Raw genomic sequence first — 72,089 nt, forward strand, 5'->3', positions numbered from 1 at the left:
GAGAATGCTCACTCTCGGTCTTGGCAGCACCTCTGCAGGGACGGAACAATATAACTGAGGGATCGTGACAGCCACACTTTTCAACGCTGGTTGTCATGATCCAAAGCCTGCTACACTATTCTTGTTTTTCCACATGTTGCTACACTACCAGCAGCGGGAGCGTGCACGAGCCCACAGCACAAGTGCAGGCAAGAGGAGGGATCTGGAAGAGCAGGTAAAACCGACAGATGGGAAAACCCCTTTAAATGCTATGTACACCTTTGGGAGCAATTTTTTAAAATTTTTTATTAATGCATTGTTCTCATTATGAACTAAAAATCATTTTTTCAATTCGTCTTTATTAAAAATATGGAGTCTTTTTCTCTGTACAGAGCTGAGATGCTCTACTAGCTGCCTTTTCTAGAATTTTCTCTCTTTTCCGTCAGTTCGGGAGCTGATGGGCTCCTTATCTCTGCTTTCAGACCTTATAAACACTCATTATAGCTCAGTTCTTATCTTACTGATAAGAATGTGGCTTAACTAAGTGTTTATGACCTCTCAGTAGTTTAGAAATGAGGGTAATTAGATGACTTGCACAAGGTGAAAGTAGGATGCACACAGCCTGACAAACAGTTAACCCTTTGTGACAGAACAGCTCAAAATTTTTAATAAAGATTGATTCAAAAAATGATTATTTTTTTTTAGCCCCAAATGAGGGCACTTGCGTTGTGAGGATCCGGCAGGCAGTTCCGTCGCCGGAACTGCCTGCCGGATCCGGGAATCCATATGCAAACGGATGCTAATCCGTCTGACAAATTCACTGAAATTCGGGATCCGTCTCTCTGGTGTCATCTGGAAAAACGGATCTGGTACTTATTTTTTTCGCATTTTTAAAGGTCTGCGCAGAATACTTGGTACCAGATCCAGCATTAATACATTTAAATGGGAATTAATGCCGGATTCGGCATTCCGGCAAGTTTTCAGGAATTTTGGTTGCATGCTGCGGTATTTCCCCCGGCCAAATACCGTGAAGGAACTGAACTGAAGACATCCTGATGCATACATTTCCATTCAGAATGCATTAGGATAAAACTGAAGCGTTTTTTTCCGGTATTGAGCCCCTGTGACCGAACTCAATACCAGAAAAGAATAACACTAGTGTGAAAGTACCCTGAGTAAAATGCGGTCATAAAAAAAATTGCCCCCAAAGGTGTACATAACCTATAATTTATATGTAAGTATCTCTTTGAAGGGGGGTCTTGTGATGGAGGTCTTTCAAAGAAATGTGAAAATATCAGTGAAATGCTTAAATAGAGCTCCTGGGGTAGTAAATAAGATGCAGCAATATGTGTGCCGGATTGCTATACAATGCTATGGCAGCCAAGAAGGTTATCACTGTTAAATTGAAAGCAGCCGTAGAAACAGCCCTAGTCTCAGCTGGTACAAGGGAAGCTACAATACAGATGGCGCAGGGTTAATGTACATTTCCACCATGCTACTTGTTCTCTCCAGGTACAGTTCTGTATAATTCACCATGAAAATAACACAGCATTGATTTGTTACACAGGATGGGATCATGTACAAGGGTGGAAACATTTTACCTATCTCCACCCGTAAATGAATTCAACCTGATTATACAATTTAATAGACTTCTACCATAAAATGACTGCAAGAATGTAACGGGAATATGCCAGTGGTGTATTTGTAGGAGGAAATCTTACTTAGGAGCACTAATGTATTCTGGCCTCAGATTTGTCATAATGGAAGTGGTAAGTACATTTGTGTGGATGAAATTTTTTTCACGCTTTTTATGAAAGAAGTGAAATGTTCTATAATGAACTTCCCTGGGATTACAGTAGCAAGAACTTGGAGGATATCCACCGAAAGCTGGTCATGTATTGGTAAGGGTCCATTCACACGTCCGCGAATGGGTCAGCATCCGTTCCGCAATATCGGAAACGGGTGCGGACCCATTCATTCTCTATGGGGCTGGAAGAGATGCGGAGAGCACACTATGTGCTCTCTGCATCTGCATTTCCGTAGCGCGCCCACGAACTTCCAGGCCGCGGCTCCGCAAAAAAAATAGAACGCGTCCTATTCTTAAGAATAAGAATAGGCAGTTCTATGGGGGGTGCCGGCCGGGTGTATTGCGGATCCGCAATACACCACGCATGTGTGAATGGGCCCTAAAACCAGAAATCTAACCCTGATAACACTTTCATTCTCTTACAGAAATATTGATATTCTGCTTTTTGATATACTGGCGGCCATTTTTGCAAAAGTTACAACAGGAACTGCATTTGCCGGCAGTGACTGGGATCGGAGATAACGCTGATCCAGGTCATTTAACCCCCTCTGATTCTGCTGTCAATAGCTGCCCTAGCATGTGTGGGGTTACAGTGTGGGTTCTGATCGGTTTCCATTAAGGCCTGGGGCCTTGTGAAGGCTCCCAGCGATGTGATAGCGAGTGTCCAAGGAATGAATTCACAGCCAGTGCTAGGGGTCCGGCATTGCCGGAAGCAGGAATGTCTCCCTCCGGTCCCATTAACTATAATGGGGACTGGCCGAGATCCGTCTGCAACCTGGCAAATATGCAGAGAGTCGGCTGGAAGAAAACCTCTGTGCAGATCCCTAGTGTGAAACTAGCCTAAGAGTATTCAGATGTGCCAAATGGATTTTTCAGTCCCAGACTTTTCTGCAACAGATCCTCATCCCATGGACGTTCATCGAAGTCTGTCTATTGTTCATAAAATCTGAGTTTGTATAAGTATAAGGCCCCTTTCACACGGCGAGTATTCCGCACGGGTGCAATGCGTGAGGTGAGCGCATTGCACCCGCACTGAATCCTGACCCATTCACTTCAATGGGGCTGTGCACATGAGTGATGTTTTTCATGCATCACTTGCTGCGATTTTCACGCAACGCACATGTTCTATATTCAGTTTTTCACACAACGCAAATCCCATAGAAGTGAATGGGGCTGCGCGAAAATCGCATCCTCAAGCAAGTGCGGATGCGGTGCGATTTTCACGCTTGGTTGCTAAGGAGACGAGAGATGTATGACCCGGGACCCCATTTACTTTATCAATTTCCATTATAACATGGTTATAATAGAAAATAATAGTGTTCTTTAATACAGAATGCTAAGTATAATGTCAATTGAGGGTTAGAAAATTATAAAAACATAACTCGCCTTATCCACTTGATCGCGCAGCCGGGATTAATAGTAGAAGCTGACAACGAGCAGACAGTTTATTTAAAGGTATACTTCACTAGACTTATGTGTGTCCATACAGCGTGAAATAGGATTGTGATGCATCTGTAGATCTCTGTTGTATCTCTGTAGCATGTATGTGAAACTCGTGGCCCTGCAGCTTTTGCAAAACTACAACTTCCATCATACCTGGGCAGCCTACAGCTATTAGGGCATGCTGGGAGTTGTAGTTTTGCAACATCTGGAGGGTCACGAGTTGGACATCCCTGCTCTATAGCATATAGCTGACTGATCTGCCGCATGTATGACTAAAAACCTGCGAGCCTTATGTTAAACACTTGTATCGGGAAAAGCTCTCGCCATGTATGTCCCCATTACTAGAGGCCCAGATTTGCCTGAAGGAGGCCAACAGGGTGTCCATCTAGCATCAGTCAGGCTGCTATGTGACTGCATTTTTCTATACAGAGGACCACTGTCAAAAAAAAAGGTAGAGATCTGATGGGAGCTGGCAGCATAGTATATACAGAACCAAGCTATCAGAGATCCAGGGACCAATATGTCCAATTTTTCCTCCATATTTACGGTATATCTCCAGGCACCGATACATTTCAGGCCACTTCTCACTACACCGATTGCCCTCTGCAGCCTCCCCTTTGTCCCTCGGTGGGTGTCCTCCTCTCAGTCCCACAGCACTACAAGTACAAACACCTAATTTATAGGGAACCTGTCACCAGGAAAATACAAAATAATCTACAGACAGCATGGTATAGAGCAGGAGGAGCTGAGCAGATTGATATATTGTTTGATGAGAAAAGATTCAGTATAACTTGTAATTTATTCATTAGAATTTCTGCTCATTCAGGGCTTTAAAGTCCAGGAGACGGAGCAATCAGTGATTGACAGCTATCTCTTGATACACAATCATAGAGGGAAGGCTGTCAATCACTGATGGCTCCGCCTCCTGGACTTCGAAGCCCAGAATGAGCAGGAATTTAAATCAATGAAATACAGATTATACTGAACTTTTCCCATAAAACTATATCTCTATCTGCTCAGCTCCTCCTGCTCTATAACCTGCTGCATGCAGCTCAGACACCATGTTCAACGTGACAGGTTCCCTTTATATAGGGGTACACCCAGGGGCGTAGCTAAAGGCTAATGGACCCCCCTTCCCTCAGTGCTTTGAGGCAACAGGCAGGGGAGCACATAGCCTTCGTGCTGCCCAAGGGAAAATTGAAAAGGAACCCCCCATGCCAAATTCTTGACCTTCCCTTCAGCCAGAGGTGTAACTTGACCTACATGCACTTTCTATAATACCAGTGTCTTTTTATGTGTCACAAGGCTCTTGGCCCCTATAGCTACGTCCCTGGGTACACCCTACCCGGTACATCCCTGTGTACATTTTCTCTCCATCATTACTGTGTCTACAGGTAAAGCCATTTGCCAAGACAAAACACTGTGAAGGATCTTTTGGGAAACACAATTAAATGCATTTTTTTAGCCCCAAGTTTTTCTTCTAAAGTCTGAGCAATTGATAGGTGTATTTAGGTGAGATACCGATAATACTACAACACTATAGGTCAGGGGTAAAATGATGTTAATATTTAATGTCTGCGGCTCTCAATCAGAAATTAAAATGGCCACACAGAGAACTGTGAATCATTAAAGGGGTCTTTCCACCTTGTAAAGTGACGGCACATCTCTAGGATTTGCCATCACTTGATGATTAGTGGTGTTTAGACCTCAGTGACCCCCAATGATCCGGAATGGAGGCAGTATTACTGGTTTAGTGCTGCGTTGCCTTCACTGCTTATCGCTGCATGTGAATGGTTTGCCTGAAGATGCAAGACTACAGCAGTCTTAAAGGTCTAACCCACACTGATCATAAAGTGATGGCATAATGTAGGGTAATGAAAAGGTTAGAGGGAATTTCCAGGACTAGATTATTGATGGCCTCAATATCAGATGGCAATGGCTTGACTCCTGGCTTGCCCGCCAATCAGCTGTTTTGCCACTGGAACTCTCTGTGAACTCTTCTAGTGAATGGGAGCAGTACTGCAGTAACCAGGCACAGCCACTAAACAGTGTACGGCGCTGTGCAGTTCCAGTGCTGGTCAGCAGGGGTGTCAGTAGATGGATCCCTGTCAATTTAATATTGATGGCCGATCCTGAAGATAGGTCATCAATAAGTTAGTCCTTGAAAACCCCTTTAAATTTCCAACCAGATTTATTTAATATCCTGCATTTGAACACTTTATTCAGCACAGCTACAGGGCATTTTACATGGTATAGTTGTACAAAGTTATTGGATTCTTATTCTTCTCTCAGTGGCTTTCCTGTGGCTGAGAAGACTTCATTGCCATCTGTTGCTCTAGATACACCTGCATTCGGCACCGAGGAAGTTCTGGTGTTCTGCATTAGAGAAAAAGAAAATATTATTCTAGCAAGACATTCTATATAAAAAGCTAAAAACTAAACTGTACAAACTATAATTTTGGAGAGCAATGGAGAGCAAAATGGGACACAATGTGCAAATCTGTTAACGGCCAAGCTTGAAAGTGACTTCCTGTCTTCCTTCACCATCAAACCTTTGGCCTATTATCTGGACTGGATTTGAACATCAACTAAAAACATCCCATGAACGCTTCAATCAGTTTCATCTCACAATCAATTTAACACTCAACTACTCCTTTACTTTGTGGACACAATCATCAAGATCAACAATAAAAGATCAGAACAATAAAATAACTGATGGGACAGTTTCCACCCCAAACACATAAAAAAACTCGATCAGCTACAGTCAAGCTATCAGATACAACCGCATATGTTCAAGACCTACAGACAGGGATAAATACTTTAGAAACCTCAAAAAGACATTTTTGAGTCAATTACAGTGGAAAACCAAATTATCAGAAGCACTAGATTACTAGGGAGTGAGTTGCTACAATATAAAACAAGATCATTGGGTACCTCTAGTAGTCACCTACAATCTAAATCTGGAAATTCTAGGAGGGTTCCTCAGAGATTACATCCAATACAACAAAAAGATAATTTAAATTCCATATTTCCAGACCCCCTACTCCACTCCTCCTAATCTCAAAAACATTATTGTTCTCCAACAACAGCAGGAACAATCCCCTGCGAACAGACCAAATGCAAGACTTGTCTCTACATAATGACCACTGACAAGGTACAGGTCCCCAATACACATCAGAACTACAAGATCCCAGGTATCTTAACCTGGGTCACACCAAATGTGATCTATTGGATTGTATGTACCAAATGTCCTACTGGGGGTTTCTATGTCTGTGAACTGGTCAAAAACTTAGAAGCCTTGATATTGAAAGGCAATTTCAAATATCAGAAGGACAGAAGAATCTGGAAATACAAGCTTTCACACTTCCATCTATAAGCTTTATCTATCATTACTACAACAATTATTTCCTTTTATCTTCAGTCTAGACCTTATGTTCTGAACATGTGTTATGTGCCCCTAGCGGGTACATGCCATGTCTCTAGGGGGTACTTGCACTGTGCTTATGTGGGTATAATCAGAGGGTACTTGATTTAGGAATGGTAAGGAACTATTTTCTCTGGGGTAAAAACAGCAGCATCCAGGACTCGAGGCAGATGGCTGTAATCCAGATTGAGAATAGGTTGTGTGGGTGCTCACCAATCTTAATATCATGCAAGGTGCTCTAGGTCTAACTGGCTCACCCAGCCAGTGACAGAGTTACAGAGTGATAGGTTTAAAGGACGGACCGACACACTTGATATCTGGGATCCAGTGAAGGAAGGAGAATGAGAGGTGGAGAGAATCAGGTATCAAAAACTAATTTATTAACCTAAAATGACATTTAGGGGTAAAATGCCCGGGGTAGCGATAAGGGTCGGTATACAATTCAATAATAAAAATATATTGTATAAAAATAGTACAAAATAGTCCGAAAATATATTAGTACAGAATTCCGGATAGAGAAAGTCTTATAGTAGAGATAGTCTTATAGTAGTCCAGGAAAAATGTATAGTATTCCAGAAAGGGGGGGAAGAAGAAGAGACAGTCTTAGTGCATCAGCCGTGTTTGATGGTCAAAAGTGGTCTGTGCCTGTATGTCCGAGAATAATCCACTGTATAGTGTGTTGGAGTGGTAGTTGTGGTACACAGTGTGCGGTACTGTTTGTGGTGCAGCAGGGACAATATATAGCGCATAAATTAATGCATAATGTCAATAGCGGTTGCTGCATACAAAATAGGTTAGTGCGTTTAAATAGCAAAGATTAATGCATGAGATCGCAGGTGGTGAGAGTTTGTAAAACAGTTATGTGGCAGGCAGGTCAGGTGTACAGGTCTCCGGTGGCGTCCCACAGAGAAGCCTTGCTCTGCCTGCTGTTACCTTTAGTGCCTTTGCGGCATCCCGTCAGTGCTGCCGATCCTTGTCTGTGTGTTGTAGGTGGGTTCTCCTTGTATCCGGCTTGTGGGCAGAGTGCACAATGGACTCTGACGCCCCAAATGGTCTTGGCGTCCCACGTGGTCTGAGACGAGCGGCATCCCACGTGATTCAAGACTGTTGTAAGTGAATCCTGTAGTGAGGGATATGCCGACTGGAAAGATGATAGGAAAGCGCTTCCTAATGGTCGTCGGTGTCCTCTGTGAGCGGGTCTTTCACCAGACGCGTTTCGGAGTCTTAGCTGACTCCTTCCTGTGTAGTGAGCCACTAGTTGGATTGGCGCCCTTTTTATCCCCCTCCTTCAATTAAAGGTTATCTCTTTCAATTGGTCCCATGTGTCTTCAATTAAGGGAATGAGTGGTTGTTAACTATTTTGATGCTGAACCAATTTCAATGAGAAAGATGGCATGTGAATGTCCGTTTGGGGGGTGGGGCAAATGTGGTATTGGGACGAGTGGTGATTCTTATGGGCAGAGTAAAAAAGATAAATGGGTAATATGGTGATATATATTACAATAGGTAATATGGTGATATTTATTAAAAGGTGCATTCCGCCTTTCCGGAATACTATACATTTTTCCTGGACTACTATAAGACTATCTCTATCCGGAATTCTGTACTATTTTGAAATATTTTCGTACTATTTTTATACAATATATTTTTATTATTCAATTGTATACCAACCCTTATCGCTACCCCTGGCATTTTACCCCTAAATGTCATTTTAGTTTAATAAATTAGTTTTTGATACACTGATTCTCTCCGCCTCTCATTCTTCTTCCTTCACTGGATCCCAGATATTGAGTGTGCCGGTCCGTCCTTCAAACCTATCACTCTGTTATCCAGATTGATATACTGCAACAAGCCCACTCACTATGTAAACAGAACATGATCAGAAAGGGTTTCCAGACTTCAGGAAGCATACAGAGTCACTACAGTACATATGATCAGTGATTCCAGCAGTAGGCCTGAATAGTGGTCAAGAGTGCTATCTATTACAGCATGCAATGTATAATTGAGGCACAGTATGGGGTTCTATGGCCCAGGTTGGATATTCTGAAGCATCCATCAGCAGCCAATTTTATGACTGCAGTCATTGGAGCGGTGGCTGTGCTTGCATGTGTCTCTCTCCATTGAAGTCTGTGGGAGTTGCGTACCAGGCAAAGCACTGCTTGCTGTATCACCTGCCGTAAGCACACTGTGCTTAGCCCTGGTCATTTCTGTTGGTTTTTATACCTGTATGTCTCCTTATGAACAGTAGAGAAGTCCTGGTCTCCAGTTAGATCTAGGTTGTCTTTTGCAGGCTTATGCTTCTTCATAGGTTCCCCCTTTCTTGGGATAAAACTGCTCCCTGTTGTAGTCTCAGAGTCCAGTTTCACCTAAGAATAGTAACAAGATGCAACATTTTATCTAAATTTTCATATACATATACATAGATCAAGGTTAATTTAATCTAAGACCATAAAGTTTTGATGTTGTGTTCCATGCAATGACTTAGACTCACCAAAGGCTTCATTGAGACACCATCCACGGGATCACCGTAGCGCCGCCGTGGTTGAATACCCCAATCCTGGAACACACTTCTGCTGTGGGTGGTGCCATCAAATCTTGCATTTATTGGTCGGAGAACTGATCGTGGTCGTTTTGATGGCTCCTTGGGTAGCGGTTCATGAGGCAAAAATGCCAGCTACAAAACATATGGTATGCATTAGGTACAAGGATCAGTATGAACCTGTAATTTCAATTAGAGGTGTTCGTTACCAATATTTACAGAATGAAAAACTATTTAGGAAATACCATAAAAGAACTCACATTACAGTACATGGAGCATGTTTAAAGGAAATTAAAAAGGTTGTCCAGCGAATAAAATAATTTTAAATCAGCTCACAGCATGATACATAATAATGCAAAAAGCACCTTCACCGATCTCCCGCTGCTCCTTTTCCAATGCTGCCCGGGTGTCAAGGCTTTGTGGCGAAACACGTTTAGACGTTGAGGCATTTGGGGATCCATTGACACCGCGAGCAGCAGCAATATGGGTATGTAATGTGAGACTCAGTGTTGGTTGGACTGGCGGAATTATTCACCATTTAGTAGTCATTAGTCATCAGTCATAATATTATATAGCCGCAGTCTGACACTTTATCTGAGTCTTAGATTGAGGAGGATGCAAGGATATTTTGGATAGTCATGTTTGAGGTGGTGGGTATTGCCATCACTCTCCACTATTTATTCCATTGTCATCCAACTCGTCATCATTTTTGGCAACTGTGGCTGCTTCAAGGTACAATTCTCCTCAAGTGTGATTCTCCACATTGTTGAGCCCTTTTCTAGAGGCTCGCTTCTTCATATCCTATCCCTTTTGATTAACAGTGATATTTATTGTTCTATGTAATTTAATAAAAGTGTTTATTTTTAAATAAATAGCATCCGCGTTTTTTGGTGTTTATTTAATATGCTGACCAGCCAAGCCTCAGCTGGTCAACTTATCTTAGAGCCTGGGCACCGAGCCAATCAGGTTTCTGACTTGGTGTCCAATCCAGAGTCAGGTGGGTGATTTAAAGGGGTTCTCTGGGAATTAAGAAAATAAAATGACTGAAAATACTTAAATATTACTTTATTATAAATTTATTACCAAATACTTTATTAGTTCTAATGGCTCATTTTGTTTGGGAGAAATCATCAGGAGAAAAAAAATGGCCGCTGTCCTATTAGTACATACAAAACCTGTCCTAATCACACAGCAGGACAAGTTACTTCACTACACTGAGCTAAAGCGCTGCCTCATCCTCTTCTCTGCTCTTCTTGTCAGGGATTATGGTCCTTAATACAGCTGATAATATCTTTCAGCTGAATCTCTGTAGGAATGGAGTTCATCAGGAAACATGACGTACAGAGAGGAGGTGGGGATGTGGCTAATAAGCAGCAGCTCTTGTATCTAGTCTCCATTATCGCCGCAGTCAGTCATTACCATAGTCTGTCCTGTCTGTATTTGGGAATATAATCATAACAAAGTAATATTTAAGTATTTTTATTTTCTTAATTCCTAGAGACCCCCTTTAAGTATGGCAAGGAGGCCATTGATTGGCTAAGCAACATTTTCTGAGTGTCGAGAGAGACCATGAAGCAGAGAACAGCAGGTGACCGGGGCAGCGTCAGAATGGGAGTTGCGGGGGATCAGTGAAGTCAGTATGCTTTTTAAAAAAAAAAAGTTTTGTACCCCTTTCTGAGCTGCACCCCTTCTCGACATGTGACGTACATCACATGTCGGGTGTTTAAAGATGGCTCCCGCTCCTGAGCAGAGCGAGCGCCATAGCAACCGGGTGCCCACTGTTTCTTACCACAGACACCCGCGGCTAATGTCTGCACCTGGCGGTAATGCCGATCGTGGACATTTAACCCATCAGATGCTGTGGTAAAACCTGACCACGGCATCTGAGCGCGCTAGAAACCGAAAGCATGGACTTCCGGTGATGCTCCGGCTACCCCGTGTGGTGATCGGAGGAACCAGAGCTTGTGTGCGGCAGATCCTTTCATAGTCTTGCTTGTAAAAGGGCTCTTTAGGAAAGTAGTAAAATCAACATTGACTCCAATGCTAGCGCATAATGGGTATTTCCGCGTGTGTAAACACCTGTACTATCAAAATATAAAAGTTTTAAATCCTATACAGAAACAGGCGAAACGAAAAAAGGGTCAAAATGGCCATTTGCTATTTTTTTGGTCGGTTCTCTTCCCACAAAAATTAAATAAATAGTGATCAAAAAGTCGTACACGTCCCAGAATGGTATCAATGAAAAGTACACACAAAAATGAGCCCTCATACAGCTCTGCCCACATAACTACAAAAAGTCATGGGGTCAGAAAATGACATCAAAAATAAAAATTTTCTATTTTTTTTTTTTCCAGCACAGCAACGCAAGCAAAAGTTTACACATGTGGTATCGCTGGATTCATACTCACCTGGAGAATGAAGATCACAAGTCAGTTTTACCGCATAATGAAAGCCGTAAAAAAAAAAAAAAAAAAAAAAAAAAAAAAAAACTTAAAACTGTGGCAAAATAGCATTTTTTTCCCAATTCGACCAACTTTGGAATTTTTTTTTATCACTTCCCGCTACATTCTTTGCAATATTAAATGGGTCCGTTGGAAATTACAACTTGTCCCGCAAAAAAAGGGGCTTATACGACTATGCGAATGGAAAAATAAAAAAGTTATGCCTCTGGGAAGGCTGGGAGTAAAAAACTAAAAAGCAAAGTCAAAAAACCTGCGGGGTAGAAAGGGTTAAAATAATTTTTATTTGCTGGACAACACTGTCCTCAAGCTACTGATCTAGAGATGGATTGCAGTGCGCCAAAAATTTCTGGGACTTGGCATTTTTCGCTTCTTCGTTTTCTGTATATTGCATATAAAACCTAATATCATGAGTACCTGGAAAGAACCTTGATTAGCTTGTCGTATTCTTTGTGGAACGTGTTGTCCTATTTAGAAAACCCATCTGCGTTATGTACACCCTAGTAGAGAGTTTTGAGTTAACTTGGGGGGGGGGGGGGGGGGCTCTCTGTCAAGGACCCTCATCTCCTGGCCAGATAGGAGATAAAGTACATCTCTCACTCTGGAGGACCTGTCCTGTCCTGCATCACAGAGCCAGTCCACTGATTTCAATGGGCATTTTGTAATTCTTGAATTTTTCTGTGGTGGCACTGCGAGTAAAAATATAATACTCAATGCCAGGATTCCCCACAGATTACAGCTAATTGCTGAGGTCGCAGTAGGGGGGCACTTTGTGATTAGCTTATAACAAGTAACAATTGTCCAAACCAGAGAACCTCTTTAGATATCGATGGCCTATCAGGATAGGTCATAAATATCAGATCGGTGGGGGTGGTCCAAAGTCGGCCACCAATTTATGTGAGTCCAGAATGTTTCACCAGTGGAAATGTTACCCACATTTAATCTCATCTTCTGTATTAATATCCATGTGAAATACACCTCCCTTGGCTTTCCATAGGAAATCCTCACTGCTATTCATACAGCAATGGAAAAAATAAGGGACTGTACGTATTTAAGCAGATTCCACAGGGAAAGTAGCCACACATGGATTAGCCCCATTTAATAGAGGCAATCAACAGTCCGATCCAAAAGCATAAAAAACTGCAAATCCACATCAAATTTTTCAACATTTGAACATGGTCTAACACTGTAGTTGTGGTTTAGACAGTCTGAAGAACTTAGGAATATGGAGGATTCTGATGATAAGAAGTGGAACGAAGTTGAAAAGCTGAGAACCCAATCACACCTTTGTAACTGTATTTCCCTCCACCTGTCCTCCCCGTTCTCTGTCCATGGCGGTCAACTCTTCCTTTAGCTGAGCTGGCTCAGGCCGAGGGTGCAACAGTGGATTCCAACCAGGGTAAGCCGCTCTTTGAACCGTCTGAAAGTCATTGCTGAACACAAAGAAGAATTTCAATGATTTTAAGTATGTTTATTAGGATCACTAACCATCTTGAGTAAGATGCTATCCAGCTTCCTACCTGTAGAATGGGTTCACGGTCAGGTTGTCAGTGGGTGGAAGGGCTGGCCTGCTGGGCTCGATGGTATGGCAGCCAGAGAAGTCACTTTGATACTTGGTCATCAGTTCCACTGGAGATCGTTTGATGACATTTTTTAGAAGAGATTCCTTAATTATTTGCTTCTTTTCCAGCGGCAGAGGATGAAACGTGGACTGATGTGTTGTAGTCATGAAGTGTTCACCTAAAAGTGGATATTTTGTATGCATTGAGTTTAGCTTATGTATTGTATAAAGCATGGGTCAGCAACCTTCGGCACTCCAGATGCTGTAAAACTACAACCTCCAGCATGCACAATTGCTCGGCTGTTCTTGTAACTTCCACCTGAAGTAAAAAAAGCATTCTGGGAGTTGTAGTTGTAGAACAGCTGGAGTGCCGGAGGTTGCTGATCCCTGATATAAAGTATTACAAAGTAGCCAGGTAGAACATCCTAAGTCAACAGTGGTGGATATTCCAAACCTCGCCATTAAAGTATAAAATGAAGATAGCTGCCTTCAAATGTCAAACCTATAAATTCTATAATGGGTGCACAATGTAGTTCTTTTTTCAGAACCATTCCATTTATGACCAGGATATTGATAATAAAGATCGATGAGGGACTTGCGGTGCATTTATAGTTTTGAAAGTTTCTGTAAACTCTTTGACCCCAAAAATTACAGAAAACAGATAATAATGCACTAACACAATATATGCAAGCATTATATATGGACTAAGCCCTCACTCTGATATGATAAAATCTAACACTTTGAGCCAATATATTTTGATCAAAACACATCTGTGCCCGCCTACCCACGCCAAGGTGGTCTAAGTCAGGCAGGTCCTACTCTATACCTACCTATGCAGTTGTGCATCTATGTTCAGGAGAGCAGACCCTGCACATATAGTGTGATGCTCCTAGTTACCCCTATGTGCATCCAGCAACCAATGAGAGGAGGAGCACACACACACCTACATGTACCACCTAATTAAGGTCGCCTGTTTGATAGGAGGGGCAAAAGTGCACAAGAATGCTACTCCCAAGATAAAATAGAAGCGCATTCACATTTGAAGGTGCCTCTTCCTCAGGTGTAAACTCGTTGGCCACTTTCAGACAACCGTATTGAGATCCGCCAGTATTTTGGCTCAGGATTCCTGATGACATACTGACGGAAATGATACGCCCATGTGAATAGCTCTATTCATTTACCATACATTAGCAGCAGATTCCGGGACATAAAATCCGGAATATATACGGATTGTAAATACGCCTGTCTAAAAGCGGTCTTTCAAGGTTACATATTAAAAGTCTAGCCTGTCATTCCTAGGAGTCTTTTATTTTCAACCTCTTAAGAATGCAGTCTAGTGTGGTAAATAGAGATGAGCGAAGTTCTGAAAACTTCAATTCGGCTGCTTCGCCGAATTTCACATAGAAATTCAGTTTGTCACAAAGTGCATTTCTTTGTGAGTAGCGGAAGCAATGATGGGAGTCGGCGATGGTGCCGCTTCCGTCATAGAACCTCTCAGATGCTGCGTTCATAGGTGATCTCGGCATCTGAGATGACAATTGAGGACTGTCAGGGATTAATCTATTTATATTTTTTATTTTTGTTATACTCACCTTATCCATTTGCTCGCGAAGAGTCCACCACAGCCATCTTGATTGAAGATCCAGTGCAAAATCTCGTGCGGTGCGCGATAACGTCATCACGGTGGCCGGGTTTGGTGAAGTCATCCATCACCTCGCATGAGATTTTCAATCAAGATGGCCACAGTGGACTCTTTGCACGCAAATGGATGAAGTGTGTATGATTTTTTGTTACCGCCATTTTAAGGAAAATGTATTCGTTACTACGAAGCACAAGGAAATTTGGCATTGCGGCAAATTAAATTTTCCCTGAAATTCGGATCGAAGTCCACTTTGTGAACTTCGATTCGCTCAACACTAGTGGTAATTAAGGCTCGACAATTTTTTTATTTTTTGTGTTTGATCTGCGCATTTGAAAATCCATAAATTTTTATTTTTCTGTCGACGTAGCCATATGATTGCTTTTTTATGCAGGTTACCCTAAAATTTTGGGGAGCTGAAAATATGAAAAAACAACATAATTGCACCATTGTTTTTTGGGTTTTGTTATTACTGTGTTCACTGTGCAGTAATAATAACATTTTAAAGGGAACCTGTCATCAACTTTATGCTGACCTTACTGAGGACAGCATACAATAGTGACAGAATTGCTGACTTCAGCGGTGTGTCACTCATGAGCTAAAAGGAAGTGGTTGCTGAGAACCAGCATCATAAATATTGCAGCCCAGGCCTTGAAAAGAGTCAAATCTACTTGAGAAGAGTCATGGTTATTCATAATCTCCTGCACTCTCACCCATCTGCTGATGTTTGGCAGTTCTCTCCTAGATAGAAAGGGAGAAAACTAGGTAGTAGCCTGTCAACCATCGGCAGGGAGGGCAGGAATTTATGAAAAACCATGACTTTTCATGTGGCCGTGACTCTTTTCCAGGCTTAGTCTGCAATGATTGTGATTAGAGATGAAAAATTTGGTTCGATCTGAATTTATTCGTGGCAAATCGCGTTAAAAAACGTCTACTTCCTGGCTGCAGAGAGCCTTTATAGTGGTGTAGAACACTGTGCCTTGCAGTAACACGCATAGGGAGTCTGCTGTAGTAGTAAAACAATACTGTGAGTCAGTATAACATGTAGATGACAGGCTTCGCTCTTAGAATCACTGCACACTTCCCTTATTTGGGCAGTTACGGGGCCAAAACTGACCAAATAACTCAAGTGTGAACTCAGCCTTACAGGTCAATGTTAGCGCCAGGTATAAAGAACCTTGCAGAGGCCCGAGATCCTACTATAGCATGAAAGAGTGCACTCCTTTTGCACCAATTCACTGATTCCACATAGATTTCTATAGAACCTATTCTATTAAACACTTATACAAGTAGAGCCCCCTCCTTCCCCCCCGACAGTGGAGAGGGTGTCAGCAGTAAGTCTGTGTTGACGTCACTGATTATTTTGCCCTTCCTCTGATCCGTCAGAACAATAACCCCCAAAGAACGGATCTTGTTTGTGGAGCATCCACCTTCACTTGGTCATCATTTGGTCAGTAATCCATCAGTATTGCTAAAGCAAAAAAAAAAAAAAAAAAAAAAAAAAAAAAAAAAAAAAAGGAGTGGATCCAAAACAGATGACACGTGAATGGAATATTTGCATGTCTTCTGTGTTTTGTACCCACTCCTGCTTTTGGCTACCAAACCATGAGCCAATTCTGATGCACAATAGGGACCATGTCATGCAGGCCTTACGGTTGTTACATAGACAGGATCCATTGTGCGTCTCATTTTTCCTTCCTTCTGACAGATCAGAAGAAGGGTCAAATAAATGATGACATCAGCCAGGCCGAAAGGCAAAAAAGTGGCCAGTCATGAAGTGGGGAGGATGAGAACAGCATGAGAAGTCCACAGAGTGGCCCTTTGACATAGTGGTGAGGTCGAAGCAACATGAGGAGACCACAGGGTGGCCCAATGACAGAGTCTGGAGGTGGCAGCAGCATCAGGAAGCCACAGAGTGGCACAATGACAGAGTGTGGAGGTGGCGGCAGCAGCAGCATCAGGAGGAGTATACAGGGTGGCACAATGACAGCGTGGAGGTGGCTGCAGCAGCATCAGGAGGCCACAGAGTGGCGCAATGACAGAGTGTGGAGGTGGTGGCAGCTGCAGCATCAGGAGGAGGCCACATAGTGGCACAATGGCAGTGTGGAGGTGGCAGCAGCAGCAGCATCAGGAGACCACAAAGTGGCACAATGACATAGCGTGGAGGAGGCAGCAGTGTCAGGATGAGGCCACATGGTGGCACAATGACAGTGTGGAGGTGGCAGCAGCATCAGGAGGCCACAGAGTGGCACAATGACAGTGTGGAGGTGGCAGCAGCAGCATCAGGAGACCTGAGTGGTGAAGTGGCAGCAGCATCAGGAGACCACAGAGTGACCTGTTGACTTAGTGGGGAGGTGGGAGGCAATACCAGTACCATCTGAAGATGGTGGGTATAAGAAGGAGTACTTGGCATCAGATGTGTGGCACCAGGAAGGTGGCAGCATCAGAATAGTAGCTGAGGCAGGTAGCCAGAAGAAACTGGTATCTTTTGTCAATGTGTTGGTGTGGCACCATGTATGATATAGTCTGATGCATCAGGTATTGGTGGGTGGAAATCCTGGCTGATCCACGCCTGTTTCATCTTGACAATGGTCAGTCTCTCCACATTTTAGGTGGACAGGCGAGTTCTTCGTGGGGTAACTATGGCCCCCGCCGGACTAAACACCCGCTCTGATGCCATAATACTGGTCGGGCAGGACAGCTTTTCTAGGGCAAACTGTCAGTTACGGCAATAAATCCAGTTTGGTTGCCCAGTAGTCCAGCAGATCTTCAATTTGGAGTGGTAGGGTGCTGCCCAAGTATGCCACCACCTGCTGGTTCAGGTCCTGCTCCAGGTCTAGCTGCTGCTACTGCTGGTGAGTAGTTTCTTCACTAGGCGGGTGAAGAAAGCTGCCCATCAGCGACTCTAGACTCAAATTGCTGCTGATGGAGCTGGAACTGCTCCTACCTTCCCCCCCCCCCACCCTGCCACAGCAGCCATGGCAGAGGAACGTGAGCACAGAGGGCCCCCCCGGTCAGACCTGTGAGGATGGACGATGGAGCAGATAGGCAGCGGCCAACTGACTACATAGGATGTCTCTATAGTAGTTCAGTTTGTCCTCCCTCTCAGCGGGTGTAAAAAAAAGCCCCCATTTTGGACCGGTAGCGAGGGTCCAACAAGGTGGAGAGCCAGAAGTCATCCTTCTGCTGAATGCTGACAATTCGGCTGTCACTATGCAAGCAAGTGAGCATGCATCGGGCCATTTGTGCTAGTGACTCGGAGGGACTCCTTGCCTCCATCTCCACTGCTACTGCAACGGTGTGTCTGGGTCATCTGCCTCGTCTTCCTCATCGCCCTGTAGCTCCTCTGGCTGCTCCTACTCGTCAGTCACCTATGTATAAAAACCACTCATTTCGTTACACATTGCTTGTGCTCGAATGTCCTCCTCCTCCTCCAGTTCAGACCCCACAGGACTCATGTGGCCGTGATATTGAGGCACCATGTCTCCAGTCCCCTGACCAGCCAGATTTACCAGTATCTGTTCCAGGACATGAAGCAGTGAAATTACATTGTTTATCTCGTAGTCCTGGTGACTGACAAATAACGTGGCCTCCTCGAAGGACCTGAGCAAACGGCAGGTGTCACGCATGAGCTGCCACTGGCTGACATCAAAGTTACACAGGGGAATGCTCCTGTCTGCTTGGATCATCAAGAAATCATTTATGGCCTTTCTCTGTTCGTATAGTAGTCGGTCCAACATATGGAGGGAGGAATTCCAATGGGCGGAAACGTCGCATATCAGCCTATGTTGGGGAATACCGTTCTGCCACTGCAGCAGTGTGCTTTGCGGTGTACAAGTGGCTGAAGTGCATGCAAAGTGTTCTGGCCATCTTTAGGATGTCTTGCAGATGGGTGGAAGACTTCAGGAAATGCTTGACAACCAGATTGAACACATGTGCCATGCAGGGCGCATGGCTCAGCCCTCTTTGACACAGCGCCGACATCATGTTCTTTCCGTTGTCGGTCACCATAGTTCCGATTTTGAATTGTCACGGAGAAAGCCAGGATTCGATTTCTTGATGAAGGACATGGAGAAGTTCCTTCCCTGTGTGACTCCTTTTGCCCAGGCAAACGAGGTGCAGAACAGCGTGACACTGCAGCTATCTGCACATGTGGTATGCTGGAGGGGCACTGTAAATTGTCCCTGCATCGGAGGCTGAGGACACGGTAGACATTGTCGCAGGACCAACGGTGTGAGAATGTGGAGGTGGAGGCGGCATTACCTGGCCAAGTTGCTGGTGTGGCTGTGCAGGAACCACATTCACCCAATGGACTGTGAAGAACATGCATTGTCCCTGACTGTAGTTAAAGCCGTGCACTTTGGCAGACACCGACAGGCTCAAGGACTGGCCCACCTTCTGTTCTACATACGTGTGTAGGGCTATTGCCTTTTTGGCAAAGAAATGACGGTTTGGAACTCTCCACCTCGGCTCAGCACAAGCCATCAGTTCTCTGAAAGGTGCAGAGTCCACCACTTGGAAAGGGAGGGGCTGCAGCACCAGCAACTTGGCCAGGAGCACATTCAGCTTCTTTGCCGTTGGATGAGTGCACGCATACTGTTGTCTCTTGGCAATCGCTTTGGTGATCGACTGCTGACGGAATGACTGACGAGGAGTAGGAGCAGGAGCAAGACATCAGGACCAGCAGATTATGGGAAGGACAGACAGCTCCCTTCGGCTGAAGTCGTGGAGCCTTGCGTGCAACTGGGTGATGCAGCGGCAGGCTGGATCACCACATTGGAGCCACGGTTCTCCCAGGCCACTTTATGGTGACGCTGCATATGTTGATGCAGGGCCGTGGCACCCTGGCCACACTTAACCTTCTGCCCACAGATTCTACAAATGGCCATTTTAACCTCATCCAGCGGCTTAAGAAAAAACTGCCACACCTCCGAGTAAGTGATTTTACCCCCAACACTCCGCACTGACTAACTGCTATCGCCGCTGCTTCTGTGAACCCCTGCACCACTACTTTCCTTACAGGTAGGCTCCCACCATGCTGGTGGTCTACCCCGGGCATGTTTGGCTCCCGACCGCCCACTGCTGCCACCCTGCTGACTCCCGGCCACACTAGCGACTTGCTGGCTCCGCCGCTGCCTCATGGGCAAGCTGCCACCCTCTTCTCCCGATGATGAATCCCCTAATTCACTCAGCTCCCAAGTGCGATCAGCTACATCATCATCATCATCGAGTACTGTCTGCACGTCACTGATGTCCTCCTCAAACGTCTCCTGACCGCTCGCAACACCAGCCCCAATGCCATTATCCTCATCACTACTTGCCCGCCTACTGGAGGAAGCGGCAGATGTCTCCTCCACATCTTGGCTGGCCAATAGCTGCTGACTGTCCTCTAGTAGCTCGTCCTCACTGTATAGTGGAGCTGAGCTCACAGCATATAATACTTCTCTGGCTGACAGAACGAAAAAGGACAGAGGCAGGTTGAGGACAGGTGAGGGCACAGGGCCTGCTCCCGGGCCATGCCAACTAAGGGTTGTGTCTGACGAACCCACTGACTCTTGGCTGGGGGTGTCTGATTTCACTTGGGACGAAGTGGATGACCAAGTCAACCATTCAAGAACCGCTGTGTTGCTGGTCAAGACATGACCGCTAGATAATACCGGGAGCTCAGGCCTCTCGCTGCGACTCCTGCTACCATGTCCCCTTACTCTGCTGCCACCTGTGTCTGCGCCAGAAACATTTAGGCCTCTGCCACACCCCTGTGCAGGGCCTGGCACTTCTCTGTTTGACATACTGTAAGATCAAATAAATAAAAAGGAAATAAAAAAAAAAAAAAAAAAAAAAAAGTCTGTCATTTTCTCACTTCACAACACAACAGCTAAGAATCCCTTTTTCTTTCCACTAATACACGCCAAAGAATGCTTTAGAACATATAACTGCACCGCTGATCGTCAAATAATATATATATTTTTGCCACTAATGCACGCCAAAAAGTGCTTTAAAACATATAACTGTATCGCTGAACGGCAAATATATATTTTTTTGCCACTAGTACACGCCAAAAAGGGCTGTAATTTTCTCACTTTAGCACACAACAGCAAATCCTTTTTTTGTGCCACTAATACACGCCAAAAAGGGGCTTTAGAACATATAACTGCACCGCTGAACAGCAAATAATGTATATTTTTGTGCCGCTAATACATGCCAAAAAGGGCTGTAATTTTCTCACTTCACCACACAACGGCTAATAGGCGCTTTTTCCCACTAATACAAGCTAAAAAATGCTATAGAACCTATAACTGCAACGCACAAGGGCAAATAAGAAGTAGAAATACTACGGGTGTAATAAACCCTGTTAATGGCTGCATCAAACAGTGCTTACACCCCAATAACAAGAACGGTTTGCTGGAATTACAGAGCTGTATAATGGCAATTTGGATCCGCAGTCAGTGCAGCAAGGTGTAATAGGATTGTTCCTATTTCCCAGGCTGTAAACTCCCCTACTGAACCCTGTTCTGCTTCAATACTGTGAAATGATTCCTTCCTATCCTTTCCCTGAACTTCTATACAGCAAAATAAAAGTTTTAAAGTCTTTTCTACCACTGTCCCTAGCGCCTGCTGACGTCTCTCCCTGCACTAAGTATGCTGGAAAATGGCTGAATCCAAGATGGCTGAGGCCATTCATAGGGCTGTGACATCACAGGGATGGCTGGCTGCTGATTGGCTGCTGCATGGCATTGTGGGTGATCCCTCGTTCTTAGAGTTCCTTGCTCCATGTCCTAACACGTGCAGCAGCCATTTTAGGAAAAAATGTGATTGTTACCACGAAGCGTGAGGAAATGCAGATTCGGTGCGAATCAAATTTTTCCTGAAATTCGGATCGAATTAAACTTCGTCAACTTTGATTCGCTCATCTCTAATTGTGATGTTGGTTCTCGCCAACCACTTACTTTTAACTTTTAAATGACAGACTGCTGAAATCAACTCACCTGTCTCTACTTTATGCTGCCATTAGTATGGGCAGCAGAAAGTTGATGACAGGTTCCCTTTAAGTTTATTCTGTGGATCAGTGCGATCATGGAGATTCCAAATTTATGTGTTTTTTTTTATGTTGTACTACTTTAAAAAAAATGAAATGCTGTTTGCAAAAAAGATTGTTGTGTGTTACCATATTCTGACACCTATAAATGTTTAAAAAAGTTGTCTTATGTGAAACATTGGTGGCATATCACTACGATCATTATTCCATTTTATATTATTATTCCAGGATTTTTATTTTTGGTGTTTACTGTGTGTGTTAAATAATGGATTATTTTAAAAGATTGGATCATTGCAGACACGGTGATAACCAAGAAGTTTATCTTGTTTTATTTTATATGTATGTAGTAGTTGCTGTAACCCCTATAATGTGATGGGAAAATGAATCCAGCCAGCAAAGGAGACAATATGGACAATCACAATACATTAGTAAGTGACTTGTATTAACTTTCTCTACATAATAAATGCCATTTTCTGAAGTGAGACAACCCCTTTAACATCTGGGCTTTTAATATTCATGACTTATCCTTAGGATAGGTCATCAATATCAGATCGGCAGGGGTCCCACACCCAGCACCCCCACCAATCAGCTGTATGAGGAGACGGTGCATGCGGTGTCCACGTGCCGTCTCCCGTCTCTCTTCCTGTTCACCGCTGCTTTGCCATAGACATAGCAGCAGCAAAAAGGAAGACGGCACGTGCACACTGCTCGCGCCGTCTCCTCATACAGCTGATCGGTGGAGGTGCCGGACTCCCCCCGATCTGATATCGATGACCTATCCTGAGGATAAGTCATCAATAGTAAAAGCCTGGAGAACCTCTTTAATAGCTAGATTGTCTTCTTTACCTTCCATGGCCAAGTGATCTTGTGAAGATTTCACTGGTTCCACCTTCTTTAGTTTCTTCTCTACAAAGTGATCTTGGGTTGTTGTTTTCATATCATGAACATCCCCAGGAAAGAGTAGAGAACCTGTTTAGAAAAGTAAAGGTCATGTAATGATTTATGGTGTAATTGTATGAATTTTTTTAAACTTTTGACTTGGTCTGGCATGGAATATATAGAATGGGAAGTAAAGAAGTTATATTATGACTATAGTCTCTGTTGCAATGATGTCCACACAGGAAGGATCTATGGTACTTATCCCTCATTCATGGACAAGACTTGAAGTAAATTATGTGGTCACCATGTTGCCTTGGTTTGGCTGTTTCTAGTGCTATACCGACTTTAATGGGGAAAGCTCATTTTTGAGGCTGCCGCAATCACACGGCTTCAACTACACAAAGGGGGACACAGACAACCACCAAACATTAGGGGTAGAGATGGCCTTGCGGTTCGCCCGGCGGTCGTTTTGCGGTGAACTTTGCTCGTTTCGATTCGACGAACATGCAAACATATGGAGATGTCCGCCGGCGCCATATTCTTTAACATTGTGAAGAACTTTGACCCATGACACATCCATCAGGTGGGACAGGACAGCCAATTGAGATGTTTCAGCACATGGACATAACCCCTTACCTGATCTAGCCTCCATTTTACATTCAGTGTTTTGCCAGTGTAGGGCGAGGTTGCTGTGTGGAGCAGGGACAAGCTGTTAGGGACACCAAACGCTAGCTAATAGGGCCACAAACGTCATTTAAGGACTGGTATAGGTGTGCTATCGATAGGTGTGACATACAGAGGGGTGCGATATACTTATACTATACTTTCTAACATAGAAAGTATATTATAGTGCATTTGTATGGTGCAGAAGTTGTGTGCAGTTCTGCTGCGATACTGCAGCTACACAGAGTGCCAAACGCTATTGGAACAAATAATTTCTACTGGTGTGATATACCAGTTGCCCCCCCAAAAAACTGATTGAAGCAGGGGTGTTATATACCAATAATATACTTTGTATATAGTGCATTTGGGTAGTGCAGCATTTGTTTGCGGTTTTGCTGCATTACCGCAGCTACACAGAGTAGCAAACGCTATTGGAACAAATAATTTCTACTGGTGTGAAATACCAGTTGACCCCCCCAAAAAATGATTGAAGCAGGGGTGAGATATACCAATAGTATACTTTCTAGTGCATTTGGGTAGTGCAGCATTGGTTTGCGGTTTTCCTGCCTTACCTCAGCTACAGATAGTGACAAACGACATTGGAACAAAGTACTCCCGTGGCCTAAAATAAAAAATTTCTAGGCTCCAACAGGACACATTTCAGAGAATTTCCCTTTAAAACGCATAAAAATGTCCCCTGATTAAAATACATATTTTTTTGTCGAATTTTTGTCATTGATCCCCCTCTAGTAGGTCACTGTCCATGTTGTGGGACTATTTGTTCACTTCTACTAAGTATTTGGTGGCTGCAAATATGGGCTGAAGGCTTTCCAGGTTCGCCTGCCATTAAAGTGAATGGGGTCCGTCTCGAACTTGCGGTTTGCGAACATTTGATCGCATTCGCGAACCATCCTGGCCGATGTCCATCCATCACTAATTAGGGGTCCCCAAGGGGATCCCAGGAAAGGCTTTACTAGGCGTGAATAGGACATATGAAATGGCATTTTATTGCAATATAAATGCAATAAAAATACTGTAAGGTTTTTAAGTACTTTACACTTTCCTCTCTTTTAGCATCCCCTGATGTTCCGCCATGTCGAAAATTCTCGTCCACCTTATTCTGTATTTATAGGTGGACATACATGCTCAGTAGCTTCCATCCCCTCCCCTCAGTGGCAGTGATCTCAGAAACCTTTCATTCATCTCTACTTCTAAATTCATAAGATTTTTATCTCTCTCTCTCTAGACAGTAGAGAAGATAATTGTGTGTGTGTGTGTGTGTGTGTGTGTGTTGGGGGGGGGGGGTAAGTGACTATTTTCTATGCAGAGGAAGACAGGAGAACAGAGCAGGATTAGCAAAAGTTGCGTGCAATGCACTCCAGGGAAATGTTGGTACTTGATGGTCACACAAGATAAGCTGCTGCCCACCCATAGAAAGTGAAGAGACCATGGCTGCAGAAGGATGAGTTAAGACAGTGGTGCCCAACCATTTTTTGTCTGAGGGCCGCACTAGACATGGTATAAATTTCGCGGGCCAGAACCAGGATAGCTTTGCCAGAAAGAAATGCAAACACTGAGGGGGCACGTGTGAGCATCACTAACATACATAATACGTAGACCTTCAAATCTGCGTTTGGAGCCTCTGTTGCAGATTCTGTTGAAAGACCAGACAAAAAAGCCTTGTATGCAGCACTTGTGTCCGGTAAAAAGACAGGATCCCAAACGAAAACTGAACGGATCCCATCATAGTCGGTGGAGTCTGTTCAGCTCCTTCCCTGTGGGGCGACAGGAGGAGGGGGGGGGAGCAGGGTCCCTAGTGGGGCGACAGGAGGAGGGGGGGGGAGCAGGGTCCCTAGTGGGGCGACAGGAGGAGGGGGGGGGAGCAGGGTCCCTAGTGGGGCGACAGGAGGAGGGGGGGGGAGCAGGGTCCCTAGTGGGGCGACAGGAGGAGGGGGGGGGAGCAGGGTCCCTAGTGGGGCGACAGGAGGAGGGGGGGGGAGCAGGGTCCCTAGTGGGGCGACAGGAGGAGGGGGGGGGAGCAGGGTCCCTAGTGGGGCGACAGGAGGAGGGGGGGGGAGCAGGGTCCCTAGTGGGGCGACAGGAGGAGGGGGGGGGAGCAGGGGTCCCTAGTGGGGCGACAGGAGGAGGGGGGGGGAGCAGGGTCCCTAGTGGGGCGACAGGAGGAGGGGGGGGGAGCAGGGTCCCTAGTGGGGCGACAGGAGGAGGGGGGGGGAGCAGGGTCCCTAGTGGGGCGACAGGAGGAGGGGGGGGGAGCAGGGTCCCTAGTGGGGCGACAGGAGGAGGGGGGGGGGAGCAGGGTCCCTAGTGGGGCGACAGGAGGAGGGGGGGGGAGCAGGGTCCCTAGTGGGGCGACAGGAGGAGGGGGGGGGAGCAGGGTCCCTAGTGGGGCGACAGGAGGAGGGGGGGGGAGCAGGGTCCCTAGTGGGGCGACAGGAGGAGGGGGGGGGAGCAGGGTCCCTAGTGGGGCGACAGGAGGAGGGGGGGGGAGCAGGGTCCCTAGTGGGGCGACAGGAGGAGGGGGGGGGAGCAGGGTCCCTAGTGGGGCGACAGGAGGAGGGGGGGGGAGCAGGGTCCCTAGTGGGGCGACAGGAGGAGGGGGGGGGAGCAGGGTCCCTAGTGGGGCGACAGGAGGAGGGGGGGGGGAGCAGGGTCCCTAGTGGGGCGACAGGAGGAGGGGGGGGAGCAGGGTCCCTAGTGGGGCGACAGGAGGAGGGGGGGGGAGCAGGGTCCCTAGTGGGGCGACAGGAGGAGGGGGGGGGGAGCAGGGTCCCTAGTGGGGCGACAGGAGGAGGGGGGGGGAGCAGGGTCCCTAGTGGGGCGACAGGAGGAGGGGGGGGGGAGCAGGGTCCCTAGTGGGGCGACAGGAGGAGGGGGGGGGAGCAGGGTCCCTAGTGGGGCGACAGGAGGAGGGGGGGGAGCAGGGTCCCTAGTGGGGCGACAGGAGGGAGGGGGGGGGGAGCAGGGTCCCTAGTGGGGCGACAGGAGGAGGGGGGGGGAGCAGGGTCCCTAGTGGGGCGACAGGAGGAGGGGGGGGGAGCAGGGTCCCTAGTGGGGCGACAGGAGGAGGGGGGGGGGAGCAGGGTCCCTAGTGGGGCGACAGGAGGAGGGGGGGGGAGCAGGGTCCCTAGTGGGGCGACAGGAGGAGGGGGGGGGAGCAGGGTCCCTAGTGGGGCGACAGGAGGAGGGGGGGGGAGCAGGGTCCCTAGTGGGGCGACAGGAGGAGGGGGGGGGGAGCAGGGTCCCTAGTGGGGCGACAGGAGGAGGGGGGGGGAGCAGGGTCCCTAGTGGGGCGACAGGAGGAGGGGGGGGGAGCAGGGTCCCTAGTGGGGCGACAGGAGGAGGGGGGGGGAGCAGGGTCCCTAGTGGGGCGACAGGAGGAGGGGGGGGGAGCAGGGTCCCTAGTGGGGCGACAGGAGGAGGGGGGGGGAGCAGGGTCCCTAGTGGGGCGACAGGAGGAGGGGGGGGGAGCAGGGTCCCTAGTGGGGCGACAGGAGGAGGGGGGGGGAGCAGGGTCCCTAGTGGGGCGACAGGAGGAGGGGGGGGGAGCAGGGTCCCTAGTGGGGCGACAGGAGGAGGGGGGGGGAGCAGGGTCCCTAGTGGGGCGACAGGAGGAGGGGGGGGGGAGCAGGGTCCCTAGTGGGGCGACAGGAGGAGGGGGGGGGGAGCAGGGTCCCTAGTGGGGCGACAGGAGGAGGGGGGGGGAGCAGGGTCCCTAGTGGGGCGACAGGAGGAGGGGGGGGGGAGCAGGGTCCCTAGTGGGGCGACAGGAGGAGGGGGGGGGAGCAGGGTCCCTAGTGGGGCGACAGGAGGAGGGGGGGGGAGCAGGGTCCCCTAGTGGGGCGACAGGAGGAGGGGGGGGGGAGCAGGGTCCCTAGTGGGGCGACAGGAGGAGGGGGGGGGAGCAGGGTCCCTAGTGGGGCGACAGGAGGAGGGGGGGGGAGCAGGGTCCCTAGTGGGGCGACAGGAGGGAGGGGGGGGGGAGCAGGGTCCCTCCAGTGGGGCGACAGGAGGAGGGGGGTGGAGCAGGGTCCCTAGTGGGGCGACAGGAGGAGGGGGGGGGAGCAGGGTCCCTAGTGGGGCGACAGGAGGAGGGGGGGGGAGCAGGGTCCCTAGTGGGGCGACAGGAGGAGGGGGGGGAGCAGGGTCCCTAGTGGGGGCGACAGGAGGAGGGGGCGGGGAGCAGGGTCCCTAGTGGGGCGACAGGAGGAGGGGGGGGGAGCAGGGTCCCTAGTGGGGCGACAGGAGGATGGGGGGGGAGGGCAGAGGTCCCTAGTGGGGCGACAGGAGGAGGGGGGGGGGAGCAGGGTCCCTAGTGGGGCGACAGGAGGAGGGGGGGGGAGCAGGGTCCCTAGTGGGGCGACAGGAGGAGGGGGGGTGGGCAGCGGGTCCTAGTGGGGCGAAGGAGCAGGAGGAGGGGGGGGGCCGGGAGCAGGGTCCCTAGTGGGGCGACAGGAGGAGGGGGGGGGAGCAGGGTCCCTAGTGGGGCGAAGGAGGAGGGGGGGGGGAGCAGGGTCCCTAGTGGGGCGACAGGAGGAGGGGGGGGGAGCAGGGTCCCTAGTGGGGCGACAGGAGGAGGGGGGGGGAGCAGGGTCCCTAGTGGGGCGACAGGAGGAGGGGGGGGGGAGCAGGGGTCCCTAGTGGGGAGACAGGAGGAGGGGGGGGAGCAGGGTCCCTAGGGGGCGACAGGAGGAGGGGGGGGAGCAGGGTCCCCTAGTGGGGCGACAGGAGGAGGGGGGGGAGCAGGGTCCCTAGTGGGGCGGAAAGGGGAGGACGGGGGGGGGAGCAGGGTCCCTAGTGGGGCGACAGGAGGAGGGGGGGGGGAGCAGGTCCCTAGTGGGTCGACAGGAGGAGGGGGGGGGAGCCAGGGTCCCTAGTGGGGCGACAGGAGGAGGGGGGGGAGCAGGGTCCCTAGGGCGGGACAGGAGGAGGGGGGGGAGCAGGGTCCCTAGTGGGGCGACAGGAGGAGGGGGGGGGAGCAGGGTCCCTAGTGGGGCGACAGGAGGAGGGGGGGGGGGAGCAGGTCCTAGTGGGGCGACAGGAGAGGGGGGGGGAGCAGGGTCCCATAGTGGGGCGACAGGGGAGGGGGGGGGAGCAGGGTCCCTAGTGGGCGAAGGAGGAGGGGGGGAGCAGGGTCCCTAGTGGGGCGACAGGAGGAGGGGGGGGGGAGCAGGGTCCTGTGGGACGACAGGAGGAGGGGGGGGAGCAGGGTCCCTAGTGGGACAGGAGGAGGGGGGGGGGCAGGGTCCCTAGTGGGGCGACAGGAGGAGGGGGGGGGAGCAGGGTCCCTAGTGGGGGAAGGAGGGGGGGGGGAGCAGGGTCCCTAGTGGGGGCGAGGAGAGGGGGGGGGGAGCAGGGTCCCTAGTGGGGCGACAGGAGGAGGGGGGGGAGCAGGGTCCCTAGTGGGGCGACAGGAGGAGGGGGGGGGAAGCAGGGTCCCTAGTGGGGCGACAGGAGGAGGGGGGGGGAGCAGGGTCCCTAGTGGGGCGACAGGAGGAGGGGGGGGGGAGCAGGGTCCCTAGTGGGGCGACAGGAGGAGGGGGGGGGAGCAGGGTCCCTAGTGGGGCGACAGGAGGAGGGGGGGGGAGCAGGGTCCCTAGTGGGGCGACAGGAGGAGGGGGGGGGAGCAGGGTCCCTAGTGGGGCGACAGGAGGAGGGGGGGGGGAGCAGGGTCCCTAGTGGGGCGACAGGAGGAGGGGGGGGAGCAGGGTCCCTAGTGGGGCGACAGGAGGAGGGGGGGGGAGAGCAGGGTCCCTAGTGGGGCGACAGGAGGAGGGGGGGGGAGCAGGGTCCCTAGTGGGGCGACAGGAGGAGGGGGGGGGGAGCAGGGTCCCTAGTGGGGCGACAGGAGGAGGGGGGGGGAGCAGGGTCCCTAGTGGGGGCGACAGGAGGAGGGGGGGGGAGCAGGGTCCCTAGTGGGGCGACAGGAGGAGGGGGGGGGAGCAGGGTCCCTAGTGGGGCGACAGGAGGAGGGGGGGGGGAGCAGGGTCCCTAGTGGGGCGACAGGAGGAGGGGGGGGAGCAGGGTCCCTAGTGGGGCGACAGGAGGAGGGGGGGGGAGCAGGGTCCCTAGTGGGGCGACAGGAGGAGGGGGGGGGGAGCAGGGTCCCTAGTGGGGCGACAGGAGGAGGGGGGGGGAGCAGGGTCCCTAGTGGGGGCGACAGGAGGAGGGGGGGGGAGCAGGGTCCCTAGTGGGGCGACAGGAGGAGGGGGGGGGAGCAGGGTCCCTAGTGGGGCGACAGGAGGAGGGGGGGGGAGCAGGGTCCCTAGTGGGGCGACAGGAGGAGGGGGGGGAGCAGGGTCCCTAGTGGGGCGACAGGAGGAGGGGGGGGAGCAGGGTCCCTAGTGGGGCGACAGGAGGAGGGGGGGGAGCAGGGTCCCTAGTGGGGCGACAGGAGGAGGGGGGGGGAGCAGGGTCCCTAGTGGGGCGACAGGAGGAGGGGGGGGGGAGCAGGGTCCCTAGTGGGGCGACAGGAGGAGGGGGGGGAGCAGGGTCCCTAGTGGGGCGACAGGAGGAGGGGGGGGAGCAGGGTCCCTAGTGGGGCGACAGGAGGAGGGGGGGGAGCAGGGTCCCTAGTGGGGCGACAGGAGGAGGGGGGGGGAGCAGGGTCCCTAGTGGGGCGACAGGAGGAGGGGGGGGAGCAGGGTCCCTAGTGGGGCGACAGGAGGAGGGGGGGGAGCAGGGTCCCTAGTGGGGCGACAGGAGGAGGGGGGGGAGCAGGGTCCCTAGTGGGGCGACAGGAGGAGGGGGGGGAGCAGGGTCCCTAGTGGGGCGACAGGAGGAGGGGGGGGAGCAGGGTCCCTAGTGGGGCGACAGGAGGAGGGGGGGGAGCAGGGTCCCTAGTGGGGCGACAGGAGGAGGGGGGGGAGCAGGGTCCCTAGTGGGGCGACAGGAGGAGGGGGGGGGAGCAGGGTCCCTAGTGGGGCGACAGGAGGAGGGGGGGGGAGCAGGGTCCCTAGTGGGGCGACAGGAGGAGGGGGGGGAGCAGGGTCCCTAGTGGGGCGACAGGAGGAGGGGGGGGAGCAGGGTCCCTAGTGGGGCGACAGGAGGAGGGGGGGGAGCAGGGGTCCCTAGTGGGGCGACAGGAGGAGGGGGGGGAGCAGGGTCCCTAGTGGGGCGACAGGAGGAGGGGGGGAGCAGGGTCCCTAGTGGGGCGACAGGAGGAGGGGGGGAGCAGGGTCCTAGTGGGGCGACAGGAGGAGGGGGGGGAGCAGGGTCCCTAGTGGGGCGACAGGAGGAGGGGGGGGGGCAGGGTCCCTAGTGGGGCGACAGGAGGAGGGGGGGGGGTCCCCTAGTGGGGCGACAGGAGGAGGGGGGGTCCCTAGTGGGGCGACAGGAGGAGGGGGGGGAGCAGGGTCCCTAGTGGGGCGACAGGAGGAGGGGGGGGAGCAGGGTCCTAGTGGGGCGACAGGAGGAGGGGGGGGAGCAGGGTCCCTAGTGGGGCGACAGGAGGAGGGGGGGGAGCAGGGTCCCTAGTGGGGCGACAGGAGGAGGGGGGGAGCAGGGTCCCTAGTGGGGCGACAGGAGGAGGGGGGGGAGCAGGGTCCCTAGTGGGGCGACAGGAGGAGGGGGGGGGAGCAGGGTCCTAGTGGGGCGACAGGAGGAAGGGGGGAGGGGGGGGGGGGGGGAAGCAGGGTCCCTAGTGGGGCGACAGGAGGAGGGGGGGGGAGCAGGGTCCCTAGTGGGGCGACAGGAGGAGGGGGGGGAGCAGGGTCCCTAGTGGGGCGACAGGAGGAGGGGGGGGAGCAGGGTCCCTAGTGGGGCGACAGGAGGAGGGGGGGGAGCAGGGTCCCTAGTGGGGCGACAGGAGGAGGGGGGGGGAGCAGGGTCCCTAGTGGGGCGACAGGAGGAGGGGGGGGAGCAGGGTCCCTAGTGGGGCGACAGGAGGAGGGGGGGGGAGCAGGGTCCCTAGTGGGGCGACAGGAGGAGGGGGGGGAGCAGGGTCCCTAGTGGGGCGACAGGAGGAGGGGGGGAGCAGGGTCCCTAGTGGGGCGACAGGAGGAGGGGGGGGAGCAGGGTCCCTAGTGGGGCGACAGGAGGAGGGGGGGGAGCAGGGTCCCTAGTGGGGCGACAGGAGGAGGGGGGGGAGCAGGGTCCCTAGTGGGGCGACAGGAGGAGGGGGGGAGCAGGGTCCCTAGTGGGGCGACAGGAGGAGGGGGGGAGCAGGGTCCCTAGTGGGGCGACAGGAGGAGGGGGGGAGCAGGGTCCCTAGTGGGGCGACAGGAGGAGGGGGGGGAGCAGGGTCCCTAGTGGGGCGACAGGAGGAGGGGCGAGCAGGGTCACTAGTGAGGCGACAGGAGGAGGGGCGAGCAGGGTCACTAGTGAAGTGATTGTAGAAGGGGGGGGGGGAAGAGGGTCACCGGGGACCAATCACATGAGTCCATGCTCCTTACCTCTCCAGCAGCCCTGTCATGTTGCTCAAGGTCCTCTGGCAGCGTGCTCCGCTCTCCTTACTACAGCCACCACGGGAGCCGGCTTCCCCTGCCTGACCCGACTTGTATTACTGTGGCGCGCTCATACCAACCAATAACAAAGCTCCTTGCTGTAAGGAGCTTTGTTATTGGTTATTTCAGGCACAGGCAGCATCTCTGCGCTGCCTGTGCCATTCACAGCGCTCACTGTGCTGATGAATGTGGGGAAAAAGTCTAAGGCGTATTGTTACGCCTTAGACTTTGTTCAGGGAGTCGCACGGGCCGCATGAAACAGCATCGCGGGCCGGATTTGGCCCACGGGCCGTAGGTTGGGCATCACTGAGTTAAGAGGATGAAAAAGACACTGTAAGAGCGTTTTCTGTATTGATATAGTTAAAATAATGGTGTACATTACCCCAGATATTTTTAAATGTATTTTTAAGTTGAATTCACAGGATACCCCCTTTTTAAAGGGCATCTGTCAGCAGATTTGCACCTATAAAACTGGCTGACCTGTTACATGTGCACCTGGCTGCTCTGAAGAGGGGAGGGCGTCTGGTTCAAAGTAAAAAGGTCATAAATTGATGGAAACACCACTGAAATGGTTCAGGAACAGCATGGGGAGGATGTCTGGATGCATCTTGGACTCCCAGGTCGCTGCTGGGAACGATGTTGTCCGAGTAGTACGGCACTTTTACAGACTGACAATAATACGCACCAAACCTAAGATAAAATCGATTTTAGAGGAAAAATTGTTAGGAAACTGTAAGGTACCTGTAAAAGGTAGTGTCCGAAGTGGAAATAGTGTGCTTGAGATCCAGGCAAAGCGTCGTCAGGCGAATAGTTCAGAATCAAAATCCAGAGAAGAGTCAGGCAGGCTAAGGTCATTCACGATCTGGCGGCAAGGTACAAAATCAGCAGGCTGTAGAATAGTCGGGATATCAGGCAGGAGTTCAATACAAGGAAGATCACTGAAGTCAAAACACCCAGGGAAGAAATCCAAATAAACGGGCACCAAGTGATGACCTCACTTCCTATTTAAAGGCTGTCCAGATTGAGAATTGTCCACAGCTGGCAGCAGGTGGAGCTAGAGAGTATGATGTAGTGTTGAACACAGTAAGGACATTCCCAAAGTCTAGATCTCTTCTGTAGCACAACAGGTAAGGCTATGGTTTAAGAGACCAGGAAGATCCCCGGTTCAAATACAACCCGGGTCATGACAGAAACATTCTTTTCTGTATATTTACTTGAATAAAAAGTGCAAGTGCTGCCAAAAATTACAAGGAAGAGGCACTCCGATACAACCTGTATATCACATAAAGGAGGGCGTCATTCACATTGTGGTACGATTGTTCAGGTAGTGGGACTCCTACACTCATAAAGCCTATGCACTAAGTGAAAGGGCTGCCAAAAATTACAAGGAACAGGCACTCCAATACACCCTTTATTACACATAAACACCCTTGAAAAATTATGATTGCTGGCCTGCTGGTGACCCTCAAAAACATTAGGAACATGGGCCTGCTGCTGATCTGACCATCTAAAACATTTTGTGGGGCGAGGGCCTGCTGCCAAGCTGACCATCTAAAAAAAATTGTGGGCGAGGGCCTGCTGCCGAGCTGACCATCTAAAACATTATAGGCGAGGGCCTGCTGCCGAGCTCACCATATAAAAAAAATTGTGGGTGGGGGCCTGCTGCCGAGGGCCTGCTGCCAAGCTGACCATCTAAAACATTTTGTGGGCGAGGGCCTGCTTAAGCGCCAGTTCGTGCCACGTGTCCAGCTTGGACACCCAATAGTTGTAAGGCACACAGGGATCACTTAGGACGCTGACACGGTCTGCTACTTACTCCTTCACCATCTTCCAAAAATTTTCCCTCCTTGTGACACTAGGCCGCGCATCAGGTTGAGGGTGCTGGCGGGGTGTCATAAAACTGTCCCAGGCCTTGGAGAGTGTTGCCCTGCCTCTGTTAGAACTGCTGTGTGTTCCCCTCGTCTCTCCTCCTCGGTTTACCAAGGAACTACGTACTCTGCTGCCAGCATTGTGAGCTGGTAATTGTTGAAGCAATTTTTCCACAAGGACCTTCTGGTATTGCACCATTTTGCTCATCCTCTCCACCACAGGAATGAGAGATAAGAAGTTCTCTTTGTAGCGGGGGTGAAGGGTGAACCACCAGTAATCGGTGTTGGCCAAAATGCGCATAACGCGAGGGTCACGGGAAAGGCAGCATGACATAAAGTCAGCCATGTGTGCCAGATTCCCAACAGACAAGACTTCGCTGTCCTCATCAGGAGGATGACTCTCAATCTCCTCATCCTCCTCTTTGGCCCATCCACGCTGAACAGATGGAGTAAACCTGCTGTGGGTACTACCCTCTGTAACAGAGGCAACCGTCTCCTGCTCCTCCTCCTCATCATCCAATTTGCGCTGAGAAGACGATCTGAGGGTGGTCAGGCTATAACCCTGTGTAATGTCTTCCCCTATTTCCACCTCTTCCACATGCAAAGCGTGTGAGCAGTGAGCGTTTGAGTAGACACAGAAGTGGGATGGTTACGCTGATAATAGCGTTATCGCCACTCACCATCTGTGTTGATTCCTTAAAGTTGCTTAAAACCTCACAGGGGTCAGACATCAATGCCCACTCGTCGCTTGTGAAGAGCGGAAGCTGACTGGAAAGGCGATGACCATGTTGCAGCTGGTATTCCACTACTGCCCTTTGCTGCTCACAAAGCCTGGCCAACATGTGGAACGTGGAGTTCCAGCGCATGCTCACGTTGCACAACAGTCGGTGAGTTGGCAATTGCAAGCACTGCTGCAGCGTTGCCAGACCAGCGGAAGCTGTCGATGACTTGCAGAAATGGGCACACACGCGGTGCACCTTCACCAGTAGCTCAGGCAAATTGGGGTAGGTTTTGAGAAACCGCTGAACCACTAGGTTGAACATGTTGGCTAGGCATGGTATGTGTGTGAGCTTGCCAAACTCCAAAGCCGCCACCAAGTTCAGGCCATTATCAGACACAACCATTCCTGGTTGTAGGTTAAGTGGCGAGAGCCACAGCTCAGTCTGGTCCCTTATTCCCTGCCACAGCTCTGTGGCGGTGTGCTGTTTGTCACCTAAGCAGATCAATTTTAGCATGGCCTGTTACCGCTTCCCTACTGCAGTGCTACACTGCTTCCAGCTACTGACTGATGTTTGACTGGTGCTGCAAGATGATAATTCAGAGGTGGAAGTGGAGGAGAAGGCGGAGGAGGAGAAGGGGGGCTTGCAGCCACTGACGTAGGTGGCGGCGTAAACTCTGATGGAAGTAGGGCCCGCAATCCTTGGCATCAGTAGCACCTGTGCCATCCCAGGGTACGACTCGCTCCTGGCCTCCACAAAGTTCACCCAGTGTGCCATCAGGGAAATGTAGCGTCCCTGGCCAAAGGACTTGTCAATGTGTCAGTCATTAAGTGGACCTTCCCAATAACTGCATTGGTCAGGGCACTGGTGATGTTACGGGACACATGCTGGTGTAAAGCTGGGACTACACTCCGTGAAAAATATTGGCGGCTGGGTACCGCGGGGCATTTAGTGCTATGGTCTGTGGGTGGGTGTCTGGGTATTTGCACTTTCGTTCAAAGGCCTGGGGTATAGACATCTGTACGCTGCGCTGGGACACAAAAGTAGATGTGCTAGCTGATGGTGCTTGCGAAGGTCCAGTTGCATGCCAGGAGGCATCCGGGCCTATGTCTTGGACAGGGGATTGGCCAGCACGTAACACAGGAGGCAGTGGTGTGACCCACAGACACTGGTTGTTGACCCAGGCGTTCAGCCCACCTATTAGGGTGTGTGGCAGGCGCAGCATTATGAAGTGCCTTTTGCGCTGTGGCATTAGAAGAATTGATATCTCAGATTTTTTTTACCAGACTGTCTGTTACTCTGTAATTCCTCTAGCGCCGTTCTATGGAAACAGTAGGTTTAAAGAGCACACCAAATGCTTGAAATCTGGTATGGAATTTGGATTGCAATATGGAATTTGAATTTGGATTGTGAACTTTGTAGTTTGCAATTGTAGCTTGCAATTTGAATTTGGTGGAACTGTAAGTAAACACTCATATAGCTGGTTCAGTATACAGTTCTAATCACTATACTAACAGTGGGAACATTATATAACTGTTTTAAATACCTATTTTGGCCTCTGCTTCCATAAAAACACAGCTCTCAGTGGAGTGAATGTCTCTTCAGCTGCTGTTTCTGGCGAATAAGGATTCTAGCAGCTCCTGCTAGGGGAATTCCCAGACAGGCTGTGTGTGAGGCTGGCTGTGATTGGTGAAAACTCTTGCTGTGTGAGAGGCTGGCTTTGATTGGTCTAGACTTATGCCCAGCAACAACAGATTAACACTATGCTTTCGGTTGTTTCTGCTGTGCCACTGACACCTTACATTACAAAATTAATCTTAAAGGCATATTATCTTTTTCTGCTTCTGTGAACACAAAATATAACAGTTATATGACATCCAAAACATGATGTCACAGTAAATAACTCTGCTTTTGTCTTTAACTTATAAACATAAGAACTGTATTAAGGCTATTGACAGGTCTAGCTGTATACACATATAAGCTATGCTAGCAACCTAGGACAGGTCCTAGCTGGCCAGCTACAGGGTGCTTTGATGCCATGTGGCGGATCATGCTGGTGGTCGTGAGGTTGCTAGTGTTCACGTCCCTGCTCACTTTGGTACGGCACAAGGTTGCAAATGTCAATTCTTTTATCGTCTGAAAAAAGCACCAGACTGCGGAACACCTACCGCTTGGCAAGCGAGATTGCTGCAAGGATGTGCTCCGGGGAACAGTTGCCGGCCTGTGTGGTGTGGCCCGCCATCTCCCTTTTGCCACCCCACTGCCTCTTCAAGCCTGTTGAGGTGCTGCAGATTCTTCCCCCTCTGTACTGCTGTCCTCGCTCGGCTTGCCACCTTCCCAGGTTGGGTCATTGACTTCATCGTCCAGCACCTCCTCTTCCACTTCCTCACTCTGGTCATCCTCCTGATTTGTTGACCTAACAACAACCTCAGTTATTCACAACTGTGTCTCATCCTCATCATGAGCCTCTTGAGACACTAATTGCGGTTAACTTATTGGCAACTGTGTCTCATCATCATCCACCTCGTGAAACACTAATTGCCGTTCCCCACCATCATCTTCTTATGACTGTGGATGCTCCAGAGTTTGGGAATCAGGGCACAAGATCTCCTCATGTCCCTCTTCAAGCGGGCTTGGCAAGAGGCCCAAATCAAGTAATGACGATGAAAACAGCTCCTCTGAATATCTGAGTGTGGGAACACTTGTTTGCCAAGACTCTCCATGGTGGGTGGAAGGAGTATCAGGGTGAGGATTCTGTTGACCAGACTCTTGGCTACTGAGACTGGACTTTGTGGAAGAAAGGGTTGTGCTTAACCGACTGGAAGCATTATCTGCTGCAATCCAACCGACCACCTGGTCGCACTGGTCTGACTTCGGGAGTGGTTTCCTGCGCCGCCCTGCAAACTGGGACATGAAGCTAGGTATCGTGGATGAGTGTGTTTCTTGTGCTCTGGCAGCAGGCACAGTTCCATTGCGCCCAGGGCCACGGCCTCTGCGTGCACCATCAGCAACACGGCCACGTCCTCGTTCCTTACTGCTCACTTTGCGCATATTAAATGGTATATATGCTTGCAAGTATGTCACACGTACAGTAGCGCAGGTTTTGTAAGTGTATGCGCAAATAAAGTACACAGAATGCCACAGATATTTTTAGGATGCGCACACGTCAAACAGGAGGTATAGCGCAAGTAATGTTGCTGTCACCACCGCCTAATAAAAAATGACACTGAATTAATGTCACTGATATTTAGGTTGTACAAACGTTATACAGAAGGTAGTGAGCAAGTAATGTCGCTGTCACCACCGCTTAATAAAAAATTACGAATGTCACTGATATTTAGGATGCACAAACGTTATACAGGAGTGCAGGTAATGTCGCTGCCACCAGCAGCAAAAAAATTAGACTGAATTTCACTGATATTTCTTATACGCAAACGTTACACAGGAGATGTAGCGCATGTAATGTAACTGACACCGTCTACAGAAAAAGTACACTCGATGTCACAAATATTTTTAGGCTGCGCACACGTTACACAGGAGATGTAGTGCAGATAAAAATATATACTGCTGCCACACACAATAGTCCTTAAAAGGATTTTTGGGTCTATAACAAGTATAAAAACTAAAATATTGCTATTTCACTTCCTACACTCTCTCTCCCTTCAGCTCTCCAGCTATCCCTGACTAATACTGAGCCAAACTGGTGTCATCGGGTGCTATATAGCACCCGATGACCCGTTCCGGCCAGCTAATCACTGTAATGCCAGCAGCCAACATGGCTACGGCATTACAGTGAATGGCAGTACTTACCTGCACGTTTATTGGCTGCGTAGCAGCCAACAAACGTTCGGGAAGGAGACTAGAGCATCCCACTTCAGCACACGCGGTATGCGGCCGAACACAGCCATGTGCCGAGCATCGCGATGCTCGAGCCGAACTAGTGTTTGGCCGAGCATGCTCGCCCAACACTAGTCTTTAGCTGTCAAGCTCACATGTAACAGATCAGCCAGTTTCATAAGTACAAAACTGCTGACAGATGCCCTTTAAGTCACTTCGTTTAAATGCCCCATAATCTTCACTGTGTATGTATTTTACATTGTGCCTCATACAGACATTCTAGAACTAGGGGTTACCATATTCTTTAGGAGCCATCTGTAGCGATCGGGTCTTTTTTATGAAGCTACCAGATACCCAACCCCTGGGCAGTTCTGTCTCAGAAATGTGAGGTCTTTTTGTATGGTATGCCACTTGCACCAGTAGTTTGGGGCACAGAACACTGGCAATCTTGGTACCTGCAAGTGTTGGCAGTTCTCCATACTGCGGCGGGCGCTCTGTTTTCCATTGCTTGTACTGTTCCTTGTTCGTCGTGCTGTGTTGGAGACTCGAAGCGGGTAACGGGCGCAGGTTATCGGGGGGACGAGTTGGCATAGTTCTTTCTGCCTCTTTGGGAGGATAGTGAAGGCCGTAAACTGTCTGGCTGATCAGGGGCTCCTCTGGGCTCTGGTAGTAGCCATCCTACGTATAAAAAGAAGAGTACGTCTCTTACCAGATCTCCTGCCAGTAAAGACCTCCTCCTGGTATAGAGAAAACTGTTTGCACAGTATATTATATACGCATCTGTGGAAGAATAATCAGACTTACGGGAGGTATATAGGGCTTGGGTCTTCCTTCTATGGGCTTTGGTATGAATTCAGTCCTCTGTGTGGTAACCAAGTTCATAGGTGGTAGGTTGCGAGGAACAGGAGTATAGAGGGGTCTCTTACTGCTTCTCAGAGGCACATCTGTGAGAAGAACAGTACCATTTGGTCATATAACACATACCTATTGTTTAGGCCAGTGCAATACAGCGATAAACTGCAGGAGATTACAGGAGCTGCTGCTGCAGATTTCCATTGGTGGTGCATCGACAGCAAAACTGCACCAATTTTATTTGTCTATTTAAAGGGTTTTCTCCCACAAAACATATTCTACATTTTTCAAACCCAAACATAGATCTGAACACTTTTGTAATTGCATGTAGTCAAAAATGTATTATAGCCAAGTTATTTAATAAAATGTATCGGTATAACGCCACCTGCTGTCTCTTCTTTTCCATCTCACTGAGCTGGTCGCACATGCTCAGTTTAAATTCTTCAACTGTCACCAGCCATATATTCAGTTCGAATCTGTGGCAGTTACAAGGAGAGCGCTGCAGTAGGAAGGACACACCCCCTGGGAAAGGACAGGTCCCTTGAGCTACCAGGCTAAAGAGAATCTAGCAGAGCAATCGGAGCAATGAATGGGGAGATCTCTTGACCCATGTGTGGTACAGGACGCACCGGCCTCTCCATAACGTCGGCGCATCCAGCACCAGTTCTAAATGTAAGACAGCTTCCGAGCTGTCTTACATGGGTGGCAGAGGACACATTTCTTGAAACCGTATAATCTTAATTAATATATAATTAAAACAAGAGACAAATCAGTGTGGAATAAATAGGCCGTGTTGCTTTATTTGGGGTTTTACCAAGTTATCATACCAATTAATCAAAATACTGAATTAATAAATATCAATAAATAATCCAACCATAAAATATAAATAATTGAATAAATACTTAAATCTCATTAACTTATGGACCATTAAGTCTGGGTGACCGATCACCCCCAAACTTGCAACACGACATTAAAAATGGGAGGGAGGGCGGGGCGCTGCTCCTTGAAGGGTGCTCCACTGGAACTGACAGCTAGATACCTGTGCGCTGTCACCTTTATTCACCTGGATTCCCGCTCAAATTGACAGCTGCCAATCAGCTGTCCAGCATTTCCCGCTTTAGAAACAGCTGGCCAATCCTGACAGCTGATCAAAGCGTCCCGTTACCAGGCAGATCACTAGGGGAACCAGCCAAAACCGGATTCCTGTCAGCAAAACCTAGAATTGAAATATAAGACAAAACAAGGGGGGGGGGGGGGGAGAGAAATCCCACCACAGCCTCATTCACCAAAAACCCATTTTATTGCCTCAAAATTAAAGCCACTGCCCCTGCCACCATGTGTCCCCCAAGCTATACGCTCTGGGGGGGGCCCCTTCATTCAGACCTTTTTCTACACCTGGCATGAGCGGGGCGAGGTCTAACCGTTGCACATCCATCCGCACCTGAAATACACCTAATTTAGGCATATTTCAGTATAATAAATGACCCCCTATATGATGTCCAATTTTCATTTTTTTTACATCAATCATGGCATAACCCCTTTAACCTCTTAAGGACATGCCCTTGTGCCCTGGTACTTAAGGACACAGGGCGTACATGTACGCCCTGTGTATTTCTGATCACTGCCGTGCGGCTGGCAGTGATCGGAACGCGGTGCCTGCTCAAATCATTGAGCAGGCACCTAGGCTAAATGCGCGGGGGGGTCCCGTGACCCCCCCATGTCGGCGATCGCGGCAAACCGCAGGTCAATTCAGACCTGCGGTTTGCTGCGATTTCTGCAGTTTCTGATCCCCGCGGTCCCTGACCACGGGGATCAGAAACTTTAGGATTCCAAAAATGTTCCTGCATCCCTCCCCCCTGCACCCCTGAGTTATTTGAGCACGGTGGGAGGTGCAGGGGGAGGGTTGCGGGCGGTGCGGGAGGCGGGCGGTGCGGTAGGCGGGATCGCGATCCCCCGCCCGCCTCCCCTTGAATAATCATTGGTTTCTAGTGGGTATACCAGGGTGCCAGCATTGCTGGCACCCTGGTATAAACGGCTGACATCTGTGCTGCGATGTCAGCCGTTTAACCCTTTCCATACCGCGGTCCGTACGGACCGCTGTATGGAAGAGGTTAACAGCGCAGGGAGCTCCCTCCCTCTCCCATCGGGGGGCTGCTGTGCCTTTGCAGCCCCCCGAATGGAGAGGGAGAGAGCTCCCAGGCAGCCCCCCCAGAGCCCCGTCCTTACCCTTCCCCGTCTGCGCAGTTCTGACCATAACTGAGCAGACGGGGAAGGTTCCCATGGCAACAGGACGCCTTCTCAGGCATCCTGCTGTCCATGGTGCTGAACAGATCTGTGCTGAAAGGCATAGATCTGTTCAGACAAAGTGTAAAATACAGTAAAGTACTATATATTGTACTGTACTGTATTATACAGACATCAGACCCACTGGATCTTCAAGAACCAAGTGGGTCTGGGTCAAAAAGAAAATCAAAAAACACATTTATCACTGATTAAAAATAAAAAAAATTAAATTCCCTACACATGTTTGGTATCGCCGCGTCCGTAACGACCTGATCTATAAAACGGTCATGTTACTTTACCCAAACGGTGAATGCCATAAAAATAAAAAATTAAAAACTATGATGAAATTGAAATTTTGCCCACCTTACTTCCCAAAAAAGTTAATAAAAGTGATCAAAAAAGTTGTATGTACTCCAAAATTGTAACAATCAAACCGTCATCTCATCCCGCAAAAATCATACCCTACCCAAGATAATCGCCCCAAAACTGAAAAAACTATGGCTCTTAGACTATGGAAAAACTAAAACATGATTTTTTTTGTTTCAAAAATGAAATCATTGTGTAAAACTTACATAAATAAAAAAAAGTATACATATTAGGTATCGCCGCGTCCGTATCGACCGGCTCTATAAAAATATCACATGACCTAACCCCTCAGGTGACCACCGTAAAAAAAAAAAAAAAAGGTGTAAAAAAAGCAATTTTTTGTCATCTTACTTCACAAAAAGTGTAACAGCAAGCGATCAAAAAGTCATATGCACCCCAAAATAGTGCCAATAAAACCGTAATCTCATCCCGCAAAAAATGAGACCCTACTTGAGATAATCGCCCATAAACTGAAAAAACTATGGCTCTTAGACTATGGAGACACTAAAACTTTTTTTTGTTTTAAAAATTAATTCATTGTGTAAAACTTACATAAATAAAAAAAATTGTATACATATTAGGTATCGCCGCGTCCGTGACAACCTGCTCTATAAAATTACCACATGATCTAACTGGTCAGATGAATGTTGTAAATAACAAAAAAAAAAAAACGGTGCCAAAAAAGCTATTTCTTGTTACCTTGCCGCACAAAAAGTGTAATATAGAGCAACCAAAAATCATATGTACCCTAAACTAGTACCAACAAAACTGCCACCTTATCCCGTAGTTTCTAAAATGGGGTCACTTTTTTGGAGTTTCTACTCTAGGGGTGCATCAGGGGGGCTTCAAATGGGACATGGTGTCAATAAAACCAGTCCAGCAAAATCTGCCTTCCAAAAAACGTATGGCATTCCTTTCCTTCTGCGCCCTGCCGTGTGCCCGTACAGCAGTTTACGACCACATATGGGGTGTTTCTGTAAACTACAGAATCAGGGCCATAAATAATGAGTTTTGTTTTGCTGTTAACCCTTGCTTTGTAACTGGAAAAAAAATATTAAAATGGAAAATCTGCCCAAAAAGTGAAATTTTGAAATTGTATCTCTATTTTCCATTAAATCTTGTGCAACACCTAAAGGGTTAACAAACTTTGTAAAATCAGTTTTGAATACCTTGAGGGGTGTAGTTTCTTAGATGGGGTCACTTTTATGGAGTTTCTACTCTAGGGTTGCATCAGGGGGCTTCAAATGGGACATGGTGTAAAAAAAACAGTCCAGCAAAATTTGCCTTCCAAAAACCGTATGGCATTCCTTTCCTTCTGCGCCCTGCCGTGTGCCCGTACAGCAGTTTACGACCACATATGGGGTGTTTCTGTAAACTACAGAATCAGGGCCATAAATAATGAGTTTTGTTTTGCTGTTAACCCTTGCTTTGTAACTGGAAAAAAAATATTAAAATGGAAAATCTGCCAAAAAAGTGAAATTTTGAAATTGTATCTCTATTTTCCATTAAATCTTGTGCAACACCTAAAGGGTTAACAAACTTTGTAAAATCAGTTTTGAATACCTTGAGGGGTGTAGTTTCTTAGATGGGGTCACTTTTATGGAGTTTCTACTCTAGGGTTGCATCAGGGGGGCTTCAAATGGGACATGGTGTCAAAAAAACTGTCCAGCAAAACCTGCCTTCCAAAAACCATATGGCACACCTTTCACTCTACGCCCCGCTGTGTGGCCGTACAGCAGTTTACGGCCACATATGGGGTGTTTCTGTAAACTGCAGAGTCAGGGCAATAAAGATACAGTCTTGTTTGGCTGTTAACCCTTGCTTTTTTAGTGGAAAAAAATTGGTTAAAATTTAAAATTAGGCAAAAAAATGAAATTCTCAAATTTCATCCCCATTTGCCAATAACTCTTGTGCAACACCTAAAGGGTTAATGAAGTTTGTAAAATCAGTTTTGAATACCTTGAGGGGTGTAGTTTATAGAATGGGGTCATTTTTGGGTGGTTTCTATTATGTAAGCCTCGCAAAGTGACTTCAGAGCTGTAGTGGTCCCTAAAAATTTGGTTTTTGGAAATTTCTGAAAAATTTCAAGATTTGCTTCTAAACTTCTAAGCCTTGTAACATCCCCAAAAAATAAAATATCATTCCCAAAATAATTCAAACATGAAGTAGACATATGGGGAATGTAAAGGCATCACAATTTTTAGGGGTATTACTATGTATTACAGAAGTAGAGAAACTGAAACTTTGAAATTTACAAATTTTTCCAAATTTCAAAGTTTCAGAACGGCCTGGATAAGTCAAAGTGTTTTAAAGTTATCAGCACTTAAAGTGACTCTGGTCAGATTTGCAAAAAATGGCCTGGTCCTAAGGTGTAAAAAGGCTGTGTCCTTAAGGGGTTAAGAGGCGTGTGCAACGTACTCCACCAGACTTCTGACTAAGGCCTCATGCACAAAAATGTATTTTGTTTCAGAGTCCGTTTCGTTTTTTTTGCGGATAGGATGTGGACCCATTCATTTCAATGGGTCTGCAAAAATTGCGGACAGCACACCATGTGCTGTCCGCATCCGTTTGTCCATTCCGTAGACCTGCAAAAAGATAGAACAAGTCCTATTCTTGTTCGTTTCGCAGACAAGGATAGGCATTGTTACAATGAATCAGCAAAAAAATACGGATGCAATACGGGTGCCAAATGGATTTCATCCGAATTTTTTGCGGATCCGTGTTTAGCGGACCGCAAAACACATACGGTTGTGTGAATGTAACCTAAGACTGGTATCTGAAACATGGCATCTTAATAATTCTGCCTCATATTCTTTACTGTTGTGGAGAAGCCGGCGCTCAGCCTGCTGTCACATGGTGCGGGGATGTGATGGTACATGTCATTAGTAAAACAAAAAATGGGGGAGATTTATCAAAATTGATGTAAAGAAAAACTGGCCTAGTTGTCCATAGCAACCAATCAGATTCTACCTTTCATTTTTCAGAGCTCCTTTGGAAAATGAAAGGTTGAATCTGATTGGTTGCTATGGGCAACTAAGCCAGTTTTCCTTTAGGCCTAGTTCACATATCGGCATTTGATCAGTGATTTCCAACACACAATAGGACCAGATCTTTCCCTTTCCCCTACTTTTTCTCTCTGTAGATTTCACTCCTGGTTTTGGTTCACAATCAATGATGGAAAGCACTAATGTGTGAACTAGGCCTTACACCAGTTTTGATAAATCTCCCCAATGTGTCTCCATATGAAATCAGACGCACATGGAGGTGCATTATGGGTACCATATGACATGTCCTTGCCTCACAGAGCCATGAAACACCATGTGCTTGATGCCTAAGGCGAATTTCTATGGCTGGATAGGAACAAGAAGCAGCCAGTAATTTTATTCATTGGCAGGGAACGTTCAGCTATGACAGATTTCATCTGCCCTCCATATTTCAGACGCCCGCTTTCCTAATGTTATAGCCAGGAATAGAAGATAGAAAGAAATAATATGCATACAAAACAGAAAATACGGATTAATTTGCATTTTGCACCCTAAGGTCCTCTTTCCAATTTACTTGGCAGTATATGGCGTACATCTGCAACAATTGTCTTCTGCTTTGTGCCGCTAACGAACCTGTTATCAAGATTAGCATATGAAATGCCCATCTTTAGTAAATGTGGCCCCGACGCATCTATCCTGAGAGCAAACCTTAGGCACTAACATAAAAAGGGTAATTTAGAGATTTGGATTAATCATTATTTTCCATGGGCATTGCCAGTCCTGGGCAGAACGTCCATGTGCCAATCCTCCGGTTATGAGTGATGCCTTGTTTTAGGAAAAATATAAAACGTGGCATAATGGTAATTTCATAGGTAATTCGTACCTATGAAACTGACCTCTTACATGTGAGCTTGGCAGCTGAAGGCATCTGTGTTGGTCCCATGTTCATATGCAAATGAGCCTCTAGGAGCAACGGGGGCGTTTTCATTACACCTAGAGGCTCTGCTCTCTCTGAAACTGCTGCGTTCTTTGCACTTTGATTGACTTTGATCCCTTAGTGACCACCGATATGCCTTTTTATGGCGGACCTGTGTAAGAGCTGCGGGAAGCGGTGGCCCAACTCTCACATGAGAGCCGCACTCCTGCTCTAACAGCCCGGACCAGCAGGATAATCCCTCCATTTTCACCCAGGCAACACCTCTGACTTTGGCCATTTTTGGGAGATCCGGTGACGTACCAGGCTCTCCATGGGGCTGCCAGGAAGCCCGGTGACATCACCAGAACTGATGGGCCGGTTTAGCGCTACCCTAGCCAGTAAAATGGCTAGGGCAGCGCTAAAGCCCTCCCATCAGAGCCGGTGATGTCACTGAACACACTGCCGGGCAGAAGCTTCCGCCCGGCAGTGTGTTAAACAAAAGAGCCTGTGCCCTGCGCGATCTAGTGCAGGGCAAGGGAGCGCATCGGAGCATGAGATGCTCCGATGCTAGCCTCAGGGGTGCTGCCTGGGTGAAAATAAGGGTATGTTCGGGTTCAGCTCTGAACCCGGACAACCCCTTTAAGTGGTATAAAAAAAGCTTTTTTACATTGAAAATACGCATTTCAATGAAACAAATTGCAAAAAACAAAACAAAAACAAAACAACTCCATAGAAAGAAAAATAAAAAAGTTATAGGTCTTGGGCTTTCTTTTGTTTTTTGCAATTTGTTTCATGCAAAAAGATTTTCTTCTTTTTAAAAAAGGGGTTTTATTGAACAAAAGTTGGAAAACAGAAAGAAAAAAAAACATATGTATTTGGTATCGCTGTAATCGCACTGACCCAGAAAATAAAGATATGTTATTTATACTAAAAAATAAACGCCGTAAAATTTATAAGGGACAGGTGTGATGACGTTCATGCTGCATAGTCCTGTCAATCAGAGTGCAGAGGGCGCAGCAGTTGCACAGAGAGCGGAGCCTCTAGGTCAGTGGTGACTCTAGGAACAATATATAGGGGGGGCACAAAGATACCACAGTCAAAAATGGGGGGGCAAAAACAAAATAAGTATATAGAAATAAGATTACAAAATACGAGAGAGTTGCGGTCTGCAGGGATACAGTTATAATAAAACAATTTACTTACAAAAGAAGCTGTTCAGTCGTCTGCTGTGCCGTCCTCTGCTTGCTTCCGCGGATTCTTTCCCCTTCTTTCTGTCTCTCGTCAGTGCACAGGCGCACTGTTATGGTGGATCTGTGGAAGACACACTGTTATTGGGGCATCTGTGGATGACACATTATGCCTCTCATTAGCCCTCATTATGCCTCTCATTAGCCCCCATATCAGCCCTTATGCCTCATTAGCCCCATTATTCTTCTTATTAGCCCCATTAGCCCCCATTATGCCTCATTAGCCCACATTATGCCTCATTAGCCCACATTATGCCTCTAATTAGCCCCATTATGCCTCTTATTAGCCCCCATATGCCTCCAATTAGCCCCATAGACCCCATATACCTCCAATTAGCCCCATATGCCTCCAATTAGCCCCCATATGCCTCCAATTAGCCCCAATTAGCCCCCATATGCCTCCTATTAGCCCCCAATTAGCCCCTATATGCCTCCAATTAGCCCCCATATGCCTCCAATTAGCCCCCATATGCCTCCAATTAGCCCCCAATTAGCCCCCATATGCCTCCAATTAGCCCCATAGACCCCATATGCCTCCAATTAGCCCCCATATGCCTCCAATTAGCCCCCATATGCCTCCTATTAGCCCCCATATGCCTCCTATTAGCCCCCATATGCCTCCTATTAGCCCCATATGCCTCCTATTAGCCCCCAAATATGCCTCCAATTAGCCCCCAAATATGGCTCCAAATGCCCCCATATGCCTCCAATTAGCCCCCAAATATGCCTCCAATTAGCCCCCAAATATGCCTCCAATTAGCCCCCAAATATGCCTCCAATTAGCCCCATATGCCTCCAAATGCCCCCATATGCCTCCTATTAGCCCCCATAATGCCCCCAGCAGCCACATTTTTTATAAAATAAAATAAAAAAACACTTACCTCTCCTGCTCCTGGACGGACGCCGCCTGCCATTTTCTCCCTCCTCAGTCGACTGTGCTCTAAACTGGCGCGCACAGCGTGAGGTCACAGAGCGACCTCACGCTGTGCGCAGCCCTGCACAGCCGACAGCCGAGGACCAGGAAGTGGTAAGTACAGAGCGTTCACCACTTCCATAATGGAAGCGCTCATTAGTATTCACTCGGGGGAATCAGCGGGGGGGCACCCGGGGGGGCAAGGAACAACATCGGGGGGGCAAGGAACAACATAGGGGGGGGCAATTGCCCCCCCTCGCCCCTCTCTAGCGACGCCACTACTCTAGGTGTAACGGTTACACCCTGTCATGGTCTTACCTCCTTGCTGTTCCCTTCGTTTGACATGTGCTGGCGGCCATCTTGGTTTCTGGGTTTTCTTGTAGCCTCCCACCCTGCGGCTCCTCCTTCCCACTGGGAGGAGCTGGATGCCTAGCTCATATATATAGGAGGTCTGTGGCTTCAGTTCCTTGCTTGGTCCTCCTGTGTTCACATGCTTCCAAGACTGCTGCTGCTTCTGGTTCCTGATCCTGGCCTCGTCTGACTACCCCGTTGGTTCCTGATTCCGGCTTCGTCTGACTACCCCGTTGGTTCCTGATCCTGGCTTCGTCTGACTACCCTTCTGGTTCCTGACCTCTGTCTCCGCAAGACCCTGCTTCGGTTTAGCCATCCGTTTGGACTTTGCTTACGGCTTGCTCTTCAATAAAACCTTCTTATTTTCCACTTATCTCTTGTTGTACGTCTGGTTCATGGTTCCTTGACACACCCCTGTTGCTCCTAGTGGCTCATTTGCATATATTAAAACCTAATTTTTCTCAGTAATGCGGGCACATATGAACATGGGACCAACACAGATGCCTTCAGCTGCCAAGTGCACATGTAACAGGTCAGCCAGTGTCATAGGTACAAAACTGCTGACAGATGCCCTTTAAAGCTGGGGATACCCGTAGGCGTCATACTAATTAATCAAACCAATTTAGGACTGAAGATCAAGTCTGTAAATGAGACAATAATGGAATAATGGATCAGAATCAGAAACAGCGCCCCCCCCCCAAAAAAAAAAAAAAAAGATCCAATGATCTTAATACTGAACATAAGGCTTACACATTGCGTTATGTAACTTTATTTAACTGGAAAAAAAAAAGTAAAAAAAAAGTCATAAAAAGTAGAACAAGTGGTTTAAAAAATATGGCACTCAGCATATTTCTCAATGTATTTACACCAGACAACTGAATAAATACACTGAGAAATTCCACCTCCCATACAAAATCACTGTTCAGATAAAATATTACAAAATTGGCTGCCTACCGCTACCACTAGGGGGAACTCAATACATAGGAAGTTATACAGTTACCATTGACTGCAATGGAAACTGTAATAATCTCTAGCTCCCCCTAGTGGCAGCTGCAATAAATGCATTGTTTTTATGTTGGGAAGAAAAGTAACAGTTGCATTGTCTGCCTCCATACGCCACTACTTCTTGCAACTTTTCAAAAGTGTGAAGAAAAGGGACAGAGCTTAGAAGGAGGGGTGTGGCCTTCAACTGAATTTACTATCGTTTACACCAGATACTGCTGTAAATTGTAGCTAAAATCTATGCCAGCTCTTAACGGAAAGCCAGATGATGGCTTCTTAAAGGGGGTTATGCCATAACTGATGTAAACAATGAAAAGCAGACATCATATAGTGCACGACGATACCTTTCTAACAAAGCGAGAACCAGCCCTGTACCTCACATGGATCCAGAGATTTCCACATCCACTGCTCCAATTGCTGTGCTTGGTTCTTTTCAGACTGGCAGCTCAGGGGGCATGCCCCTTCTACTGCAGCTCAGCGGGCATGCCCATTCTGTTGCATCTCTCTCCCTGTAACTGTCACAGAACATATAGCTTGTGACAGTTGAAGATTTAAACTGAGCACGTTCGACCAGCTCAGTAAGACGGACAAAAAATAGGTAAAGAACAAACAGCAGGTGGCGCTACACAGATACATTTTATCGAATAGCTCACTGACTATACTACATTATTAATCAGATGCAATTACAAAGTATTCAGATCCAGGGGCTGGTTTGAAAAATGTAGAATATGTTTTGGGACACATCCCCTTTAAACAAACTTAGCGCATCTTACTCCAGCACATTTTTTCCTAAGAAGGGCAAAGGAAATTCCCGTCTTAGTAAATCTGCCCCATTGTGTTGTGCCAATCTGCTGCGCTATTTCATACACAGGCACCTAGTAAAAAGTAACATACTAAAAGTGTTTTATATTATAAAGAACATCATCACTCACACTTTGGGACGTTGAACGTGGCCTTATAGTGCGAGATATAGCATTCACCATTGGTCCCTCTGGGCCGAACACGTTGCGTTTTTTTGCAGTCCTTGTGATGTTTGTGTCGACTGTAGGGATACATTACATACAAGAACACAATGGTTTACAAAGTGTGTACCCTCTATGTTCATTATATTCATCCAGGCAACCTCTGTGCCCTAACGTTATTCACGCAACTTATCCAAATGTACCGTAGTCGCACGGTATATCTTGGGTCAGCATCCTCCGGCACGCCAGGCGCCAGAGGTGTACACAGATCTCATAGGTGACGGTCCCCATAGCAAAATTTAGTATGGGCCCCCTGCACCAAAATGTTAATTAAAAAAAATTGTACTCACTATTGGATTCACCCACTTTGCCCGACATCTGTGTAGTAATATGTGGAACTGGTGCTTCATATATATGGTGCTCATTCTGGACACTGCATTTCTCGATGTATTTACACCAGACAAGTGGAATAAATACACCGATAAATTCTCCAGCTTCACTTCACATATTACAAAGCTGTCTGCCAGCAGCCACCACTAGGGGGAGCTCAGTGCATGGGAGTTTATACAGTTACCTTTGTCTGCAATGGAAGCTGAAATCATCTCCTTGCACTGAGCACCCCCTAGTGGCACTTGCATGAAAATGCAGTCTTTTTACATGGGGAACAGAAGAAAGAGCTCAGCATCGGGCACCCCCTGCCCGGGCTCCATAGCAGTTGCCTGGTCCTGGCCTCCACTGCAGGTACGCCACTGACTCCAGCTATTGTTATCCTATAACTCCCAGCATACAGTTATGCCCAACAGTTTTTGGAATTCCCACAGGAGTGAATGCTGGGAGTTGTAGTTTTTTAATAGCTGCTGTGGGGGAGATTGGCAACCCCTACAGTATATGCAGACATGTATGGGTGTGAATATACCCATAGACATATCAGCCTATTGTAGGTGTAGAGATCATTCACATGCACTTTTCCATCCCCGTGCATGGGTCTGGATGGGTAATCAGTATCAGATCAGTGGGGGTCCACCACCCAGCATCCCCCCATATCTTGTAAAAGCTGTAAACTATACAGAGGATGGAGCTAGAAGCAGAAGTTTCTTTCCCCTACGTAGCGTCCATGCAGGGAGCTAAGCTGACGGCTCCCTGAAACAGCTGGGGGGCCGGACCCCCACCGATCTGATATTGATGACCTATCCTGAGGATATAAGTGAATTGAGTGCGCCTTGTAATGATTTCTGGATTTCCAGTCGTGCAGTACGTAAACCTGCAGTCCTATGTAAAGCTACCAGTCACATCATGTCCTGACATCGTCAAATGACGAACACACCTCTGCTACATCTGCAAGCATTGTACACACGGGCATATCTTCCTACATATACGATGCTGCCTCAAGCAATTTGATAGACATTTTGGGACTTCTGCACAGTTGCACCGTACAGACATACCCTCTGATCACACTATATATAATATGACATATGTAACCACAAGCTAAATGCAGACATATTATCCGTCAGCTCACCCGCAGTCGCACAGCTCGCAGATACAAGAAACTGATGAAGGCTCCATGTCCCAGTGTCCCCTTATTGTGAGTGCAGGGATCCCTGTTTTGTGTTTCCATGGTCCCTGGGCTTCTCCTCCCCTCTCTGTAGAATATAAAAGCCGGTTTTACCAGTGGAGATTGAGGCAGCTTATTGTGCGGCCGGGAGCCTGTGGTTTGTGTACCTGACAACCTCCCAGCAAATAGTCGCACAGCACAATGGTCCAGGCGGAGCAGGGGATGTGGTACAGCCACAGGGTGCAGCGTCTGCCTCCCCTTATTAGGCTGAATCGCTGGGTTCACATACTTAAGATTCATGTTTGCAAGAAAAGCTCAGCAGCAGACAAATCACATACAAAACAGCGAGTTCTGCACACTTCTCCAAGGGCATTAGGTTTAGGGCTCATGCACACGACTGTATGTATTTTGCAGTCCGCAAAAAAATGGATCCGCAAAAAATACGGATGACGTCCATGTGCATTCTGTAATTTGCGGAACGGAACAGCTGGCCCCTGATAGAACACTCCTATCCTTGTCCGTAATGCAGACAATAATAGGATATGTTTTATTTTTTTGGCGGAACGTAAATACGGACATACGGAAATGGAATGCACATGGAGCAACTTCCGTTTTTTTTTGCGGACCCATTGAAATAAATGGTTGCATATACGGTCCGCCAAAAAAACGGAACGGACACGGAAAGAATATATACGTTCATGTGCATGAGCCCTTAGTGTTGAGCAAATCGAAGTCCACAAAGTGGACTTCAATCCACATTTCAGGGAAAATTACTTTGATTCTCTGGGCCAGTATGATTACAACTATACCACAAATATGTAGTTTTTCTTGAGTTTAATTACTGGAAAAAAATTAAACTTTGGGGAAAAAAATTCGAAACTTTTTTTATTTTTATGTATACGAAGCTGTATGAGGGCTCATTTTTTGAGTAACAGTCTGTAGTTTTTATTGACACCACTGGTATATGTGTGACTTTTTGGTCACTTTTTATTCCATTTTTTGGGGCAGGTAAAGTGACAAAAAAAAGGCAGAATCTGCGATTTTGATGCTTTTTTTCCCATTACATCATTCATTGTATGGGATAAATACTTTGATATTTTAATGGTATGGATGTTTTCGCACATGGTGATGCCTTTTTTAGATGTTTATGTATTTTTTTATTTTTATTTATAAATTTTTTGGTCATCAATATCTACCTTCTGGAAAACCTCTTTAATATAGTCGGCTACTTATTTATTCAGACCAGATTTCCTGTAACAGCTTTCCGTGCCATGATATACTATGCATACTCGCCATCTTTAAAGGGGTTATCTCATCTAAGACAATGGGGGCATATCTCTAGGATATGCCCCCATTGTCTGAAAGTTGTGGGTCCTACTGCTGAGACCTGCACCTACATCGAGAATGGAACCCCAAAAGTGGTGGAGAGCGCACTGCGAATGCATTTTTTAGCGCTGGCTCGGCTATTTTCTTTGGGCCCATAACAGTAAATGGGAGCGGTGACCATTCACTTCTGTAGGGAGAGCGCTTGGTGGTGGCTGAACCAGAGTCCTCCAGCCACCACTTTGCAGGGCTCAGTTTAGGAGATAGGTGAGGGTCCCAGTGGTGGGACAGACAATAAGACAATGGGGGCATATCTCAGATCAGACAACCCTTCTAAGAGGACCAACCCTCTAAAAGATCATTTTTCTTTGGCATTTATGGTCATCTCATTCCCTTTTTTAAAAAAAAATCTGAATCACTTTGGTTATCAGTAGGATCTGAAAATAGGGTCCAGTAGTGTTAACTCCCTGATGATGCTGTGGGAAACCATCAGTATGCAGGTTGCCGTTAATATATAATAGCGGGTTTGCGAAATGTGAAAATCCAGTTTGATATTCTAAAAGTTGAACTTTTTTTTAAAAAGTATTCATAAAGTACATAAATGGAAAAAATAATTCTAAATTGTTTTTTGTCTACAAATAAAATTACATTTTTGTTGCCACCAAATGGCACCCAGCCTCACGCTCTTGTTTTCACAGTCAATAATCACATTTTCCTGCCAAAATGCAATTATATTTGGCTGCTGACATTTACTTTTCTATAACCATATAGCAAAAACATTTTATGAATCCCAAAATAGACATAAGCAGCTTCTGCTCCGGTGTGCGCTGCTGCTGCTGAAGTTCATGTTGTCAGTTGCCATGGCGACACGGCGTGCCCCCCTCCTTCTCCTCGGGTCCTCGTTTTATTAGGGCTGTTTTACAGAAGGCTCCTGTGTCTTTCCTTTTAACCTGTTGCATGGCGCATGTCGTTATTATCTGTTCTGAGCCGAGAAAATGTCTTCAATTCATTTCTGCAATTGGTAAGATTATCTGCAACTTGTCTTAATGTTTCATGGCTTGAACATTACAATTACTAGACTGCAGGACCACAGGTAATGTCAAGACCCTATCCGATATTTCAGGATGAACCTAAAATGCACTCTAACCTTTACAGGTCAGCCTAATGTCACCTTCTCTAATCTTTTGAATGCACATGTCCAACTGTTCAATGTTTCAGTACTTTTTGCACAACTTTCTGTTCCCTAACAAGGAGCTTAACAGCAAAATTCACAACAGATGTTTTATCCACGAATCACCCAATACATTTCCTGGTTCAATTGCAATTGATATTTCACAGTCCTCCTCATCATGCTGTTCACATTTTGACATCATGAGACCAAGACAACACCTAACAATTGATCAACGATACCTCACCATTGTGAGGCTTTAAGCTGGATGTTCTCAGACGGAAGTGGCCACTGAGCTTAGAGTGTCACATAGTTTCATCAGCAGGTTGCAACAGAGATACAGAGAGGCTGGAAGAGTCACAGAAAGGCATAGAAGTGGACGTCCTTTGGCCACATGCCACACTGATGAGCGCTTCATTGTGAACCATGCCCTGCAGAACCGGATGAAGAATGCCACACAACTCCAGGCACATTTAAGGGAGATGAGAGGCACCCACGTGTCACATCAGACCGTTTGAAAATGTTTACATAAGCATGGTCTGCGTGCTAGATGACTTGCAAGGGTACATGACTACAGGCGTCATCATCTTGCATGGGCCAGGGAGCATCTACCCTGGACCAGGGACCAGTTGGCCTCCGCTGTTCACTGATGAAAGTCAATACACACTGAGAAGAAATGATGCCCGCCAACGATGTTGGACACGTCAAGGAGAGCGATGCTGAGCCACTGTTGTCACCAGATCAGAGCCTTTGGTGGTGGTGTTACAGTGTGGACAGGTGAGTCTAGTCAATACAGAACTGCCCTACTACCTGAATAACATCATTAATCCAGTCATTGTGCCTCTGCATGAACAACACAGGCCAAATTTCATCTTCATGAACGACAATGCGCCAGCTCATCGAGGTCGCATCATTAGGGAACAGCTGCTGGAGACTGGGGGACCTCAAATGGATAGTGTTGAGCACGAATATTCAAAAAGCTAATTTTTATCACGAATATCGCCACTTCGAGAATTCCTGAATATTTAGAATATAGTGCTATATATTCGTTATATTGAATATTCTGCATTTTTTTCTATCTGAACACATGATTCCTCTCTGCTTCTTGCTTGTGGGCCAATGAGAAGGAAGCAATGTCAAGTTCACAACAATACTTAGTGCACCAATCTTAAGTCAGACCTGCTAAAATGTGAAGTTGCACGTAGTGCGAAAAAATATTCTAATCACTGCCGATTAGTGCAATCGCGAATATAATGGAACACTTGACTCTATCTGCATATAAAGCTATTGTAATGTTCTGCCGTGCCAATAATTTTCTCCAGTCTCAGGAGAAACTCATGAAACTTCTAGCAGCTTGAAAAATGTAGCCAAAGTGACCCACTCCTGTATTTCGCGTTACGAATTCGCATTACGCGATTTTTACATTGTGAATATATACGACGAATATTCTACAAAATATTCATAAAATATATTGAATTTGAATATAGCCCCTGCCGCTCATCACTACAAATGGAGTGGCCTGTTCTTTCTCCAGACCCGAATCCCACTGAAAACCTATGGGATCAGCTGAGTCACCATCTAGGGGCTCGTAACTCTGTACCCCAGAACCTCAATGACCTGAGGGCCACTCTTTAAGAAGAATAGGATGCCATGCCTCAGCAGACAATAAGTCGACTTGTGAACATCAAGAGATTTCGTTGTCAAGCTGTAATTGATGCTCAAGGCCACATGACACTTTATTGAGAAATACCATTTTTTTTTTGCCTTTTGTTTCAATAAATTGTTTGAGATGAGGAAATAACCATTGCATGCTTCTACTTAAATGCCCAACCTTCATGATATAATATCCCTGTAGCGTGAACTTTTTACGTTGTCCAGAAATTTCACCTGAAAGCCAAATATCCCTAACTTTTTGTGAGTATATTTTGCAAGCATTCTTGCAAAAATCTTTTGTTCACAGCTTCCATCTACATGGGATTGCTAGGAATGTAGCAATAATGTTTCCAAAAAGTATAAATGTGTGCAAAGGAGAAAACTTTATCATGCCACCTATAAATAGTTACTAGGGATGAGCGAATCGACTTCGGATGAAAAGTCTGAAGTCGATTCGCAAAAAAAACTTTGTTCTAATACCGTACGGAGCAGGAGCTCCATATAGTATTAGAATGTATTGGCTCCGATGAGCCGAAGTTATTGCTTCACAAAGTCTCGTGAGGCTTTGCGTAATAACTTAATAAATGAATTTGTACTGTAAAAAAACATTGGTTCCAAATAGTACCTTGGAACAGAACCCGTTTTTTACAGTACAAATTAATTTATGAAGTTATTACGCAAAGTCTCACGAGACTTCGTGAAGCAATAACTTCGGCTCATTGGAGCCAATACATTCTAATACTATATGGAGCCCCTGCTCCGTACAGTATTAGAACAAAGTTTTATGCGAATCGACTTCGGATGCTTCAGCCTAGTAGCTACCCGATGTGACCTCTCCTGACATGTCTGTTTTACTAAGTACTTGCATTCCCCTTGTTAGGGTGGGTTCACATATATACGTTGTATATTCCATTCTATCCATTATAACAGGGTCAGAACGAAATTTAACATGAATTTAGGGACAGATTGCAAAACGGAACCCGTTAGTGGCATTCAGTTTTTCTCCGTCCTAACAGAGTTCTATGGGCACAAATAACAGTTCTGTCTTGTTCCGTTATGTAAAAGATAATCTACTGCCTTTTTTATTTCAGCGATTCCTGCAGATACAGCAGGGGCCGATGATCATTCTGGTGCAGCTCCTGTACCCACCCAATCAGAACGCGTACATGTATGTGGAGATGCAGCAAAAGACCACATACCCCCACGTACATGTACGTGGAAATACGCGAAGGGGTTTACAGTATAACTTGCATTGACGTATACTGTTTAATACTGTGTAACTGCATTTTCTATGTTTGTTGTGATATATATCCTGTTCATTTGCACTGTATTTTCACAGCACTGTGAAAAGGGTTAATGAATACTGAGAGACTTTTGGGACTAGCTAATAAAGAGAAGCTGGTAATTTATCACAGTTACCATAAGAGATAAAGAAGACTATGTTTTGGAGGAAAAAAGCCAGGCATTATTTACCACCAAAACCAGATGGACTGACCTTTTGAATGCCAGGTGCTGCTATGTTATGAAGATTTGTTTATGTCTGAAGATTTGTTTTTGACTGGAAAAACTGCTTTGTCATTGCCATTGAGTGTCACTGAAGCTGTAATGCAAGCCTATGAGAGACAGAAAGTGTATCTTTGTATTTGTTTGTGCGGAGTTTCTCCACTCCATCCTTCCCACTAGAAGGTTCTAGTTCAGCTAGAAACTGTATATAAAGAGAGCAGTCAGAGCCCCTAGTGTTCTGCAGTTAGGGACCGGTGCTTAGAAAAGGAGACTATGCCAGACTTTTGAGTGACCAGAAGACGACGCTGAGATGGGATATTCTGCCACAGACCTGGGCCACCAGCCTTCTGAGAGGGAGAGACAGACAGCTAGCTCAGACCTTTACTCAGCATAAAACCCTTCTTTTGCCTAGGAGGAGACTGGAGAAGCCAGCTCAGCGTCTTGCCTATATTGTTTTGCACTTGAGTTCCTCCAGTAAAGAAGCACACTGGTTTAATGCAGACCCTGACTCTCTGGACTTATTTCCCTTTTGGGGTGCACCACGCCTTACCATCCCTTCCGGAGAGCAGCAACACATGGTGACAACCTTGAAGGTGTCCAGGGGACCCAGTGTACCGTTGGGGCCACTCCAAAATAGGCCACTGCACTCCCATCTGGTAAAACCAATCTGGACCTTCGTTGCAGACTGCTAGCAATTTATTCATAAATTTCTAGTAGGAATAATAATGGAATGGCACAGCATTGAGTCATAAGAAAAGATCCTCCAGAATTATTACATCAGAGATGCAATTAGTTACTAAACAGATATGTCAGGAGAGGTGACAAGTTCATCTTTTAAAAGCCTTGAAAGATGAATAGCGATTTTAGCCAAGCTAGAGTCTTCTGCAAAAGGAAGAGGCAACTGTAGGCAGCTGTTTTAGGGTTCTCATCCCTTATAGTACACAGCAGGCTAATGGCGGGTTGGGCCCTGGAGAAAAGCTAATATGCATACTTTTTCCCATGGAGCCCTGCCTGTAGACTCCCTAGATCAGCGTATCTGCAAGGAGAAACATGATCACCACCTGAGAGCTACATCATAGGCATCTAAAGTGTGAAGATGTAGTTTCTGATCTTTTGGAATTCATTTTGTTTTTGGCCTGTGAAGCTCCCGGTTGTTGAATCTAGAGTTATACTTCATCTTTTCATAGTTTCATGTTTTGAGAATTTGGATTTTTTCTGAATCTGGAAATTGACCATTCCAGGGTCCGGAATAATAATGGATGAACAGAATATATACAGTGACCCTTGTACTATGCATTTATTGGCTTCACTCCACTAAATCTATATAAGAACTGTAACCCTTTGGGGAGAAAGTCAGAAGCTCATCCTTCGCTTGGACCCTTCATGTAGGGACCTAATCTGTGTTTTCCTGATCGACCCTTTGACTGCTTTTGCTGAAAGGGCTTCCCAGCTGATGTGTCACTGTCAGATGAAGTTTACTGAATTGGTGATGTAAGTTCTTTACATACATTTGATTATTATTGATTATTATTGCTTTAATAAACTTACATATATTTGACTATCCTTAAATTGGTGTGTATAGTCTTTCTTTAAATAGTATCCAAGCCTGTAGTCTTTTTCTCATCAGCAAAATATTAATTGGCGTAGTCGGCAGGATACTCAGAGAGACGCTGAGCTGATTTTTTTATCCTTGAATAGGTGTCTGTAGTCTCTCTATAAGAGTATGCAAGCCTGACATCTTTCTCTTATCAGCAAAACAGCAACTCAGCAAAGGCACCCCCAAAACAGCTGTCTACAGTTGGGCACCCCTTCTTTTTGCAACCTCTTCTTTGATTGTCAGGTATTAAGGCACTTTAATGGGTCAGACGTTGACTTACAAGTAACTACCTATAGGTGGCACTACGGAGACATGTTTCTTCCTTCTGGGGAGAGTGGGTAATTAGCATACCTTTTCCCAGAGAGCATTGAATAGACAAATTCCTATACCAAATGGCGTCACCATGAGAAGAAAAGAAAAAAAAGCTAAATTCTTTACATTTTTGACAATTTAATTACCAAATAGTGGACATACATAATGACTACTTAGCTGTAGGCAATTTATGGGTGCCATGTGGCACATCGAGCAATATTTCTATGGGGAAAGGCTCAGAAACAGAGGCTTTGATTTATCATGCCTTCACTCCAGAATTTTGGCTTCAAAAAGTCACAAAATGGGACCTTTGCAACTTTCTGGAATTGCTTTAGTTTTGAAATATGGGTAGGAAAGTGAGTAGGGTTAGCAATGTTAGAGTTTCGCTCCACATTTATCACTTATAATTTTCTAAAAAGTCACAGTCTCACTCCAGTAGGAGGGTGGAGTAGAAAAAGACAAATGTATCAAACCTACAACATTTGATAAATGTGGCATGAAGTACGCCAACACAGGCTTAAAGGGGTATTATCATCTTAATGATCACTGTTAAATCTGTTAATGATTTAACAGTGATCATTTTTCTAAATATATTTAATTAACAAATCCCCACCCCTTAGAAAAAAATAAAGCTCTTCTCAGGAATCGCGGTGGCTGCGCGTGCGTGCGCAGACATCTTCTTTTCTTCTCCTGGCCGGCCGCGCGCTGTACTGAACGCGCACGCCGAGGCCGCGCATGCGCCCTGGTGACTTCCTCCTGGCAAGTATACTATACTGGCCAGGAAGAAGTCACCAGGGCGCATGCGTGGTCTCGGCGTGCGCGTTCAGTACAGCGCGCGGCCCGGCCGGGAGAAGACATCAATGAAGATGGAGCCCGCCCCCTGCCGAAACCAGGAAGTGGACGGCGCGCCGGGAGCAGGTAAGTATGAACTTGCGTCTTGAGAAAACCCCTTTAAGCAAAACTGACTTTAAATATTTCCCTCATCATACACTTCTACTGTCTGAGGGAAACTGGTACACATTTTTCCACAAATATCTGATGATTGGTAAAAATGACAGAATAAGAACCCTTTGTACGTCTCTGTATAAAATCAGAGGCATACGAATGGTCAGTAGGGCCCTATATAAGTCTATGGGTGCTTTATTATGGCTATCTAGGTTGTGCTTGATCCCCACCCGAAGCTGGTTACTCAACCCAAAAAAGCAATTTTACATACAGCCAATTTTAACAATTCCCTATGAACTACACCCAAACCCGACTTCCTCGCCTGTCAAATGAGATCCTAGTCTCTTACTTTAGTTTATCTGAGCAGCTTTGTCTGTATTAATAAGTAATGTTAAAGGAATGCTGTGATATTGATTTGGAGGCCAAATTTCACTTGTCTAGGACCTAATAACAATACCTGACACATACCTTACTGCTGAGTATTAATCCTTCACAGATTAATCATTGTCACTGGTTGTGTTCATAGATATTCGATGGACAGAGGAGTGTGTGTACCCGCACAGATACATTACACACAGACATTCATATACATCATGCACATGTACGGTACATACATGACTGAGGGGATGGAAGTGTAACCAGGAGAATCAGACAGACTAAAAAACATGGAAAACAGGTCAGGTACTCTGGTCACAGATTTATTAAAGGGCTCTCTGCTTATACTTTATTAATGACATATGCTGAGGATAGGTCATCAATATAAGATAAGCAGAGAACCCCTTTTAGGCTTAAAGAAAGAGAGAGAACCATTCATTATGGATTGACAAGGTTCTCTTGTCCACCACCAGACACTTGTATAGGCCTACACAAGTGACTGACCATTACCACCCAACAACGACAATGCCAATGTTTTTCGAACGACCAGAAGTGCTATGGCCGCATTTCCGGTGTTTTGGAACGCATATGCGTAGTAGTTGTAAATAAAAGCATCTAATTATAATAAGAACAGGACAAAACAAGACAGCCAATAAAACATATAATAGATTTGGCCAGTTCCTAACTCATTTGCTGTTATTATTATCTAAGATGCTTTTATTTACAACTACCAGGTGGAACGCATATGCGTTCCAAAACACCGGAAGTGCGGCCATAGCACTTCCAGTCAGTTCGAAAAACGCTCCCTTTTTCAGGGCTATCAAGGTATAAATTCTTGTGTTTTACTGATATTCTGTTATGTAATGTTCCTAAAGAAGGAGAATTGTTATCCCCGAAACGCGTTGAGCCACAGATTTGTATTAAAGGTGATTGATCAGAAGCACTGGATTCCTGCTGCCTTCCATCACTACTACTCTACATGCAATCCTGACCGGGGGATTTTAATCACAGGTGTCATGTGCTTATCCTGATGACTACCCCCAGTGAAGTGCGTGCGACTTGTGTGAAGTTGTCCTGAGTGGCATTTCACCATTATTTTTATCATTAATTTGTATCATTAATTATACCATTAATTTATATGGTTTTATGTGTATTTCTCCTTTATAGCTGTGTTCAATTTATAGTGCCGCGTACTATCCGTATATCTTGTTATAGTGCCATCCAGTCTTACTCCTTATTTCTCATTCCTGTTTTTATCATTTTTCCATGACTTTGTGTCATAACAGGGATTGGTGCTCATTTTTCCCTTTTTCCTTCTCCCTTGTTTCAGTCCTGGGGTCTATATTGTAAGTGACTGACTCTGTTCAACACTGTAGATATATCACCCTACACACGTATTCACGAATTTGTGAGGTGTTTGTAGTCACGAACACTTTGTTTGAGCTGCCTTCCCCTTCTCCTCCTCCTCCTCTTTCTTTTTGCACGATCTAAACCACCCCTGTTGGTGCCCAGATTTTTTTATTCCTTTGGGATACGCTGTGATCCCTAAGTGTCTGAATTAACCGCTTTTTTTCTGTTCTATTTACAACCACATACACTCACCTAAAGAATTATTAGGAACACCATACTAATACGGTGTTGAACCCCCTTTTGCCTTCAGAACTGTTTTATTTCTACGTGGCATTGATTCAACAAGGTGCTGATAGCATTCTTTAGAAATGTTGGCCCGTATTGATTGGATAGCATCTTGAAGTTGATGGAGATTTGAGGGATGCACATCCAGGGCATGAAGCTCCCGTTCCACCACACCCCAAAGATGCTCTTTTGGGTTGAGATCTGGTGACTGTGGGGGCCATTTTAGTACAGTGAACTCATTGTCATGTTCAAGAAACCAATTTGAAATGATTCAAGCTTTGTGACATGGTGCATTATCCTGCTGGAAGTAGCCATCAGAGGATGGGTACATGGTGGTCATGAAGGGATGGACATGGTCAGAAACAATGCTCAGGTAGCCCGTGGCATTTAAACAATGGCAAATTGGCACTAAGGGGCCCAAAGTGTGCCCAGAAAACATCCCCCACACCATTACACCACCACCACCAGCCTGCACAGTGGTAACAAGGCATGATGGATACATGTTCTCATTCTGTTTACGCCAAATTCGGACTCTACCATTTGAATGTCTCAACAGAAATCGAGACTCATCAGACCAGGCAACATTTTCCAGTCTTCAACAGTCCAATTTTGGTGAGCTGGTGCAAATTGTAGCCTCTTTTTCCTATTTGTAGTGGAGATGAGTGGTACCCGGTGGGGTCTTCTGCTGTTGTAGCCCACCTTACTTTCCCATTCTGACATTCAGTTTGGAGTTCAGGAAATTGTCTTGACCAGGACCACAACCCTACATGCATTGAAGCAACTGTCATGTGATTGGTTGACTAGATAATCGCATTAATGAGAAATAGAACAGGTGTTCCTAATAATTCTTTAGGTGAGTGTATACACAGCTTGCACACATAGAGGGTTTGCAACTTTGCATGCTGTAAAAAGCACATCATGTGACCACATCCTCCAGTGATCAATTTGGCTTTGTACATGTCAGACACCATGACCAGGACAGGGACCAGGCTGATGACTTTCAGGAAGAAATTGTGACAAAACCGCAGGAGAATGCACCTTTAGGGCCAGTTCACATGGGATTTCTTGGTGCTAATTTTGGAGCATTTTCACCTCAAAATCAGCTCCAAAAATGCCTCCATTCATTTCAATGAGAAGCAGCACTTGCTTCTTTTTCCACATGGAAGTGTGGAAAAAAGGAGAAGCGTGCCCTATGGTCGGGCAGAATCTGCGCTGAATCTCTCATTAAAATTAACGGAAAGCATCAAAAAACAACTCTACCTGTACATGCAATTTTTTTTGTGTGCTTTCTGTGCCAAAAACGACAGTTTTTGTTTAAAGTAAACACCTTTTGGTAAAATAAAAATGCGTAAAAATATGCACACACAGCACACGCAGATTCTTCACAGAATTTTGTACACAGATTTTCAAACTCCGTCTTGTGAACATACCCTTAGGCCTCTTTCACAATATTTTGTATCAGTATTTTTATGCCAAAACTAAGAGGATGTCAAAAATATGAAGGAGGTGCAAATCTGTCCATTACACGTTTCCTCCTGGTTTCAGCTTCAAAATACTGACCAAAGTACACGAGTGTGAAAGGGGCTTTAAGGTGATCGCAGATACAAACGGTCAATTGAGCTGGTCAGGACACTGTTCAAAGGGCAACATAGACACCGACCCTGACTCCACTGGTGTATCATTACTGGATGTTCTGCTGTGGTTCCTAGAAAATCACACTTACCTGTAGGCCCCTCTTAGACAAGACAGCCAGACAGCCAAGGTTTTATGTTTTTGCTTTATGTTTTGGTCTGCTGTAAAAGTGATAATTAAGCTGGCCGCGGCCAGTTTGCACCCGAATCTGCAGTGTTGGAGTGGCTTCTTGAGGTGTGCCCAGGGCCGGTTCTAGGTAAAATGGGGCCCTAGGGTGAAAAACAATAAGGGGGCCCCCCATGACACTTGCTGACTTTAATGTCCCGTATTGACTCTGGAGATTTATTTTGTGGACGTTCATACAGAAGAAACTGTATATTGTGTTGCACAGTGTTTGCTATATGTGTATAACATAAACATATTTCACATGAAAACTTACAGTTACTTTACTTGGCCCTTGGGGATCTCGGGCACCACTTCAACACTTTGGCCGGGGGCTCGGCGGAGCTGATGTGTTTTATCCTAATGAGAAAGATTTTATAATAGGGATTTGAAGAAGGGGCAGAGGGATAGCAGAGCAGGGAGAGGCTGGTGCTGCTACTAGGGGGGTCATACCATGGGGGAGTAATAAAGCCCACCATAATGTCCCCCAGTAGAAATAATTATCCTTATAATGTGACAGTGCAAAAAATACCCCCTTGTAATGCCCCCAGTTGAGCTAATGTTTCAAATAGTTCCCCATAATGTGCCAGTATAAAATACCCCTATATAGTTCCCCAGTAGATGCCCTCAGTGTCCCCCATAATTTGTAAGTATAAAATACCCCTTCTTAGTGCCCCCGTAGATGACCCCACAGTACTCCTCTCCCCCTTCCCCATAGTACCCACCATAATGTGTCCCAGTATAAGATGCCCCTATACAGAGCCCCCATAGAAAATACTCGTTCTTTGTGGCTTCAGTAGATGCCCCTATAGTGCCCACCAATAATGTTCCAGTAAGAAGTGCCCACATAGTGCCAGCCAATAATGTGCCAGTAATTAGTGCCCCCACAGATGTCCCCCAATAATGTGCCAGTAAAATGTGCCCCATAGATGCCCCCAATCATGTGCCAGTAATAGGAGCCACCCACCATCATGTGCCAGTAACAAGAGCCCCCCATATAATGCGCCAGTAGCCAGAGGCCCCCCTATCATGTACCAGTAGCCACATGCCCCCCATTATGTGCCAGTAGCCAGAGCCCCCCCATCATGTGCCAGTAGCCAGAGGCCCCCCATATCATGTGCCAGTAGCCGGAGCCCCCCCATATCATGTGCCAGTAGCCAGAGCCCCCCCATATCATGTGCCAGTAGCCAGAGCCCCCCATATAATGTGCCAGTAGCCAGAGCCCCATGTGCCAGTAGCCAGAGCCTCCTCATCTTGTGCCAGTAGCCAGAGTCCCCCCCATATCATATCATGTGCCAGTAGCCAGAGGCCCCCCATCATGTGCCATTAGCCAGAGGCCCCCCATCATGTGCCAGTAGCCAGAGGCCCCCCGATCATGTGACAGTAGCCAGACGCCCCCCCATCATGTGCCAGTAGCCAGAGCCCCCCCATCATGTGCCAGTAGCCAGAGCCCCCCCTATCATATGTCAGTAGCCAGAGCCCCCCCTTATCATGTGCCAGTAACCAGAGCCCCCCATATCATGTGCCAGTAGCCAGAGCCCCCCTCATATCATGTGCCAGTAGCTGCCAGTATTGTACACATATATATATATATATATATATATAAAAAACACTTATACTTACCTCCATTACACAGAGATGCGATGCAGGCCTCTTCTGGCCTGTGTCCCTCTCTGTACGGCTCAGGCGGCGCGATGACGTCATTGCATCGCCTGCACCGGCCTCTGATAGGCTGCCGGCCTAGTGCCTGCAGCCTATCAGAGGAACAGGGAAGGGACACACCCCTCCCTCCCCTGCCCCACAGCACAGCGATCTGTATCGCTCTCCTGAGGACGGCGATACAGATGACTATGGAGATGAGCGCTTCCACAATGGAAGCGCTCATCTCCCTGTGTGACTGTCCTGCAGCCGGTGCCCCACGAAAATATAGTTAGTTGTGGGCCGGCAGGGGCCCCTAAGGACTTGGGGGCCCGGGGGTAATTGCCCCTCTTGCCTGTATGGAAGCGCCGTCCCTGGGTGTGCCAACCGTCTAAGCAGAGAATACGGCGTTCCTGGAGAGCTAAGTGACCCCGGGTTGTCACACATCATAAATCAATATAATGCTATTCGACCCCGGCAGTGTTCAGTTCTCATGCAGGGCAGCATAAACAATGGTGACAGTAAGAGATGAGCGAAGTTTTGTAAAGTTCGCTGAACTTTACAAAAAAATCTGCTTCATGATGAATTACTTTCTCATGAAGTGCATTTCTTTGTAAGTAGAGTATGCAATGACAGGGAGCGGTGATTGCGCTTCTCCCCTTCATTGTACCCATTAGATGCCGCATTTATACATGATCGCGGCATCTAATATAAATTACAAAGTAATAATAAAATACAAAATACAAAATAAAATACAAAATAATAATAATACCTGTTCCATTTGCTTGTGACAGGTTGCCCAGCACTATCTTGATTGAAGGTCTGGCGCGAAATCTCGCGCGGCCCGAGATGACATCATGACGCCGGTTTTCGGACAACATCTTCAATCAAAATAGTGGCGGGCCACCAGTCACAAGCAAATGGATCAGGTAAGTATCTTTCTGTTGTTGTTTTTTTTACTCTATTTCAGGTTAAATCGATTTGCTACTGTGAAGTATGAGGAAATTCGGCTTCGCAGCAAATCAAATTTATCCTGGAATTCCGAACAAAGTCCACTTCCTGGACTTCGATTCGCTCATCACTAGTGACAGCCTTTTAAGGACTGTTTTAGTGATTAACCTGTAATTATGTTCGCTCAGTCATGCTAGAACAGCAGTCACCTTCTCCTTAGCATTGTCTGTATACATTTGCATTCAATGGCCCCAGGGCCTGAAGTACTGCACAGGCTAGATACCAGACCAGGGGCGTACCTAGAGCATTTGGCACCCGGGGCGAACCCTTTGTTTGGCACCCCCCCAAGAAAGTTAAGAAAACATGCACAAACTTTTTTCAATGTTTTCAATAATATTTATTACAAATTACACCCCCTCCCTCCCCACCTTAATTACACCCCCTCCCTTAATAACACCCCCCCTTAATTACACCCCCTCCCTCCCCACCTTAATTACACCCCCCCTTAATTACACCCCCCCTTAATTACACCCCCTCCCTCCCCACCTTAATTACACCCCCTCCCTTAATTACACCCCCCCTTAATTACACACTCCCCCCCTTAATTACACCCCCTCCCTCCCCACCTTACCCCTCCCTTAATTACACACACACATCCCTTAATTACACCCCCCCCCTTAATTACAAACCCCCACTTAATTACGCACACACACACACCCCTTAATTACACAATTATTTACTCACATTTTGATGATGCCTCAGGCTCCGTCCGACCGCTGGTAATGGATCCTTCCACTTCTTTAAAAGATCCGTAAAGGCGGCGCGGCGTCAGCGTCGTGACATCATGTTGCGCGCCGCCGCAATAATCCTTCCACAGAAGCCGGCGCCTGGCGGAGTCGCGTCGCGGTGCAGCAGTGGATGGAGGGGTGACTCCGTCATGGCACCCCCCTTGTGAGTGGCACCCGCCCCCACCTTGGTATGCCACTGTACCAGACAAACCAGACAAATGACGTAAGCAACACAGATCTGGATAAATTATAGAACCACTGTAGAGTGTAAGTCAAGTTTAGGTTAAAGGCAGCCATACACATTAGATAATTTTTGGGTGAAACCCACTGGGTTCTGAAGATTCTCGCAACTGGTGATGTAGGACATAAAGTCAAGAACATAGGAACTTGCTGATCAACTCAACAGTCAACCTCCCCCAACCGACGCCATACAGGAATACTATCCAACTGCAACTCAAACGTCATTAAAGGGGTTCTCTCACTTCAACAAATGACATTTATCATGTAGAGAAAATAATACAAGGCTCTTACTAATGAATTGTGATTGTCCATATAACTGCTGGCTTCATTCGTTTTTCCATCACATTATACACTGCTCGTATCTAGGGGTTATGGCCACCGCTGCAGTGCAGATACGAAGCCAACACTTTTTCCTATAGTGTGCAAGCACCGCTGCTGGATTGCCCTGGATTTGAGCAGTGTATAATGTGATGGAAAATTGAATCCAGCCAGCAAAAGGAGGCAATATGGACATGGTTATAGACGCTGGACTACCAGACCATTGCATATTGTTATCCCATGGCCTGATATACCAGCATCTATTTATTTTATGCACTTTACAGACGTTATCATCCAACTGTCCCCAATGAGGCTCACAATCTAAGGCCCCTATCGGTATGTCTATTTGGAGTGTGGGAGGAAACCCACGCAAACATGGGGAGAACATACAAACTCCATGCAGATGTTGTCCTTGGTTGGATTTGAACCTAGGACTGGAGCACTGCAAGGCACCAGTGCTAACCACTGAGCCACCATGCATGGTCAGATTCTGGTCTCCACATTGTTATCTCATCATCAGGATGGCTTTGACAATTGACAGAAAATATTTGGAAGTCAGACACTGGAAAGAATGGTTGATATATTCATCATTTATTTTTATTTTTATATAAAGCCTTAGGTCAGTGCTGATGGTCAAAATGGCAGAAGCACCAACAGGGAGAGGGCAATCACAAAAATAGCCAAGGTCTAAGATCCAAAGTCAGCAGAGAAAGTGAACAGGATCTAGGAATGGAGCAAAGGTCAGAGCCCGCTCCCTACAAGAGTGCGGTTATTGGGGAGTAGCCCCCCCCCCCCCCACAACTGATATAGAGCAACACAGAGAGAGCACCGGAGAGCAGGTGTGACGCTTAGCTTGCCAAAATACAGGCTAATATTAATTACATATGTATCATCTACTTCATCCACCTAAACACCCATTATTCCTTGATGCAGAATTAATTGTCCATCCCCTTAGTAATCGCCAGTGTCCATGTGGAGTGACACCGGTCATTACGAACTTCTTGACCTGGTTTAGATGGACTATTTCTCCTGTATCCTGACTATTCCTGCTTTGTAGTGGTTTAGACTTTTTCATACATATAAAGAGTTGCTATTAGGTAACACGTCTCATTTATAAAATGTTTCACCTTCTAAAGTATATTAATTGAAACCATGGAGACCAAGCATTAGCTTAATCTTCCAGAAAAAAAACAAGCCCTTTTCATGCTAATTTGCAGTTATTTAATCTGCTCCAGCTTGTTAACCATGTGGGCTGCTAGACGGATCCCGGGCAACAAATATGAGCAATTAAAATATCATCTAATGTTTGAAGCATTATCGCGATGTGAAGAAAATGGATAAAGTAAATGGCCACGTATGGGAAGGCTGCTTTACGAAAAAAGAAATGGAATGTATCTTTATAAGGCTACTTTCACACTTGCGGCAGAGTGATCCGGCAAGCAGTTCTGTTGCCGGAACTGCCTGCCGGATCAGGCAATCTGCATGCAAACGGACAGCATTTGTAGACGGATCCAGATGCGGATCCGTCTCTCACATTCATAGCAAAATGGATCCGTCTCTCCGTTTGTCATACGGACAAACAGATCCGTTTCTATTTTTCTTCACATCTTTCACACGGAAGGACGGATCCGGCATTGCGGTATTTTTAATGCCGAATCCGGGACTAATATATTTCAATGTACATTAATGGCGGATCCGGCATTTCGGCAACTGATCTGGAATTTTGGACGGAGATAATACCGCAGCATGCTGCGTCCAAATGCCATTCGGTGACTGAACTGATGACATCCTGATGCATCCTGAATGGATTTCTCTCCACTCAGAATGCATGGGGATAAAAGTGATCAGTTATTTTCCGGTATAGAGCCCCTGTGATGGAACTCAGGGCCGGAAAAGAAAAACGCTAGTGTGAAAGTATCCTAAGGTTGCTTTCACACTTGCGTTATTGTTTTCCGGTATTGAGATCCGGCAGAGGATCTCAATACCGGAGAATTTTTTTTTCTGTTAAGTCCTGATGCATTCAGAATGGAAAGAGATCTGTTCAGGATGCACCAGGACGTCTTCCGTTCCGGCAGCATTCTGTTTTGTGACCGGACACAAAACACTGCAAGCTGCGGTCTTGTGTCTGGTGATAAAACTGAAAAAAAAATAATACAGATCCAGCACTTAAAACAATGTGATCAATGGTGACAGATCGATTTTTTTTTATGGAGCCTGAATAAAACGGACCCGTTGACTTTTAATGTATTTAGTGATGGATCAATTTTGACTTCACAACAGCATCCTAACGGAACAGATGCATCCTAATGTGCAAAATCAAAACGGATCCATTCAAACGCAAGTGTGAAAGTAGATCCCTTATACCTATACCCACAGTGCACCCATTCTAAAGGCATCAACTGTGTCTATAGGAAAGTGAGATTTACCATGGGAGAATTTTTGTCATGTTGGAACCTTGTGCTAAAAAAGAAAAAAAAGAAATCACGTTTTTCCCCACCATTCAGCACCCAATACACCATAATGAGGAAGTGAAAACAGAACGTTAGAAATCTTTGCTAATTTATTGAATAGTAAAAGCTAAAATCTGGCATTGACATAAGTATTCAGACCCTTTACTTTTAGTGGAAGCCCCTTTGGCAGTGATTCCAACCTCCAGTCTTCTTGACTATGATGCCACAAGGTTTGCACACCTGGATTTAGCAATTTTCTACCATTCTTCTCTGAAGAGCTTCTCAAGCTCTTTCAGGTTAGATGGGGACCGTTGGCGCACAGCCATTTTCAGGTCATTCAAGTCAGGACTCTGGCTGAGCCACTTAAAGACATTTCCAGCGTTGTCCCTAAGCCACTCCCGTGTTGTCTTGGCTGTGTGCTTAGGGTCATTCTCTTGTTGAGGGTAAACATTTTGCTCAGTCTGAGGTCCAGAGCGCACTGGATAAGGTTTTCATTAAAAATATGTGAACTTTGCACCACTCAGCTTTCCATCAACCCTGACCAGTTTCCCTGTCCCAGCTGATGAAGCTGACACCAGCATGCTTCATTGTAGGAATGGTATTCTGTAGGTATGGGCAGGCGATGAGCAGTGCCTAGACAGGAGACTTAGAATGGAGGCCAAAAAGAGCAATCTTGGTTTAATCAGACCAGCAAAACTTGTTTCTCACTGTCTGAGGTCCTTTAGCTTCTTTTTTGCAAATGCAATGGGCGCCTCCCGCCATGGGCCCTCCTATAATGCGTCCCAGGTGTAGGAACTGCTGAGGGGTGTAGTGCGGCCTAATTGTCAGTGGATAACAATTTTACTGCAGGCCAGTGGAGAACAGGCCCCAAACATTGGGCATTCACTGGACAGAAAAGAACAAGTGATTATGTGGCTGGAGGTATATAGGAGGCAGTAGTGATGATCGAGCATGCTCGGCCGAACACCTGTTCGGCTCGAGCATCTCGATGCTAGGCACATGGCGGTACGTGCAGGTAAGTACTGCCCTCACTGTAATGCCAGTAGCCATGTTGGCTGCTGGCATTACAGTGGTTGGCTGGCCGGAACGCGTCATTGGGTGCTATATAGCACCCGATGACGCATGTTCGGCTCATTCGTAGTCAGGGAGAGCTGAGCATAGGAAGGGACCGAGAGTGTAGGGAGAGTAATTGAATATTTTTTTGTACAAAAACGTTTCAGAGACCCAAAAGTCCTTGTGAGGACTATTGTGTGTGACAGCAGCAATATATGTTTGTAGCGCAACCTGCGCTAAATTGTTCAGTGTTAGGGACAGCTATGCATAGGAAGGGTCAGACAGTGTACGGAGTGCAATAGGAAGATTTTTATTCAAAAAACTTTTCAGAGACCGAAAAGTCCTTTTAAGGACTAATGTGTGTGACAGCAGCAATATATATTTTTAGCGCATCCTGTGCTTAATACTGTGTAATAGGCCGCTGCCACATCTCCTGTTTAAAGTGTGCTCATCCCTAAAATATCAGTGACATCCAGTGTACTTTTTCCATAGACGGTGTACGCTGCGGACAGTTAAATTACCCGAACCACATCTCCTGTTTAAAGTGTGCTCATCCCTAAAATATCAGTGACATCCAGTGCACTTTTTACGTGGACGGTGTCC

The 72,089-nt window shown here is 47.0% G+C and overlaps 1 protein-coding gene across 1 annotated transcript; it reads right to left on the reverse strand.

Annotated features, from left to right (window-relative positions):
* Positions 1-5,517: 5,517 nt before the first annotated feature.
* Positions 5,518-51,799, reverse strand: LOC122926271 (stabilizer of axonemal microtubules 1-like). The gene is made up of 10 exons (XM_044277645.1): positions 51,708-51,799; positions 50,162-50,271; positions 39,120-39,259; positions 38,771-38,993; positions 22,734-22,856; positions 13,172-13,391; positions 12,937-13,084; positions 9,145-9,327; positions 8,877-9,019; positions 5,518-5,605 (listed from the first exon to the last, which is right to left on the reverse strand). The coding sequence occupies exons 1-10, from the start codon at positions 51,752-51,754 to the stop codon at positions 5,518-5,520; spliced, it is 1,425 nt and encodes a 474-aa protein (XP_044133580.1). The 5' UTR covers positions 51,755-51,799.
* Positions 51,800-72,089: the final 20,290 nt, after the last annotated feature.

The sequence above is a fragment of the Bufo gargarizans genome, chromosome 2 (genome assembly GCF_014858855.1).
Source record: "Bufo gargarizans isolate SCDJY-AF-19 chromosome 2, ASM1485885v1, whole genome shotgun sequence".
Taxonomy (NCBI): domain Eukaryota; kingdom Metazoa; phylum Chordata; class Amphibia; order Anura; family Bufonidae; genus Bufo; species Bufo gargarizans.

Coding starts and splice junctions, on each gene's coding strand:
- LOC122926271 (XM_044277645.1), bottom strand. CDS start 51,754: ATGGAGCCTTCATCAGTTTCTTGTATCTGCGAGCTGTGCGACTGCGG. Junction 9,328..12,936: donor AGGGAAATACAGTTACAAAG/GTGTGATTGGGT, acceptor TATGTTTTGTAG/CTGGCATTTTTGCCTCATGA. Junction 9,020..9,144: donor GTGTCTCAATGAAGCCTTTG/GTGAGTCTAAGT, acceptor TACTATTCTTAG/GTGAAACTGGACTCTGAGAC.